Source organism: Helianthus annuus, chromosome 5, assembly GCF_002127325.2.
Source record: "Helianthus annuus cultivar XRQ/B chromosome 5, HanXRQr2.0-SUNRISE, whole genome shotgun sequence".
NCBI classification, from domain to species: Eukaryota; Viridiplantae; Streptophyta; class Magnoliopsida; order Asterales; family Asteraceae; genus Helianthus; species Helianthus annuus.
Window position 1 is genome coordinate 47,450,584 of NC_035437.2, and position 72,089 is coordinate 47,522,672.

Below are 72,089 nucleotides of genomic sequence, written 5' to 3' on the forward strand. Positions count from 1 at the left end.
GTGCTTCTTATCTGATCGTCGTGAGTTGTCATCCTCACGCTTCCTTTTCTCAGTGTCAGTGTTCCTCAGCGATCTCTGTTTGACCGCATCCAGTGTGAGGGACAAGGATATATCAGCTACGGACGTGAAAGTAGCTGGTCTTGAGGCCTTCACGCTTGCCTTTATCTCTGGGGCTAAACCCCCGATGAAACGAGCTATTCTTTTGGGTTCCGAGGTTACCAGGTACGGAACCAATCTTGACATAGAATTAAAGCTCGTAAGGTAAGCTTGACAGTCAAGGTTCTTCATAACCAATGATAAGAAGTCAGACTCGATCTTTTCCACCTCATGCTGTGGGCAGTAGTTTTCCTTGATAAGAGTGACAAATTGATCCCATGTCATATTATACAGTGGAATCTTCCCGGTAGCTTGAATCAACGATCTCCACCAGGCTAGGGCCTCACCCTTGAAAGACTGGGATACAAACTTCACGATATCCCATTCAGCACATCCACTAATATCTACCACAGTGTCCATCTCATCCAACCAAGTCATGCAATCCACTGCCCCTTTCTCCCCAGTGAAATCCTGGGGTTTGCACGAAACAAAGTATTTATATGTGCAACCTTTGGCATGTGGTGCATTATCAAATATTATCTTTTTGGAGGGAATACTGTTTTGGTTTGAGGAATGTCGATCATCATCTTTCTTGGATTCCTCTTTCTTAGGTTTAGGTTGAATAGAGGGTGGCTTGCTGTGAGCTTCAGAATGAGTTTTAAGCTTGGAGTGCGGTGTAGATAGGGTCCTACTTCGAGTCCCACTAGACTCACTATTCTGCCGATCCAAAGCCCTTGTAACAGCATTATCAACTAGTGCTTGCAGCTCTGCACCAGTCAGCTGTATCCTAGCATTCTCGTGGTTTTCAACCGGATGACTGTTTACCTCATCCGACCCAGCCATGTAGCTTCAATTGCTACATATAGAAAATAATGGACAAGGTTTTATTTAGAAGCTTTTACAGTATTTTATGATTTATTAACCATGGTTTTAATCGCCATTTTTGGTTAATTTGTTAATTATTTGTATGTTCAGGACCTTTATTATAATCCTATATTTTAATAGCACAAAAGGGCCTAGTCATAGAGACAAATTTAATATATAAACCAAGACTTTTACGAAGTCAAGGTATTAAGGATTTAATCAAAGTTTATTGCCTTATTCTAGACAGGGAGTTATAAGCTACCACTGTCTTTAGTCCAAAAAGGACATTAGTTTTAGCTCGTAGCCACTTCATCCTTAAGGGATGGTTATATAATTAAGGGAATTTAAAATAACCCAATTAAAAGATGACCTATGTGATTTTATCGTATCACAGTTTGTCAGAAATGTTAACATGCATTCAGATGTTAACAAGAATTGGAATCTTTTGCATAGGTTCTACCATCTTAGCCATGTCTGCAACGACATATAAACTAGGTTTTACCTTTAAGATTCTTTTAATAATTAACACAGAACAGTCCTAAATTGAGATGTTAATATGGATCTGAATCTAATTATGGAACTACCATCTTGGCCCTGTCTTATGATGACACATGGCTAGGTTTTGTCCTTTTTAGATTTTGCCATTTTAATATAATGGTAGATCTATTAATAATAAAAATTATTTTCATTTATTTTATGTTTCATGCACATAATTAATAACAAACAAAATGAAAATTTAAATTAAGCATCTCATTAATAAATTAAACAAGTACAACTTTTGCCCTAAACGGGACTTCTACAAAATAACATGCCCACGCAGGGGCGAAACAAACAACAAACCCACGCAGGGGTTAACAAAAGACATGCCCACGCAGGGGCAGAGTACAAAAAGACAAGCCCACGCAGGGGCTGAGTACAGAAACAAAAGTCCACGCAGGGACTTGATTACAACTAAATAAAATAAATAAACAAAGGTCTTCAATGACCCCTTCTTTTGGACTTCCCCTTAAGTAGGTCTGTCAAACCCTTGAAGAAGCCTCGGTTGCTTTCACGCTCCCTTTGAATGTCCTGCTCACATTTGCCCAATCTTTCAAGGACCTCTTGTTGGCGTTCCGGCGGGATCAGTTGCGGCTGTGGCGGCTGATACAGAGGTTGAGGAGGTGGCAGACGCTGGTACCCATAAGTTGGATAACCAGTGGTCCAAAGACCACCATAGGGTCCTTCTGGGTGACGAGCATTGTAGTCCCACGCCTCCTGGTACGGGTCCACATTGGCATAGTTGTAGCTGTTGTGGCCCGGTAGCTCGAACGGGTTATATGCCGATGAACCGGCATATGCAGGGATTGGGTTATCAAAACCCAATGGTGGCACCGCAGGTGCAGAGTTTGCTTCCGAGATGGGGTTTGATGGACCCCCCATCTGCGGGTCTTCTTCTTCTTGGAGTGGCGGATAGTGGCTGCCACTCGAGGGCTGGGGAGTGCTGATGCGGACTCCTCCTCACACGGACATCCGTGCGTTTGACCTTCTCCACCTCGGTGGTTCCGGAAGTGGCTGCTCCACTGGAGGAGGTGGTAGCGGAGTGACTGCCACAAATCGGGAAACCTCGGAAGGATCCTGCTGCTGCTGCTTGTATGGAGACGAGTGTTCAGAGGGCGTAAAATACCAGTCCCACTGGTTAAACCTCGCCTGGTAGCTATCCGAACCGCGGTAAGGCGATCCATGAAACGAGGACCCATCCGAGATCTCGATGGGATGGTTTGGGGTCCTGATTGCAGTCTCCACGGGATCCGTATCTTTATCCATGTCGTTATCACCCGAAAAATGATCTTCGGGCCTAGTGGGTTGAAACCCACGGGTTCTTGAATGAAATTAGCCGGGTTGAACCGGCTCTGGAAAGCAGGGGTAGGGTCACCAAAAGAATGGTGCGAGTTTGACCGCTGCAAAGGTATGAAGGAAGGCGGAGGGTTGATGGGCTTGTTTTCGGATTGCGGCCCAAAAGAATGTAGGTAAGATGGTGAGGAACTCAGGGAGACTGATCGCCTCCCAGGTTCAACGTAAACCCTCCAAGGCTCTTGAGGGCTAGTGCTCATTGTGATCGAGGGTGTACGCCAGTGAGAAGGCCCGGCTTCATGGTCATGGCTAGTGAATGGAGCCTTACCTCGTCCTCGTCTCATCCTGGGCGGCATTCTTAAACCTGCAAGCATAAATAAAAAAATAACGACAAGAATATATAAAATGAAAAGACAAATAAAATAAAACAAAAACAGAATTTGTCCTATGTTCTTTGTCTAGACTCGGAACTCGAGGAATGTGCAATTTGTGCACTGAGATTAAACACAAAAGGCTAGTGTTTAATTCACTCAGTGTTGGCTCTGCTACCAACCTGTCACACCCCTATTTTCCATGTGTCACCGGTGAGTATCGTGACGTAGTTGATATCATCATAGTCAAACAACACAAATTTAAAATGCACAGCGGAAGTAAAAAGATAGATTTATTTCAACCAAATAATTATTGTAATATTAAGTATCACAACAGTTGAAATAGATCCACGGGCGGATCAAAAGAAAAGGGAACTTGTTCAACAGATTTATTGCATCCAAGCTTGCGAGACTCTAAGAGATGCTAAGGAGAGGCCAGCCTATTACGTGTAGTACCTGCACTTAACCTTTTTGGGAAAATACGTCAGTTTACACTAGTAAATACAATTTAACTGACTCATTTTGAAAATGTTTAAAATTGATTTGAATGCACATGGCACAAAAAGATTTTTAAAACTTGGGATAATTATTTGAATATAATACTTGTAAAGGATTACATGTTTGTTATGCGTTCAGTTTGCCCGATTCGTGCCGGGTTAAAGATTAATAGACACACCACATGATATAGTCCCGTGGCGGGAAACCAGCGGTTATACCTTAATAAATGTAAATACACTGACGGGTGTACGCCTACACCAGTGTCCTAAGGTCGTGGCCATTCTATGAATGATGCCAAGGATATCCGGGACATGGTCATTAAACTCCCAAAGGCATAAAACAAACAAAACAAATTTTTAAACGGGTCATCTTGATAATACTTAACCACCAATCGATTAAGGTCAAATGCCCGACCAAGCGGTATTTTATATACCATACCCCAAGCCCGTATAAGGGAAAATAAGTTAAAAGTATTTACCTGAGCAAGTATTGTCATAATAAGCAAGTGCAAATATCTTTTACTGGATCTCCTATTCTGGAACGAAGGTTTATAATAACCTATTAGAATCCTAACGGGTCTTTAATTTAGCCTAAGCTTAGACCGGTTAGTTTTAAAGAAAGATTACGGTTCAATCGCATGGAAGGCGAAGACCAGTATAGAATGTGGTTTTGACCCGACAAGCTTGCATGCTTGTTTAATCTGGGTAACTTAATCACATTCTGGATTTTGAGAAATAATGATATGGTTTGACCCGTTTCGGCTATTATATGTAAACTAGTTACATATGCCGATCCGAACGCGAAAGTGCGTAACGAGTAACCATATGAATCATATACAAGTTCCATGAGTTAATATGCACTAAATATGTTGTGACATTAGTAAGATATCTTCTATTATGTCCAAAATGATTTTAATTGCAAACTATGCCTCATAAGGGCATTTTGGTCATTTTAAAAAAGGTATAAAAGAGTTTAATTGTAATCTGAGTTACAGGTAAATATTTTAATGGGCTATAATAGTAAGGTATTATATATATGTGAAATTTATTAATTATAACCATACTATGCACCGAGGGGCATTTTGGTAATTTCACATAAGCCTAAAAGGTCAAAACTGGAAATCTGACTTTAAAACTTTTGTTTAATATTATAATATAAAAATTTACTTAATATATCAGTAGGTATCAAACCTTATATATATGAACTAGTTTTGATACATACTATGTCGTTAAAACGCTTAAAAAGGCGATTTAGAGCCATTTCCGGGTTTTGTATAGAAAGCTGATATTTTTAAAATTCCAGAAAGCTCAAAATAAGTTATTTACTATATTATATCAGTAGAAAAAGGTTTGAGGTCAAAAGGATTTACAAAAATCGTTTTATAGCCCAAAAGGGCAAAACCGGTAATAACCGAAATAAGCTTAAAACTCTAAGTTATGCTCAGCCTAAAAATAAATAAAAATCTCCAAAAATCCCAAAATATTATTTTATATTAGTAGGCAAAAAGTTTTGTATAAAAATTTGGGTTTAGTTAGGCTATATGCTAATTATGCCATTTATTGACTAGAAAGGCTTCTAATTACGCTAATGAGCATAACACTAAATCTAGACCTCAAACTGATATCAAATTTTAGGTACAAGTTAATAAATCAGTAGCAAATGTTTCTACTCTTTTACTTTTTCAAAAATCACATTTTAAGGTGACAAGGGCATAATAGTCAACAATTAGGCAATTAGCGGAAACATGCATATGATTCGGATATCTAATGAACCAAGTTGTATAATCACATAGGGTTATACTAACATATAAATAGGTCCAAAAGAAGCTCTAAGGCAATCCTAAACTTGGCTTAAACGGGTCAGGGATGAAAGTCAAAGCATAAGTCAAACTATGCGACTTTCGGTTCCAAACCGAGCCTAAAACTGAAAATTGTCGAGTTGAACATGTTTAGACATGTTCTTATATTATTTACCAAGTTATATTAATGATAAAACAGGTTGCATGAATCCTACATTGCTAATTATGCATTAATTTGAAAATAAGCATTCTGTTGACTTTTTAAAGTAAGCTTTGACCCGACAATTAACATAGTTAGAGTGGGAATCTGAGAATACCCTTTCAAGGGTTTATTATCCACATAATTACCTACTTATAGGTATTTTTAATTTGAGATTTGACTGGATAATTATAGCTTAATCTCGAAGTCAAACCTTAATTACGACGGTTTGACTTTTAGCTAATTAACTAAGCTAAACTGAATTATAAAGGATTAAGGACACTTACAAGAGTCCTAAGTATGATTAGGGACCTAAGAGAAGCTTGTTGAAGTCCAGAGATGCTCCAGAGAAGTCTTGAAATAAGTTGTAAATGAGCAAATGAAAGTTGCAACATGAAGAACCCTTTATATAGTGAACAACATTGCATGATCTTCTTACACATAAGTATAGGACTGAAACCAGATGTTTCCATGTGTCCCTAAAATGCCAAAATACCAGTTACAAGTCCCTGAATTCGAAACCACTTAAGTAAGGCGGTGGAACTGGTTGAACAGGCAGCTGTCCAGTTTCTGCTGCCAGCGACAGGCTTACGGACCGTAAGCAAAAAGCCTTGCGGTCCGTATCCACCTCTTACGGACCGTAAGCCTAGGTGGTTGTTGTCCGTAACCGAACCTGGTCTGATGCGCCCAGACATGATTCTTGTGGACCGTATGCTTAACCGGTTGTGGTCCGTAACCGATCCTTGCGGACCGTAAGCTTTAAGCCATACGGTCCGTAACCGATGACGAGAATCCAAACTTTTGCAAACATTCAAGTTTTGACCATGCAACTTTGTAAACTCCGAATCTCATGCTATCCTTTTCAGTTGAGGGTCCCTTTTGCTCAGCCTTTGCATGCTTTGCATGCACTTACATGTTTTGGATGTTGTGGGAGGTTTTGAAAGTGTCGGAAATAACAAAAATTCACCTTGGATCCTCATGATAACTTGGACATGCATTCTAATTCAAGTTCAACCCTTCTTAATCAAGAATTTAATTCCTGAATGTTGTAGTAACATTTTTAAAACCCAAATTCCTATATAAAAATGGAATTTTATTTATTTAGGAATAACCGGCTAAAGATATATTTGATGTTTATCATAATGATTTAAGGATCTTGGGATTTATGACATTGGCCGCTCAGAGGTATTTTAATAACATGTCGCCCTTTTAAATCCTACCATACATCTTTTATTTTATCCGGGTTCCTGACACGTTTGTCTTACATGACACGTGTCTTTATTTTATTGGGTATGATTTTACGAGGTGTTACACCAAACAAGTCCACTACGACTCGGAACAAATGAAACGCTTATTTGAAACGAAACCACATGCGTAACAAACAATGCATGCGTAACATATGAATTTTCAAGAAATGAAGCAAATGAATATTTGCTACTGAAAGAAATGATCGTGATACAATGACCATTAAGAGGAGTAGAGATACGAGAATCTACTCAGTAAATGTGAAAGTCGAAATTTCAATAAAAGAAATTTGAGGACTTTACCTGGGGTTGCATGTGATAACCGGTTGTTAGGTGACATTACCATGGAATGTCGAACATGGTGTATTCGTCGTTATTCAGATAGGGGGAACACGGAGACATGCATCTTCTTCTTAGCATGAGTCGTGTCGTTTGCAGGACTGCGTGCCAACTGCCGCTTCCTCGAAAGTCGTATGTGACATACTTCAACTTCTGTTAATGTATAGCTTAAGTTTCACGTATACATGTGCACTAGCGTTTCGTTATGCGTAGGCTGCCTGCTCGGGAAGTCAAAATATCATAGACAATATGGATAATGGTGTGTGCCCGAGTTAATATTTGCGGTTCCCACGTGATGACCTTTTATGAACTTCAACATGAGTTTCCGAAGGTCTTAAATGCATGTTTCCTAAACTCTCAGAGTTTTGTGTACTGTATGCGACTGTTTTGTGTACCGTGTGTAAAATACCACTTTAGTTATGTTTGAAAACAAAATTTTGACTGTTTTTTTTTCGGCAACGGTTGGAGACCATACTCGAGTACTAGGCGTTCTGTTTGTATTTAAAGTCTTAATAATCTAAGTCCCCAGAGGAAAGTGAGGTTAGAGCCTAGGTATTTCTACAGAAAAAACCCTATTCGCTGTAACCTATAGCTCAGATACCAATCTGTCACACCCCGAAATAATCAGAGCTGGCGTGACTGGACTAGTATCTTCATTTCACAGTGGAAGCAAATAAGCTAAGACTTCTAGAAAATGAACGCCCACTAAGTACTCGACTCCACATGGTTCTCCTATTCCAACCATGCCTTAACTTTGAAATGCAACCTGAGAAAGAAACATGCGAAAAAGTCAACATAAAGTTGAGCGAGTTCATAGTTTGTTTGTAAAAGATTTGAAATAAATCTTTTTGAATAACCGGTTTTTGAAATATTGTTGAGAAAACGAATTTAAAATCATTTTCTTGTCATGTTATATGGAAACTTTGTATTTGTAACGCTTTATGTTCGTAAAACCATGTATTTGTAAACTCTTGTATTTGTAAAGTTTGTGTAACCGTCAATGCCCACCCTGACTTTGACTTCATGCCTGCATAATTCTATGCTTTGAATTTGTATAAATCATGGTACGTAATTTATAAAGACGTATTGAAACTGAGTTCTGTATATGTAAGGAATACGAGATTGTTAATGGTTCGCGAGGCCACTAACATATGTAATGACATAGGAAGCCACCAAACCTAGGCATTTTTCTAGTTGTCAATTCACGACTGGGACACAAAAGCACTGCTTGGTACTAGTTTTCACCAAGAGTGTGGCTGCCTGAAACCCATTAGATCTAACCTTTTGTCCCGCGGTCTAGGTATATTGTTGATTAATGGTGCTTATGTTACCCTATTCGTGACATGATCTATTGAGTCATTCCTTAGTTTAGTGTACCTCTTGGTACTTGTATTTTCCGTAGTTTAGAAAACTAGAATTCGTGTGTATGCACATTTCGAAAAATACGCTTGTTTGAAAAACCAGTATAAAACATAAGCTCTTCGTAAACCATTTGTGTCAGTTAAAACTTGCTTGTAAAATGGTTTAGAAATATGTAATTCTTGTATGCTTTGTAAAAAGTGCATGTCTTTCCACCCCGAAAACATTTAGAAAAATGTAAAACCGTAAAAGGTGGGGTGATGAACTCACCTGAATATTCCTGTGCAAAGCTAGCTATATACGACTTCGTAATGTCGTTTCCAAGACTTGACTTGCTAGTGTGCATTCTACAATATTCCTAACACGGAATATCTTATAAGCTTCTAAATAAACGCAGTAACTAAACTACGTGTCATCGAGCTCTACCGAATTGTTAACCGAACGATTCGACGGTAAGTTGTTAACTTAAAAGAAGCGAAGAAGTTATACTTGTTAGCTCGATTATTGTCGATAATAATTTAATAAGTCTCGGAAAGACTTAGTTCTCTAGAGATTTAGTATATATAAATATTAAAAAAATATATATATCGATAAGATCGCTTTGTGGTCCCGAGAAGTCGTACATGTGTGTAATGAATGTTTTATGAAAAGAATATATAATAAACTCTCATTATATATCACATGCCGTTTTAGGCGTTTGAAATAAATATAAAAGCTATATTTATTTTATAAAGATTTATCGAGTCGATGCATGTTTCAAATAAATATAAAACTATATTTATTTCTATAAAAGAGTTGGTGTTGTCTGATATTCGAAATAAATATATAAACTATATTTATTTTTATAAAAAGAAGTCATGTTGTTTGTTATTCGAAAATAAATATATAAACTATATTTATTTTTATAAAGAGTTGTCGGAATTTCAAAGTTTAGAATATAATAACTATATTTATTTGTTGTAAATAATTTCGGAAATCGATGCTTTCGAAGGTTGTAAAGTGTCGTCGTAAGAAATTCTGTATTTGTATTTGCTTTTATAAAATATTATTTGAATCCGATAGTTTTATTTTTATGATAAAACGCGTGTATATTACGGATTTTCTCGAAAAACGGGCAGAGTTTCCTCTGTTTTTGGACGGCCCTGACAACACAAGTTGTCATTATTTTATCAAAATTCAATCAATTGCAACAATGTATACGTATGTAATCAATTTATATAAACACGACAATAAGTAATTCCAAGTAAATCTTGAACTAAAAATTTACTAAATTGTTCGGTTCGAGAGCTCGTATTTCACGTAATCCGTAAATAACAAAATTATTAAACGCGTTGATAATTTTACCAAGTCTTCGTGTCGAACCGTCGGAAATGGTTGACTGAGTTGACCGAACCCATTCTACTCGAAGTTTATCCGAGCCGTCTGACAGAACCGGAGCCGAACCGAAGCTATTGACCAAACTTTGACTGTTGACTCAAACCGTACCCGAAGCAATCTAAGTGGAGTAACGTTGAGTCGCGCTAAATCTGACTCGAACCAAACAAAACCCGAAACTGAATTTGTAACGTGACCCAGGCTGACCCAAACACCCGAACCCCAGCCAATTTGCACCACCGTCGCCGCCGTACGCCAGTGTCTCCGGTGCCGGCTATCGTCATCATCATCAACCCATCGTCATCATCATCATCAAGACATCGAATAAAAAGAACACCTCCTGTTAGTTACAACTGAAACTTGAAAAAAAAAGAAACTTCAAAAGAATGAGAGAGGTGGGAAAGGTTACCGGATCTTGTCGGACCGAGACACGAACCGTCGTCGGCGGCTGTGCTCCGCCGTCGCGCCACCACTACCACATCACCGCCATCTTCGACAGCTCGTCGCCGTCATCAGCCGCTCAGATCTGTAATAGAAGGGGGTCGGCATCTCAGCAATCATCATCATCATCATCATCATCATCTCCTTTGATACCAGTACATTATCATCATCATCAAATCACATCCTCAACTGCCGCAGTAGTGGCGGCGGCGCTAAATTGTTGCCGGAACAGAGGGGTGAGTGGTGTGGTCCTTTACCGGCGAGAACAGAGGTACCCGAGTCCGATCGGACCTCCGACTCCGGCTTCCAAATCGAATCAGAGGGAATGTGAGTGTGGATGTGATGTCGGCTGGAGTTGTGAGGGGAATGAGGGAGTGGAGGTGATTGTTTGTAGAAAATGATGTTATGCTGTTTTGTGTGTATTTAATATGCAGGCAAAGAGAGAGAGGTTAGAGAGTTGAGAGAGTTTGTCTGCACATTTTTAAAGAATAGGGGGGGTATGGTTCTTTATAGGGATATTGAGATCTTTAATGATCTTGTGAATCTTGATAAGATTTTGTAGAGATTTAATAAGATTTTGTATAGATTTGTTGAGGTTTTTAGAGATATTTAGAGATCTTATAAGATCTAATATATTAGGTTTAGGCTTGTGGGTTTTGGGCTTGGGCCTAGGGCCTACAAGCCCATCTCATGTGTAAGTGGCCCGTAATTTCTATGAGACCCGATATCGCAACCCAAACTGCATAAAGTTTTTAAAACTAAAAGGCCTATAATAGTGGCATTGTCAGTATTTTGTATGGTATCAGTTTGTTGTCGTTTGATGTTCCGCAGATTCCACGCGAATCTTCATACGCGTATTGTAAAGTCGGATAAACGTTCCTAGGCACTCCAAAGGCCTAATTAAGTTAATTTGTGTTGTATACACTATTTATTATTGCGTTAATCACCTGTTAATCATGAAATTTAGGGCGTAAACTATCGGTTGTCACAAATGGGATCATCTGATTTCCCACTAGCAGTGGTTGTATCAGCAGTTGACTTAGGGAATGTATTCCAAAAGTCATCCACTGATGCCCCTTTTTCTTGGTACTGGAGACTTCTTTCCTCAGTAATTGACATCCTTTTAATAGAACCAGTGGTTGGAACAAACACACCAGCGGATATCAGAGTTGCTGGAGAGGAATTGCCTTCAAGGGAGTCTTATTGATGAAACAACTGGCCAGGTGTAGATTAGTGGATCCAACACCTGTAGTTGCTGCTCCACTTGAACTACTGACATGAAGTACTTGTACTTCCTGCAGTGTAACCTCCTCAGTTGTTGGTTGGTTAGCAATGATTGAGACACCAGACCTAGTCACTTGTTGAGGTATATTCTCATTAACAGGTGTTTAAGAAGAACTGGTTTGTGTCTGGGCTAAATCAAGTGCATCCAACAAAAGTTTTGTTTGTGGGGGAATTTGAGAAGTGAGGATAGGTGTAGAAAGCGAATTTGCCCCAGGCAGTGGGCTGTGGAAGATGGAATCAAGTGATTCCAGAGCATCATAATTTGGTGTCCCTGTTCTTACAACCTGTTCTTTTTTAGAAGAAGCAGGAGGAGTTTGAGGCTCAGGTTGAGATCTTTCTTCCAACTGTTGTGAGGAAGTAGCGGCAGTGGTTATTGGTGACTTTTGTGTTGTCACTGGTAGTTGCTCTGGGATCTCATCTTCCAGAGTTACCTTTGTTTTGGGTTTGGGGGGCTTTTGTGATTTTTTCTGTTATGGTCTTTTGGTGGTTTTAGGTGGGGGTTTCACAGCAGTTGTTTTGCTGTTGTGATCACCTTGAGCACTGGGCTCAACAGCAGGTGCCTAAGGAGCAGTGGTAGCTGCTGAAGTCTGCTCAGGAACCTCTGCTTGTGTTTTGGAAAGTTTTGACAGCCTTGTAAAGGTTTCAGAAGTGAGGCTGCTTATTGAAAAATGATTGCCCTGGATAAGCACATGGGCATTATCTTTTGAAAATTTATTTTTAAAATAGTAACTTAAAAACCTCGGAAAGAGCAAAAATGCCTTTTTATTAACATTTGTAACAAGATAATTGAAGATTTCCTGGGAAGAGTTAAAATTTTCACCATGTAAGATAGCATAACCCAGATATTGAATCTTCAATGGGATTTCATTGAAAGCAGTGGTCTTGTTTGAGACACACATCAATAGGGTATGAAACAAAAACCTTGTGGCAGGAGGAAAACTGCCTTTTTGTAAAGTGTCTTTTTTTCGTTTGCTCTGCATAACCCCTTTCAATGAAATCTGTTTGATACTCTGTTTTAGGGAAAGATGTTTTACCTTGAAGATCATCGAGTTCAAAAACCTCCGAAATGGTTTGAGGTGTGTATTGTGACTGGAACACCCTTTATAGAAGAATTGATGGCTAAGGGCTTTTTATCCTTAGTTTCCAACTTAGCATTTTTCCAGAATTCTCGCTGGGTATCCATGTAGATCGGAGCATCACAAGTCAACAAAGTTTTGTACTTTGAAGACGACAGAGCATCAATGATGGAATTGAAGGTTTCGGTGTGACTGGGTTTCTCAAGTAGACCCAATTAGTTATGTAGGGATTTGAGTGGGAGAGACATGGTGATTTGAGTATGATTGCGAGAGGAAGAAGACGATAAAGAGGATGAGTGATTTTGAGAGAAATGGATGATAACTGCTTTGAGAAAGGAATTTTGAATTCGATTTGACAGTAAAAACCCTGTTTGGGGGTTTTGATCAGGGTTTTATAGGGGGAAAAGTGAATGCTGACGTGGCAGCGGTTACAAAAGATCTGACGGTCAAGGTACTGTCCACGTGCCAACCACTGATGAAAATGGAAGAGAGTTGTTTTTAGGAAACCACTGATGGAACAATGTCAGTGGTTTGCAACGGTTACAAATGAGAACAGCGAGTGACTTTAAGCTATTAGTGGATAACCATCAGTGGGTTAAAACACTGATTTTGAACAACAGTGATTAACAATGAAATGAGAGAACAGAGGTTGACTATCAGCAGTCGACAGCATATAATAGAACATATGTTTGAACGGAAAACAGTGATTATGGCCAGACTTTTAAGGTTTATGAAAAATTTTCATTTTAACTATTTTTAAGGATGGATTTTTGATTTCCTGAAAACATTTTGATGCTTATAATTCATGTTCAAACAAGTTTTGCTTGTTTATCCATGTGAAGCATATCATTCCTAGGGATTAACTTTTCAGGGGTAAATATGTCTAATGTTTAGGTTAGCACATCTACCAGTTGACCCTTAGTTAGAATATGAAACAGGGAAATCAAACCTTTTTCATAGCAAACCTTCACAGAGTGATGTCTAATTGTGAATGATGGTGAAATAATGAGATATTGAATCTTTGATGATATATTTCAGCTATTTTGATGATGTTGAGAGTTTTTATTGACACTTACATTTTAGAATATGTTAAGATGCATGTTGAGATTATTAAAACAAACTATTACATTTGATAATTTCATTCTATAATTAATTAACCACATCAACAATAAAAATGTGAGCAGTGGATGTTTTTTAGGAAAACCAATGATTGTCAATATCAGTGGATGTCAACAATAAAAATGTGAGCAGTGGATGTTTTTTAGGAAAACCAATGATTGTCAATATCAGTGGATGTCAACAATAAAAATGTGAGCAATGGCTATTTTTTAACTATCAGTGGATAGCCAACAGTGATTGAAACACAGATGTTTGGTCAGTCAGTGGTCAACATGAAGAATGAAGAAACAGAGGTTGTCTTTCAGCAGTGGATAACATTTAACAATCAGATGTTTGAACCGAAACAGTGGTTGTAACAGACTTTTAAGGATTAATGAAAACTATCATTTTTAACTATTTTGAGGATGTTTGACCTTAAACAGATATTTGACCGTAAACATCTGTTTGGACATAAACAGATGTTTGCACTTAAACAAATGTTTGACCTTAAAAAGAAGTTGGCCCATAAACATCTGTTTGCAAAAAAGACCAATTTCAAGAATATTATACCCAAACAATCAAAATGAAGAGCTTAATAATCATCCAAGTGTACTTCATTTTTATTTAGTAGTATAAAGATCAAACCACTGTTCAATTTATAGTACAGATCAGTTAGCATGCTAGGGTGATGTGATAAATACTGTTACATATAAACATCTAACAATCTAACAGAGTATAAAACACTGATGTGATGAATACTGTTACATATAAACACTGTTAACATAAACAAAGGTAGAATATCTGCTGTTGATGCTGAACCACTGTTGATGCTAAACCACTGTTGTTGTTGGGCAGTGGTTCGTCTTTCAGTTTGTATAGGGTTTGTCTTGAGAGATAAACTATAGCGAACCACTGCTACACTAAACACTGTTACATAAGAAGCACTGATACATAAATACTAAAGTTGAATCCGCTGTAGATGCTGAACCACTGCTGCTACTGAGCAGTGGTTTTCCTTTCGTTGATCAGGCTTTAGGTACATAAGTGCTTGTCTTTAACAGGGCTTTGTCTTCAACAGTGGATAGGCCTCATCAGTCTTTAAGTCCATCAGTCTTTATAAGGAGCAGTGTTCAATTATAACAGTCCTTAGCATGAACAGCTGTTATAACCACTCCATAACCATTTGAGAGGAAGCAAGTGTCCGTCTATACAATTGAGAGGAGTCATTGCATTACATCCCTGTTGAAAAACAGAATTAATAAATTTAGAGAAAATGAATTTGAAAGATGATAACCCAACAATGGAGGATCTCATTCTACAGCTCCGATAAATTCAGGGGTATTCTCAAATAATGGTTCCTAGATGTTTGAAGAACGACAAAGACAGACAAATGTCCACAGAGCTGCTTCTTTGAACATTTGTCGGTCTTCAAACATCTAGGAAGCATTATTTGAAAATAACCCTGAATTTATCAAAGCTGTAGAATGAGATCCTCAACTATTGTGTTATGATCTTTCAACCCCATTTTCACTAAATTTATCAATTCTGTTTTGCAGACCTCCGAAAGCCACCTATCCAGCTCCAAAGAGATCGAGACAGCTTGAAGCATAACCTGGACTTGCTGTAATTCCACCAGTTCAGTATTTAATCCCAATATACCAACTCAATACAAATAACAAATATTTGGTGTGCTACAACTGTAAATAACTCAGGAAACATATTTGAAACCATAAATATGCATTATAGAGATCCATGAATGAAACATGGGTGAATAAACCAACAAAACATATTGTGAAAAATAAAAACTACAAACATATCAAAATCAATATACTGGTAATCACATGGTACACCAATGCAAGCATCTGAATAAACAATAACAAATCAAAGACAATTTACCGATACTTACCGAAACCATAACTGGTCAGATTATGTGCGGCTCTTAACTACATTCTGTAGAATCTGTACATCTAACAAATAATCAAAGAACAAAGAAACAAATTATCAAAGATGAGATACATAAGTGTTTGTCTTTAACAGGTATTTGTCTTCAACAGTGGATAGGCCTCATCAGTCTTTAAGTCCATCAGTCTTTATAAGGAGGAGTGGTTAGTTATAACAGTCCTTAGCATGATCAGCTGTTATAACCATTCCATAACCCTTTGAGAGGAAGCAAGGGTCGGTCTATTTAATTGAGAGGAATAATTGCATTACATCCCTGTTGAAAAATAGAATTGATAAATTTAGGGAAAGTGAGGTTGAAAGATGATAACCCAACAGTGGAGGATCTCATTTTACAACTTCGATAAATTCAAGGGTATTCTCAAATAATAGTTCCTAGATGCTTCCAAAGAAGCAGCACTTTGGACATCTGTTGTTCTTCAAACATCTATTATCTATTATATATTATCTTTTCTATCTATTATATATAATAAATGAAAGTTATTTGGTCGACATGGCCCAAACAACTTTCATTTATTATATATAATAGATAGAATAGATAATAGATAATAGATGTTTGAAGACAACAGATGTCCAAAGTGCTGCTTCATTGGAAGCATCTAGGAAGAATTACATGAGAACACCACTGAACAGGAAATCTGACCAAAAATTAACCAAACACTTGATGTTGAATCCACTGTAGATGCTGAACCATTGCTGTTACAAACAGATCATACCTCGGGAACTGGAAATTTAAAGGCTTCAAAGGCTTCAACAATCGGAAGATTTAAATCTCAAGCAAATGAAACCCTAATTTCAAAAAGAATAATCGGTGAACATATTCACAGATCAATAATCAACAGATGTTGTACTCATATCATCACCGTTAAGAAAAAACCCTTAGTTTCTGAACATATTCAAACATACCAGTTCATTGCGGAAATCTAGCAGCAGGTAAGCGGATCTGAACTTTGATGACCATCAATGACAACAACCTTGGAACCATATGATGAGATTAGGGTAGAAATTAGGGTTTAATTAGAAACTTTGTATGAAAATAAGAAGAAATCAACACAGATCTATAAACATACAAATCAAACCTCAAATGGAAGAACCTTGTAGACGAAGAAGATGAAAGAATCTTGTAAGAGAAAAACCGCAGAACCCTTAGCCGGCGCCCCATCTCTCGATCTATCTCTCGAATCTTCTCTCCTTGTAAATGAGGCGACAGAATGATTTATGGTTTTTTTTTTTTTTTTTGATAAAAAGGAATCATAGATCTGAAGAAGAGGAATCACAGATCTAAAGAGGAATCGCATCTAGTCTTTTTGAATCGCCAGAGAAGGGAGAAGAGAAGAGTACGGAAGAAGAATTAGAAGATTAGGGTTTTTAGGAGTGAGATAAAGGGACGGAACACTGTTGGGCGGGAAAATGGGATTAAGGATTCCCAAATTAAGTGACACGTGGCCCAAATCACTTTCATTTATTATATATAATGGATAAGCAACATCAACACATATATTTTATAATTTAAATGATCAAAGATAAAACCACAAATATATATTTACTATATACAAATGTTAATATTAATTAAAGAGTAAACTGCCATTTTGGTCCCTATGGTTTCAGCACTTTTGCCATTTTAGTCCAAATCTCAAACTTTTTAAATCTGGGTCCCTGCGGTTTCACTTTTATTGCCATTTTAGTCCAAAATCCAAAAACCCTCTATTTTGACTATTGAAAGCTGATTGTTTTGTCCTTTTCTTCAGGGGCATTTTGGTCATTATACTTTTATTATAACTAATTATAAATTAAAAATAAATATCCCGTCTCTCTCATACACATCCCCTCTCTCTCTCTGCAACTACTATCACGCAACAATAACTTCATCTCTGAATGTTCAATCGCAAAGATCCCAGACCTGCAATCCTTCAATTTTCGATAACAGACAGATCTGCAACTAGGGGTTTTATCAGCAATCAAGGTTTTATCGGCAATGGAGGTTTATTTGGCTGAGAAAACAGGGATTGAAAGGATTTCGATGTGAAAATAAGGGTTCGTTAGATGACGACAACTACCTGCGCGTTTTTAGGTGGATTAATGCGGTTTCTGATACTAGATCTGAGGATATAGGCGGCGTACTAGGGCTTCAATGCCGGTTGAGGGTAGAGGTTGTGGTATTGAGGGTGTACGGTGGTGGTGGGTGTACCGTGGTGGAGGGGAGACGCTGGTGGTGGGTGATTCCGGTACAAGCGAAACCCTTCGTTTCTCTCTCTAACTGTTCACCAGCGAAACGAAACCCTTTGTTTCTCTCTCTAACTGTTCACCGGTGACATCGCCGGAGAAGATGAACCGGTGCTGATCCACTGCCGGGTGTACACCGGACTCTCCGTCCGATTCCGATCCATTTGGGTCTTTTGTTTAGAGGCGTGATTAACGGAGATGATACTGTTTAGATGATGGATGTTAAGGCTGTTGAGTTTAGAGAGAGAGAGAGAGGAGAGAGAGACTGAGTTTCAGATTTGGGGGTTGAAGATGATGAAAATGGGGAAACGAGAATTAATAAGGGTATTTAATTTAGTTTTATAATTAACAAAATGTTAAATGAAAAGCACTTGGACAAAAATACTTCTGCACAAAAAGACAAAATTGGCATGTTGTAACAGTAAAAAATGAGAGTTTTTGAATTTTGGATCAAAATGGCAATAAAAGTGAAACCACAGGGACCCAGATTTAAAAAGTTTGAGATTTGGATTAAAATGACAAAAGTACCCAGACCACAGACATATTACTCTTAATTAAATAATGATATGAAACTGAAAGCCAGCGCAACTGTGTTGTTTTTGAACTTATGTTAATATTAAATCTTTACTTTGCTTTTTGGTTGGACGAAGTAAGAGTGTTTTGTGCGTGTCTGTTGACTTTTGTCACTTGACCGTTAAGACTCAACTTGAGCCCGGGGCCGGCCAATTATTTTCTGGAAAACTCTTTACTATTTGTTATAACGTAATTATAAATTTTTTATCATTATTCTATATCAAAATCGTTGTAATTAAATCATAAATTGCTGATTGGCTTACCTTTATCGAAATTTCTAGATTGAACACAACATAATTTATGTTGATATATTTTCATTCTAAAATTAAAATTTTCATGTTAGTTAACTTTTTTATCAAACTAATTTCATTACCAAGTGGGCCTTCTTAAGCCGGGATATGAATTAACTGTACGCCGTTAAAAAAAGCCGGGATATGAACCGTCCCTTATGTAATTTTTTTTGAACGCAAGGAACGACGTGCCAACCACTCGACAGCCGCCAGCCCCTTGGCTCTCTCTAGATGCGCGGAAACCCGACCTCCACTCGCCCGAAGACACGACAGTGGAATAATCGGTAAAACATCGCCTCCCATCCAAGTCGAACCCACGCCACCCGTATTCGCTCTTCAAATGGATGCCGTAAAAATAATAAGAGAAGTGAAAATCAAACCTGGGTCACTAAAAACATTGATTCTTTTCCCAACGCTACCTCATTGCGGTCCCTTATATGTTTGTTAGCTACCAGAAAAACTTAATTTGAAACATTTATGATAGATGGTTTCTGGAAAACCCTTTCACTTTCTCGAGTATTTCCTTTGACCTTCACACTCATTTCCTCCCAATTTTGACTTTTCTTCATTCTTATCCTTTCCTCTTTCTTTTCTTTTTGGACATTTTTGCCCTCACACGCTCCGAACGTTCACCACACAAAAAAGCCACACGCATTTGCAATCTTGCACAATATATATAAATCACACACACCTTTATCCCTCCCCAATGTTCTCAACTCAATGGCTAAACAACAACAAGCTTTCAATGTGCCAACCATCAATGAGCACGATCACGAAGGCAAAGACCTCTACAATGACAACAACAACGACGTCGTTTCCAGCAGCTGCTTCCGCCTCTTCTGCTGCTTTGACAACTACCAAGACGTCGAAACGACAACGTTCTTGTACCAGCTGCAGCAATCCGGAGATATGATCAACAAGGACACGTGGTTCATGAAACGGGCCAAGAGTTTGAAGGAGTATTCTGAGGTGGTTGCTGGACCCAAGTGGAAAAACTTCATCAGGAGATTTAGTAGGGGGATGAAGACGACGAAATCTAATGCGAATACGCTGTTTCAATATGATCCGCAGAGTTATGCTCTTAACTTCAATGGTGAAGATGATCATGAAGATGATGATTTGTTGCCTCGTAGCTTCTCTACGCGATTCGCTCCGCCTTCGCGGTCGATACAAACGTGATTGTTTTTAGTTTGTTAAGATTTGATTCATTGTTTCTTCTCTGCCATTAATTGGTGGTTTGTATATCTTCAAATGGCGACTATAGTTAAATTTGATACGTTATCCCTATAGCTTTTTCTCAACAAAATGAAAATTAATATTGTGACAGATGAAAAATGGAGTTTGATTCGTCTAAATTGCTTGGATTTCTAGTGAATTGAAATTTTTATTCCATTTCAAACCGGCTTATTTTGTGGAATCAGTTTTTTTTTAACAACGTGCGGAACTAATCCCAAAACTCAAGTGAACCTTCCTGAGACCGGATATCAACCGTCTATCGCTTGAGACCTGACTCACCAAGGAGGAAACCGGTCACTGTGGAAAAACCCCCTTAAGTGAGGTTTTGAACTTGACACTTCTAGAGATCCCAAACCTTAACAATCAATTAGAATATGCAAGTTAAAAATTGGTTATTGAAAGCGGAGTTAAAAAATAAATTCGACGGAATATATATGCGCATCTCAAATACATGACGACGAATACAAGATATTTTTTTTTAAAAAAGTTTTTACGTTCATGTTCACTCAACAATTTTTTAGGTAATTGTATTATAAATGTTAATATTATTTGTCGTTACAAAAAAAAATTATAAAATGATTATTAAAAACAGAGTTGTATTAAAAATATAATAACTTTTTTCTGTGGGCGAAATAGACAACCCTAATGATGAAAACTATATAAATATTTTGTTATGTTAGTAATTCTCCTATATATTAAAAATTGAACGAAATGAATAGTAACCTACGAAATAGATTAACATAGATTAACAGAGAAAAAGTGATAAACTAGAGCAAAAGAGAGGAAGATTTAAAATTTCGCGAGTCAACAAGCCGCAACTGTGTGTCTCTGTGGTTCAACGTTTTTGTCTGCTTTTCCCGTTTTACAAGCCCGTCGCAACACGTCTATTATTCTACGTTTGACAAGTTCGTTCCAATGCGCGGGACCCTAAATCAACTTAGTTTTTTCTTTCTACGTTTTACGTTTCGTTCTAATTTCTTCGCATTAACACACAGCAACGGGTGTGCTTGATTCACCGATTTTACGTATGTTTTCGTTCAGTGTTATTTTTTCTTTTATTTATTTATTTATTTATTTATTTTACCAGCTCTTCTGTTGTTGGTTGTGTGGCATTGGGGATACTTGGCATGATTTTACAAACGTATTTAACCTATTAATTTTTTTACTAAAAATAATTTGTTTTGAGTTCACCCCTATACCTCCTTTACTTAAAAAACTATTTTACGTGCATATTTTTATGTACGTGTCGGTATGAATTCGATTTGCTCTACGTTTTGACATAAACTTTTTTTCTGGAAACGAGTCAGATCAAATATAATACTTTTTGTTTAAAAAACATCTTTTATGTGCACATTTTATGTACGTTTTGGTATAAATTCGAGTTGACGTATGTTTCAACGTAAACTTTTTTGGGAAATGAGTGAGGTCAAATATAATCTGTTTCTGTGCTTATTTTGTGAATGTTTCGTTAATTTTGTTTCGAACCGAGTGGAGTCAAATTGTGGTTTTTTTTTCAAAAGTTCGAATTAATCTCTTTTGATTATACGTGTCAGCTTTTCAGTTATACCCGTTACGTTTTCTATGTATGAGTCAGATCCTATATAATACGTTACGATTGTACGGTATAAATTTGATTTACTTTATGTTTTGATCTAATCGTAATGCTTATAAAGGTTACATTGAGTTCGATCAAATATGTCGAAATGCATGTTTTCATACGGTTAATGCATCACATAGCGTTTACACTAATCCATTCGATGTTTGCAATGTATTCGCGCCGCAACGCGCACGAGTGTTATTTCTAGTTGCTTTAATATTGTTAATCTTCTCTGTATTTAAAAAGATTAAAAAATAATTATTGAAAAGGCAGTTTGATTCAAAATAAAGTATTTTTTTAATTGTAAACTAGGCATAAACCTTTTTTCTGTTACCGAGTCGATACTAATTGAACAACCTTAGGTACCATTCTTGACTTATCAGTATTCATTTTTACGATTTTCAGTTCGATACTAATGTGTCTTCAGGCATTATTGGACCATTAGGCCATCTTTAGTGCAGTAAAGTAATGTATAAATTTCCTGTTCATCACGCAAGGAAAAACGTCCTAGTTTTTATTATTTTTTTAATCTTTATAAAAACAACTAATACTTTGACTAAAACAAACATTTAATTAACCAAATGGGCCACGGCCCATGGGCTACCTAAACGGCTAAATCTAGTTAGGCGAGCATTACATAAAACGATAAAAGCAACAGTGGCCGAGGTGTAGAAGTTCGGTTTTCAAAGAAAACTAGTTTGGGCTATAAATCGAACTGGGTTGGTAAAAAAAAAATAACATCAATTTGTAAAATAACCGGTTAGGGTTATAGACTGGTTTAGGAGATAAAATGTTCGAACCTATAAAATTAATTAAGGTTGGGTTCAAACTGCTTTGAGTCAAAAAACCGTTTTTTTGACATGTGTTTTAAATTGGGTTAGGTCCAAACTAGTACTAGTTTCAGAGAATGAGATTACGAACTGGCAGGTTGAATCGGGTCCAAAACGATTTGGGCACCATGTTTTTTGGCGAAGTGGGTCGGGTCATAAACCGGTTTGGTGAGCCCATACCGGATTTTTTGTACACCTTTTGCCGAGATCTCCTGGCTCCCGGTGAAGTTGGTTTCGAATTTCTTCTAAAGTCTAATCCACACATACTAACTATGTGTTAATCTTAACCATTAAGTTAATTAATTCAATTAACTATGTGTTAATCTTAACCATTAAGTTAATTTATTCAATAACCCATATTGCTTTCTAAAATCTTTATAAGCTTTGGTATTTTTATAAACTTATCGTTTATTTATTAACATGCATTATACTCCTTCATATTCCTTTTTTTTTTTTGAAAGTATCATACTTCCCTTTTTGTTATGTAATATTTAAGATAGTTACTATGTCATAATACCGTCGTAAGTTACTATTATTATTAAACAACCATTTTAAAAATTAACAAGATTACAATGAAACACAAATAAAAAAGTCTTTATTTAATTCGTAGCATACAAGCTTATTAATTTTGCATTACACAAACTGATCAAACCATGATTATTTTTAAGCCTCAAAAGCCACCTTCGGAAAGGTCTTGGAGATTCCAGTTGGCGTTTTCATTGTAACTTTGTCACTTGTGGGATCTTCAACGAAGATCTCGATGAGTGAGATCCATATCATCACCTCTTTAGACTTCACTCCAGATAACTTTTTAATCTTACATTTCTCAAAATAGGAAGTGATCTCTTTGGCATATGACACTTGCTTTCCGACCTTGTCAAACTTGTGTGTGATCTCATTCTTTTGTTTGACCCACACGAATCCAGTTTCTTTTACATAACCAAGTTCCTCAACATCCTCCACGGGCAATAGGCCATCTGGAAGACAATATTCTCTTAAAAGAGACTTGGCTTTTTCCTTGCAAACTTCATTTCCGGTAAAAATTTCTGCCTTTGCTCTAACCTCAGGAGTGATTGGCGACATTTCCGGTGACCCAAGTAGAATGAATTTGGTTGAGCAAGTATTTGTTTGTATGAGATCTTGTGTTGTAGAGGTGATGGAATGCTTTGGCCTCTTCGTCCATATTTATAAGTAGTTGGATAAATTAATGACTTTGATGTTTGTTTTAATTACTTAGATGCCCCTTTCACACATCATTCTCATTAATTGGATTTATTCAACAATAGCTTTTGTTTTCTTTTAACAATCTAGCTTTTGTCGTTACATATATTTCATCCCACCCTAAAATAATAATAAAATGTGTTGTAGAATATGAACATTTTTCAGGCTTATTAACGTTTTACAGGCCGGCTCAACCTTTTCAGAGACATAAATCAAACTAAAAATTTGGGTCCTTTACAAATTTCGTTGTCGTGCAATGACAAAACCTGACAAAACGTACGACAATGCTTCTTTCTTCAAGTTTTTTTACTTTTTTTTTCAAATAAACACCCACAAAAACTCAAATAAAGTAGCACTTTACTCTTAAACCAATGCCATATTGCTTCCATCTCATGAAAAATAATACATTCACTTTCTTGAAAATTTACACAATTGCTACAAAAATTTAGTTGTGTTTATGCATAAAACATATAAAACAACTGAATATAATTGTATATTAAAACCAAATCTCTACATCATTCGTATAAGCAAATTAGTCAACAAATTTATGTTTTAAGCATCCCTACATAACCGAGTAAAAATCAAACAGAATGAATCTTTTTGGACCAGTAAGAAATTAAAAAGCAACAATCAAAAATCAAATAGAAAGAAGTAGGTTACCTGATATCACAATCTAAATTCTTCGGTTACAATAGTCCAACGAATTTTTTTTGGGGTTCCATTAAAAATATTGGAAAACATAAAATTATTGAAAAAATTGGCATAATCATCACTCCAATTGCCATTGTCCGTCCTTTCAGTTCCATGACTTCCATCTAATCTTCTTTACCTTTTTAATATCATTTATTACTACGTTCATGCTTACAGTTATGAGGGCGGCCCGATCAATTCTTAAAGCCAGCACATTTAGTTTTTAGTAGTGTTTTTAGACCCGGACCGGACTTGTAACACCCCGTGTTACCGAATGTCAAAGTCAAAGTCAAGATTGACTTCTTTGACTATAGTTAGTCTATTTTATGTTGCATTTTCATTAGTTGTATTATGTGGAGTAAGTGTTATTAATCAAAGTGATCGAATTAATCGAAGTTTACTTATCGACGCGAAACGCTAAACGACTGTGAATAATAGGAAGTAACAATGCGATAAAGTCAATCAATCAATAATCAAGCTAATCGAATCATCTTCGAACTCGAAACTCGAATTACGCGAACTTTGGTATTGTTGTACGTGTGTGTGTGTGCCTTATGTGTTATTTGTGCGTGTTTACTTTATGTTATGTGTGGTGCTCAATCGAATCGAAACTCAAAACTCAATCGAACTCAATCAAAATCGAATTATGATAATTGGTGGAGAAGAGACAGTGCAAGATATAGATGCTTGTATGTAGATATAGTGGTTGGGATTAAAAGTAATTTGAATAGGAAACTCTATCGTATTCGTATCGTCTTCAATCAAAATCGAAATATCATAAATCGTCGCACCAAACGCTCGAAACAGGCTGTTGATCGATCAGGCTCCTAGCCGACCGAACAGCCCAGCCGATCGGACAACTGTCCGATCGAGCAGGCTGTCCGATCGGGATGCCTGGCCGATCGGCCAGCCCTTTCCTCTTTGGGAAGCCTATAAATAGCCCTGTCATTGTCATTCTTTCCACTTTTGTAAACTCTCTGACCGACCAGCTCGTGCTCTTCACTATTTCTCAGATTTCTCTCAATCCCGGTAAGATTTCATCCTAAATCTTGTACTTTCTTGATCAATGCATGCTCCTACACCTTTCTATCTTTCAAATCTTAACTTTTAACCGTGAAATCACCAAGATTCAAGCATTCTAGGATGATGTCATCATGGTGTTCTTGAAGAACTTCATGTTTTGGCCTCAATCCACCAAGAATAGCTTGGATCTAACCGATTTCCACATATACAAACAAAGATCTATCCTAGATCTAAACATTTACACGATGTAAAGGATTGAAAGACGGATTTTCCAACTTTCTTTCAACTCTTTTACACTCAATGCCTTCAAACCGGTAGAAACGAAGCTTGAGCCAACTCACCTAATCATTCTAATAGTTGTGTGGTTCAAGATTCGGATTCTATTTACGAGGTTCACCGATTTCGGGTTAAACTATAAACTCCGTTCCGAACCGTTCACCGGCCGGACTTGGGTGGTTCCTGTCCGAGCAGGGGAAACAAGTAAGAACGAAGGTTCCATGGTTCAAATCGTTGTCAAAATACTTCGATATAACGTCAAACCATCAGAACAGCCAAGAGTTAGACGAACAGGCCGACCAGGTCAGGAAGCTGACCGATCGGACAGGCTGTTCGAACGAACAGCCCAACTGATCGGACATGTCAGTCGATCAACCAGGCCAACCAATCGGCTAGCACATGGCCCCCACACTTTAACAATTTCATGAAGTCTAGTATTGAACGAAGTGCAGTTCGATCGAACTACGGGTTGGGTTGAATTACTCTTCGGATCATGAGATACTATGCTTCAACACTTAATCGATTTTCAACTCGTTCGACGTATTGGAGTGCCACCCGATCGAACATGCTATCCGATCAGGTGACATCCTGCTGAGGACTTATTACTGAAGCACCTAACCGATCGATTAAGCCGGCCGTTCGATCGATCGATCGACCCGTTCGATCGATCGATCCGAAAGGTAAGGACACTTCAATGTTCTCAAATACTACAACGAAAACTTCAAAAGGTCAAGCCATCATACACAAACACATCCTACTCAGAGGAAGAAACAATCCACTCGAACAGTCCAACCGATCGAGCCTACCAACCGACCGAACAGGCTGTCTGAACGGACTGTCAAACCGAACGAACAACCCGTCCGATCGAACCTACCGTTCGATCGACCAGGCTGTTCGACCCATCAGCACTTGTATTCGTTTTACGCGTTACTCATCGTTATACTATCGAACTATTCAGGCTAACCCTACTCTCAAGCGCTCCCTTCAATCCATCAATCGCTGTGAGTATACTCGAACCCTTTTTGCTTTAGCACTTTTGGGTGTTGTTGATGCATGGAATGTCTGTTGACTACGTCTGCTTTACGTCTTAGGTCAAGATAGGTCAACATAGGAGCTTAAAAGTCAAAATTAGGTTATATGTTGTTAGGTTCGCTTATGTGAACATTGTTTAGAAAGAGGTCCGCTCTTAGGGTTTCAAACAGGTTCGCTTATGTGTCAAATCAGGTGGTCCGCTTTTGTGTCATATAGGTAGGTTCGCTTTTATGTCAGTCCATATATGCGAACCACACCACACTATATATACCTGATGTGTTTATTTGTGCATGTAACGTTGGAGCGGACCTAGACCATTGTTGCTGTAACGAAACTCTGTCGAAACTATATCAGAAAGCAATAAAAGTGAAGGATTTAAACGAGAAAAGCTGTGTAACTTCATTTATGTTGATTCCGCCTTCATACGTGAAGATGAACGTCCTTATACTGACTGTTTAGGGTCGGAACACGGTCCAACAAGTGGTATCAGAGCTCAGGACGAGGAGTTCATACTACTACAGCTTGAATCTTCAGAAATCTCTCATTTCTACTCACTTTCTCTCATACTTTTTCGATTTGAAGTGGTTCCTACGGTTGAAATTGTCTGATTTTTTAGTATTAGGTGCGGAATATACAATTAACAAACCCTAGAAAGTTTTAGGTTAAAACTTGGCTTAAAAATGGTTAAAATTGGGTAAAAAGTGAGATCCGCTTTTACGGACATCGATAGGTTCGCTTGAAATACATTAGTTTTGCTCAAAAATAACCAAGTAGGTTCGCTTTTTCGGCACTTCCGCTCGAATGAACTGAGTAGATCCGCTCGAATGAACTGAGTAGATCCGCTTGAATGAACTAAGTAGATCCGCTTGAACGAACAAACTAGATCCGCTCGAACGAACCTTGTAGATCCGCTCGAACAGACAATTTCACTTCCGCTCATCCGGACATAACTTGGTCCGCTTATTTGTACATCTTCTGGTTCGCTTATTAGAACATCTTCTGTTCCGCTTATTCGGACAACTATAGTTTCGCTCATTCATCACATTGTTTCAAAAACTTTGAAAATTTGTCTAAGTGTTTGCTGATTTTGCAGGTACATTCACGATGGATGATATTTTCTTGAACTCCTTTAGCGACATGTACGCGTTCACGGGAAATTCTGGAAACGATGATACTTCATCAAGCAAAGAAAATGAAAATCCGCCGAAAGAAAAGAAAAAGGAAGCTTGGGAATTGGAAAGTGCCTTCGGAACATTAAATAAACCCCCAAAGCTAATGGCTATCGAGGAATACAGTCGGTGGTCTAGGAAGTTTGAAGATTGGCTGATGGCATTCGCATTTCCCAGCTGGAAAAGTTTGAAGAACGGTTATGTCAATGGAAACAAAAATGGTGAAACATTAAGATCAGCTGAAGAGATTGATGCATTTGTAGCTGAGCAAAAATGTGTGGCTTTGTTATTTCAGTATGTTCGGGAGGACATAATCTCTTTGATCGATTATTCAAATGCAAAAGATCTTTGGCAAAAGCTAGAAAAGAAATGTCTAGGAAGTACTAAAATTGTGAAAAGTAAAAAGAAATTTCTTAGAAAAGAGTTTGATATGTTTGGTTGTCTCAAGAATGAGTCAGTTTGTAAAATGATAGAAAGGTTTGGTCATCTGAAGCTGGAATTAGCAAGACATGATATCAGATATTCTGATGAAGAACTTGTTGACAAACTGTTCGATTCATTACCAGACGAGATGGATTGGAGATATTATGCGCTGATGTTGAAGAACACTATTGCTCCTGAAAAGTTGAATCCAGATTTGGTGATTGAGAGACTTGAAAGTCACGAACTGGAACTGAAGAAGACGTACAAAGTAAATCACTCATCTTATCAACAGAATTTGGATCTATATTATCCGAAAAGCATGATGCCAAAATCAACTTCTCCTAAAACTGCGTTTTCTGCTGAGAATGTGTCGACAGCAAGCAAAGAAAGTCAAAGCAGTCAGATCAGTGGAAGTCACAGTGGTTATCACGGTGGATCTTCATCATCTGCAAGTCATTCTGAGGCAAAGTTTCAGTGCAACATCGCAATAGGTTTGAAGAATGCTCAGAATTTTGACGAGGAGTTAGCCAAACAGCAGATGGTTTTCTTGGCGTCGGTGTTGGAATCATATGAAGGGTTAGTAGCTGGGAAGATCGGTAACACAAACCTGACGAAAGAGGACTATGATCAAATAGATCCTGAAGAAATGGAGTTAATCGATATTCGTTGGGCTATGGCTAGTGCTGTTCGTCGTGCTCAGCGTTTCATGGAAATAACGGGCAGAAAGACAATTGGTGGTCCATCTACTAAGTTGGGGTTCGATAAATCAAAGGTGACTTGCTTCAAGTGTAAGCAGAAGGGTTACTTCAAGCGAGAACGCAGAAACGCGTATGCTGATGAGTCGGAGAATCCTTTCAGAGATGATTACTACAAGAAGGCAATATACCATCAGAATAAATCTGAGCTGCCTAGATTGAAGCAGGGTGAAGACAACAGAGAGAAATCTAGAGCTCTTGCGGTGATTTATAATGATGAGGGGTATGATTGGAGCAAAGAGGTTCTACCAGAGGAAGATGCGGTCGGTTACGCATTCATGGCGAAAAATGAACCTATTCCGTGGAAAGACGATCGTACTAAAGAGCAGAAGTATACTTATAGGAAAATGATTGCTGAAAACAGAATCATTAGAATTTCTCGTATCTATTTGGAAGCGAAGAGAGCGAGAAGATGGGATCCGGACAGGGAGTGTTATCTTGATGAGTATGGAAAAATTGCGATCGATGATAAAACGCTTGATCTGGAAGCCATCATCAAGGAGTTGAAAGAAGAGGATGAGTATTGGCAGAACAAATGGTGGGGAACTCCAACCGAGAAAGAGAAAGAAGAGAAAGAGAAAAAGGAGAAAGAATAGATCGAGAAATCAAAGAAGATTGATACTGGAGTTATTGATACAACGCAGGAGTTGACGGCAGAGAACCTGGGAAAAATGGCTGACAAAGTGCTAGCTGCTAAAGCACTTGAGGTAGACTCTAACTCCGTGTCTGAGTCAAAAAGCCAGGTCAGCTCAAACTTGTCAACGAATGCGTCCGGTAAAAAGATCGAAGGAAATGTTGATTGCAAAAATTGCAACAAAGAATGCAAATTTTGTAACACTGTCACGTATCTCAACGGAAAGAAAGTTGAAGATCTGACCGCGAAGGTCAGAAGCGTTGAGAATCAGATTCTTATTCGTGACAAAATAGTTAAAGCTTCAACTGAACGGATTAAAGAATTAACTGCTCAAATTGAAACTGATAAAATTGAACATGAAAAAGTTAAACAAGAAAATGAAAAGTTAATTCTTGAAAACCGTCAGATTTCTGAAAAATTTGAAAAACTCAAAGGCACAGTGAAAGATAGTGATGATCGAAATGGTAAAACTTTTAAAGAAAACGAGCATTTAAAAGCAGTGCTTAGAGTAAAAGAAGAATCAATCAACAAACAACTGGATGAAATCGCTAATTTGAAACTTAAAGTTCAAGAGGCTGAAATTGAAAACGAGCGAATCCAGTTGAAGCTTAACAGCTATAGCTCCGCAAGCTTTGTTTTGCAATATATTGTTCCAAAACCCATTGGCAAAAACAAAGCTGGCGAAGACGTGTATTCTGATGGAAATGGGGTGGGTTTTCATAAAGTTCCACCACCTATTCTTAATAACTACACGAAAAAACAATCTGGGTTGGTTGAACTTGAGGAAGAAAGTGAAGTTAAACTTCCGGAGAATATTGATGTCACGTTCACATCTTCCAATAACGATAGTGTCCAAAATGATATTGTAAAAGGTGTTGTTGAAAATGTGCTAAAAACAGAGAGTGACACTACTGAGGAAGATGGGTGTTTCTTGGACAAATACATTCCGAAACAAAAGTCCAAGAACAACTTAAATGAAGAATCAAATCTTGTCATGTACAAGATGTTGGGTTCAGATAAGTTGTTTTCGGATTCAGAGTTTCCAATCGAGAATGTAAACATGAACAAATTGACAAATGTTTTCAAATTGGTTGAAGTTGAATTGTTAGAAGTGAACAATCTGAGTCAAAAGAAAAGTAAATTGAGGTTTGAGAAAGAAAAAGTTTACAACAAGAAATCTGTTAATCCACCACGTGTTTATAATAACAACAGAAACAATTGGTCAGGTGGTTATCAGGGGGGTAAATCGTATCAGAAAAGAAATGTTACAAACAAAAGGTTTGTCGAGAAGAAAAAGTTTGTGAATAGTTCGAGTTCACTTGCTGATGAAGAGAAAGAAATTTTTTCAAAATCAAACAAAGATTTCTTTGAGAAAAGAGCTTCTCAGTCTCAGTCTGAAGGCACAAGTCGAGTGGCTGATACTTGAACATGCTTGAGATGTAATCAAGTTGGTCACATTACACGAAAGTGTACCAATGTGAAGCCTAAGATTGAAACTGTGAAGACTCAACAAAAGAAAGTTGATGTAAAGGGTAAAGCACCAATCATTGTTGAGAAAAAGAGTTTGAAAAATGATAACATCAAAGTGAAAAATGAACCCGTAAAAAAGTCGGTAACTAAAAATGACAAATTTTACAAAAGGGTTGCATTATCTCAACAAGTTTGGAAACCGAAAACTGAGAAAAAGGTTTCACCTTCTGAGGAATCAATTCAAGTTGATTATGATGCGAATTTTCCACCTCTGAAGGCTGAAAACTTTAAAATTCAAGTTGCGAGAGTTAAAACAGTCAAGGATACACCTAAGGCTGATGAGGCCTGGGTGGACACCATGTTTGACTAAGCAGTTTGAATTGCCGGAGCTTCCTGGATCGCGAAGCATGAATCGGCATTTTTCTTGAAGTTGTTTAAGTCAAAGTTTGTTATGTGCAGGATCTTCCAAAACTTGTATCCAGATGGATCATGGATAGTGGAGCTTCAAGACATATGACAGGGAAGACTGCGTTACTGTATGATGTGAGAAATATAAATGGTGGTTACGTAGGTTTTGCTGGTAATCAGGGAGGAAAGATTATATGTGAAGGAACATTATCCAATGGGATCATAACGTTTGAGAGAGTTAACTACATTGCTGAGCTGGAGAACAATCTGCTGAGTATCTCGTAGATCTGCGACAGGATGTATACTACTCACTTCACTGACAAAGAATGTTTGATCTTGAAACCGGGATTTGTGATACCTGAGGAATGGATCATCATGAGGGCACCAAGAGTCAATGATCTGTACGTGTTGGACATGAGTGTAGCTACTACAACCACGGGTCAGGCTCATTGTTTTGTATCCAGAGCAACTGAGAAAGAATCAAGATTGTGGCACCGGAAAATGGGGCATATTCACCTAAGGAAGATGAATCATTTGGTGCATAATGATTTGGTTACAGGAGTTCATGTCAAAGGTTTTCATCTAGAAGGGGAGTGCATTAGTTGTGTCAAAGGCAAACAGAAGAAAAAGTCACACCCTACAAAGCAAGTCAATTCAGTTTCAAGACCTCTGGAAAGACTTCATATGGATTTGTTTGGTCCTGTGAATGTCAAGAGTATCACAGGAGATTACTACTGTTTGGTCTTAACTGATGATTATTCCAGATTTTCGTGGATTTCATTTTTGAAATCGAAAGACGAAACGTTTGACAGTTTAATGGCATTGTTTAAAAGGATTGAGAATCTGTACCAAAGGCCTATCAGTAGAATTAGAAGTGATAATGGTACTGAATTCAAAAACAGTAAGATGGAAGAATTTTGTGATGAAAGAGGTATACTGCATGAGTTTAGTGCTCCGTACACTCCGCAACATAATGGAGTCGCATAACGTAAAAACCGGACACTAATCGAGACGGCTAGAACTATGCTTGCAGATTCAAAGTTACCGATAAATTTTTGGGCTGAAGTTGTTTCCGACGCATGCTATACGCTCAACAGGGTTCTCACTGTCAAAAAGTTCAACAAAACATGCTTTGAGCTAATCAATAACCGCAAACCAAATTTGAAGTATCTAGAACCGTTCGGGTCACCCTGTACAGTTATAAAGTCTCATGTAAAGTTTGGTTCGAAGTGCATTGAGGGAATATTTGTTGGTTATGCCAATCCATTGCGACGTGTCTTCGTTCCAAGTGAGAAGCGGATTATTGAAGCAGCGAATGTTGAATGTCAATGTTACACTATGCCGCCACAGAATCCTGGTGATTCATGGCGTTATCATTACGACAAACTTTGGGATTCGTTTGACATGAGAGAAGAATCAGAGGACGATGAAGATTTCTTTGATGAGCTGGATATTTTGCAAGAGTATGAGTCGCAGCTCAGGTTCCCAGCGGAGTATTCTAGAAGACCTCGGGAAACTTCAAATGATGATGAAGCAGGTCCTAGCAATGCTGGTGAACATGATGATGAAGTTGCTCCTGGTAATCAGTCGGATGAGAATGATAATCAAGAAGCTGACAACATGCCAGTATTTGATCATGGTGATTCAGATTCTGAGGGGGAGCAGATCCAGATATCAAGTCAAACAAACCAAGTTGGTTAACAAGATGCAGATCAGAATGTTACTAATCTGGAGGAAAATGTTGATGTTCCAAGCGAAGTGATGCCACGAACTCTTTCTTATCATCCAGAGGAGTTGATCATAGGAGAATTGCATTCAGGCGTTCGCACAAGACGTCAAATAGACCAGGGCTTAACATGTTTTTATTCTACAGTAGCACCTTTACAAACTGAATTTTCATTAAGTTGTTTCATTTCGCAGATCGAACCGAGAACGTATAAAGAGGCGCTTACTGAAGACTCTTGGGTCATTGCAATGCAAGAAGAGTTGAGTCAGTTTGAAAAGTTGGGAGTGTGGAAGCTAGTGGATTTACCGGATGGTCAAAGGAAAATGAATACTAAATGGGTATTCAAGTGTAAGAGAGACGACAGAGGAGTGGTTGTAAGGAACAAAGCTCGACTCGTTGTTCAAGGCTTTAGTCAACAGGAGGGGATTGATTTTACAGAAGTCTATGCTCCTGTGGCACGACTAGAGGCAATCAGAATTTTCCTAGCATTTGCGTCTTGGAAGAACTTCAAAGTATATCAGTTGGATGTAAAATCGGCGTTTCTTTATGGGAAGGTCAAAGAGGAGGTTTATGTCGGTCAGCCGTCGGGCTTTACTAACCCAATCCACAAGAACAAAGTTTATCTGCTGGACAAAGCGTTGTATAGTCTACATCAGGCACCGAGAGCCTGGTACGAGACTTTGTCTCAACACCTACTCGCTAACAGCTTTATCAGAGGGAAAGTGGATGCCACTCTCTTCACTAAAGAGGTCGACGGACATCTTCTGATAGTTCAGATTTATGTAGACGATATAATTTTTGGGTCAACGAATGAGAAATTGTGCAAAGATTTCGAACAGGTGATGAATCAAAAATTCGAAATGTCATCAATGGGGGAGATGAAATTCTTTCTGGGTTTACAAGTTGAACAACTACCTGAGGGAATTTTCATTCACCAGACGAAGTACGTGCATGATATTCTAGAGAAATTTGGAATGTCAAGTTCTACTCCAGCTGCTACCCCACTTGCGACTAATCATGGGATTCACCCAGATCTCACCAGAGACAGGGCTGATGAAACGTTCTACCGTTCCATGATAGGTTCTTTGATGTATTTAACTACTTCACGTCCTGATATCATGTACCCAACGTGCCTCGCAGCAAGATATCAATCTAACCCGAGAGCTTCACACATGATTATTGTGAAGAGGATATTACGCTATTTGAAATGAACACCCACATTGGGGTTGTGGTATCCTAGAAAAGGCGATTTTACGCTCGAAGGGTATTCCGATTTGGATTTCGGATGCTGCAAAGTCAATACTAAATCAACAAATGCAGGATGCCAGTTCTTTGGACCAAGATTGGTTACCTGGCAGTGTAAGAAACAAACGTCTGTGGCGTTATCTACATGTGAAGCGGAGTACGTTTCTGCTAGCAGTTGCTGCTCTCAGATCCTGTGGATACAGCAACAGATGCGCGACTACGGTTTGCAGTTTCTTAACACACCTCTGTTTGTTGATAATGAGGCCGCAATAAATATAACAAAGAATCCAGTACATCACGCTAAAACTAAACATATAGAAATTCGCCATCACTTTATTCGCGATTGCTTCGAGAAAAAGTTGATACGAATTGAGAAAATCCACATTGACGAACAGAAAGCTGATTTACATACCAAAGCTTTTGACAAAAATCGGTTTAAATATTTGTTAAAACTGAACGGTATGAAGCTTCTGTTGGTGTCGGACGGCATAATTGGCGTTGATGAGAGTACTGTTGCGGATGAAGACGAGAAACAATCTGCAATGGTTTGTCGATTTTTTACGTGTTTTGGTATTTAGGGGGAGTAGATAGTTGTAAATAGATATATTTTCAGAAAATACAAAAACAGTAAAAAATGCAAAAATACAAATGATAAAATTGAAAAAGAGCTTGTGTATAAAGGGAAAATGATAGTACATCGGCTAGACAATTACAGTATGCTAAAGAATTGTAAAGTCTAAATGAGTTAAACATTCTCACTGATGATGTGTCGATAGGTTTTCGCACATTTAGTAGATTTATTCAGGATATAAACCTAAAAATTCAAACTTGCGAAATTCGTGGGGAACACTACTTGGATATATAGGTAACCCCTGAAATCTCGTTTGAAAGGTCTCGTATTCTAATATACTAGGTTTTTATACTCAATGATGTCTGGGGTATTATTCCGGGACTTCTGCTGAATGGAAGTTCTGACCTAGTCCTTGGATAATACTTTCACCAAATGCTTGAAACATAGCATAAACACTCAGCATGCTGATGAAACAATATAATTGATAGTCGCTGCTGTTGTAACTAAAAGATCCTCTAAAGGAGACATACTGAAAAGTCGAAGCTGATATCTCTCTGCGCATACGGAAGTATCGACCTGAGATCCCTCGGCCCTCTCATACCTAATTTATGTACAGATATCATTGTAGTATACTCACCTGTAAGACTGAATATTGGGATTCTGGATACGGGAGTATATTCAAGAGGTGGGACACATGAATTGAGCTAAGTTCATAAGTCATCTAAATCGTATCCTGAATAGATTGAAATCTATGTGAGAATTTAAGATGGATCAGTATATCGACAATCGAGGTGAATTGTTTAAGTCTGAGCATGTAATTAAGCTTAACGGTACTAGTAATTTGTCTGAAAAGCTGATATGATTCCCTGACACGCTTGTCAAAAATAAGTTTGTATATAGTTCAATTTCTTTATTTTCTGCAATTTAAGTTTTCTGTATTTCATTTCTTAGTTTAGAACACATTAAAAAATCCAAAAAGATTTTATTTCTGCTTTATTTTTGACAAATCAAAGTGGAGAGTTAATCGTTGGATTCTCGAAGATTGAAGCAGATGCAGGAAAGTTCTGAGCTGAAGAATGAGGAGAGCTTACTTTGTCAGAGATTGAGATGTTTTCAAAGATAAAATAAGTTCATTAAGTTGATGCTTGTTACATTGTTGTTAGAAAGTGTGAAAATGTTTTTTACAAAATCAGTTCGATTCGTCAAATGATCAACCAAGGTCATTAAATTGAACTTGGTAGATTAATTGAGTATCAGGGTCATTAACTTGGATCTGAATACTTGAGTGGATTTCTAAAGCTGATTGAGTTTATGATTTATTATCAAAAGATAGATTGTAATGTTATTGGTTGAGTAACAGGTTTGGACTTCATTATTCCCAACGGAATTTAACTGTCAAAGCTTGAACCAGATACCTCAGCTTCTAGCATATCGAGAGGGGGAGTCTGTGAAAGAGGGAGTCTGGATGAACAGTCAAAGGGAAGATGGAAGTTAGAGTCAGGTAATGATCCTGAAGCCTGTGAAGATAAAGTGATTATGATGAAATGACAGAGAATTGGAGAAAAGACCAAGACTGAAGACTCAGGAGCCGAAGACTACGTCAACATCCAAGGGGGAGTTTGTTGATGCATGGAATGTCTGTTGACTACGTCTGCTTTACGTCTTAGGTCAAGATAGGTCAACATAGGAGCTTAAAAGTCAAAATTAGGTTATATGTTGTTAGGTTCGCTTATGTGAACATTGTTTAGAAAGAGGTCCGCTCTTAGGGTTTCAAACAGGTTCGCTTATGTGTCAAATCAGGTGGTCCGCGTTTTTTGTCATATAGGTAGGTTCGCTTTTATGTCAGTCCATATAAGCGAACCACACCACACTATATATAACTGATATGTTCATTTGTGCATGTAACCTTGGAGCGGACCTAGACTGATGTGCGTGAAGTGTGTTATATTTTAGATGTATATTTTAAGCCCTTTTTACACTTTTAGCCAAGTTTTAAATTTATAAAACACAATATTTACTAACACTAAACACACATATGGGCAAGTGCACCCATCGTGGACGTAGTGTAGTGTTGGTAAGATACCGAGGTCGTCCAAGGACACAAGAGCTTTTAGTACCGGTTTATCCTCAACGTCTAACCAAATCAAAATGTTAGAAAAAGATTTATAAACTAAGAAAATAAAAACTAACTAAATGCTGAAAATAAAATAAAAATAAAAAACAGATAGACAAGATGAATCACTTGGATCCGACTCGTGTATTAGTATAACCTTTAATTATTTTCGCACTTTTGCACTTGTTTAAGAGATTATCTTAGTTATTGTAGTAGGCCCCTCTTTTGAAGGCGACGTTACCCTCAACCCAGTAGTTTGAGTTAGCAAGGATACAATCCTAAAGGGTCGGATTATTGAAAGATAATGAATTAAGTTATTAATGCAAATTATGGTAGGCCCCTCTTTTGGAGGTGACGTTACCCTCGACGAAGTAGTCTGAGTCAGCAGGGATACACTCCTAAATAGCCGGGTTATAGTATTAATAGTAGTTAACTTATGAGGGGGTCAAAGAGTTTGGATCCCCGCCATCCAATACCTATGGGTATTGAAGGAGACCCTACTAAATTTGACCCAGGTCCCTTGCAGGACCTCTAAACGCTGAACAAGGGCAAGACCCTTACCAAACCTTTCCCTTAACCCCCGACCAGGTAGCCAACATACCTCCATATAGACCGTGGAGATATGAATGGTGAAAATCTTTTATTTTATATAGACAGTAAAATAATGCCAAGACACCACGGACAAACGATAAGGAAAGATCACCTTCAACATAAGCAACTAGTTATTAAAGTCATTGATACAAAACCAAATAAAAAGTGCAAAAGATTAAAAATAAAAAGTATTATACTAAACACTTGTCTTCACCAAGTGATGTAAGAGACTTAGGCAAACATGGCCTTGATTGTCAAGAACTCTTACGATCAATCTTGGATCCCGAGACGACTCACACACTCTATGATGGACAATGGATGATGGTGGTGGATGATGGTGTTGTGATGGTGGTGGGTGGTGGATGAAGTGTGAGAGAGGTGGTGTGCCAAGGGATGAGTTGAAATGGCTCCAAGCACTCCTATTTATAGGCTGAACAGAAGCCTGGGAACGGCCCCGTGCCCGCTGGGCACGGCCCCGTGTCCGTCTGACACTCTCTCTCTTCATTAATTGTAATTCGCAATTACAATAAATGCACCTGCAGTACTCTGACCACGCCCCCGTGTCCGCTGGGCACGGCCCCGTGGTGGGCAACAGAAGCTTCTATCACTTTTGTCTTTTCTGCCAGGGCTGACCATCCTGGGCACGGCCCCGTGTTGAGCTGGACACGCCCCGTGTTGAGCTGGGCACAGCCCCCATGCTCAGCTGGGCGCAGCCCCATGCTCAGCTGGGCGCAGCCCCATGCTCAGCTTTCTTCTTGTTTTTGCTTTGGGAGATGCTGTCGAGGAGTCGGGCATGCCACGTTTCTTCCTTTTCTTTGTATTTATGTTGGATTTGGCTGCATTTTTGCTTCTTTTGTTCATTTAAGCTCTTTTAACCCTGAAAATACAAAAGGAAGACAAAAGCACACTTTTTCCAATATTAGTACTTAAAAAGGATTAGTTTTATGCCTCATTTGATGTAATTTATATGTTGCATTTTATACACATCAAATACCCCCACACTTGAATCTTTGCTTGTCCTCAAGCAAAACTCTTTAATATGCGGCTTACACTCCCAAATGGAATGGGTAGAAAAGAAGGTTTTGGGCTTGTCTTGAGTGTCGGGAATCCAAGATCTTTATTGGGTTTTATTTTTATACTATTTACAATCCTATTCGTTATGATTTATTTAGAACGTTTCATAGGATAAATTACTTATTAGGGCATAACATGCCTTTTTAAAATTTCATTTATATACAAGTTCACATACCTCACGGGGGGATCACTCAACACTCGGCCGAAGGTGCATTTTTAGTGAATCACTCGAGAGCAGCCTGGAACTTACTCCTACCATAGGCTTGGCAAGCAATCAATCCTCCTCCTTCTTAACTATATACCTTTGTATATATCAAGAGGACTTTTTGGGTGAAGGGTTAGGCTTGGGCTAAAGGTGGGTGGTTGGGTTAGTAGTTAGTAAAAGGGCGAAAGGCGTAAAAAGCGTCGGTTTTCGTAAGACTTTTTTTTTGACTTTTTATTTTAATGAATCAATTTTTCAAACAAAGTTCTTTTTGATAACCTTGTTTGTTTATTTCTTTTGGCTTCATTATTATTATTATTATTATTATCATTATTATTATTATTTTTCTCTTTTTTTTTAAGGAAAGTCATAAGAAAAACCGCGCTTTGTTACTAAAATAAAGGGTTTAAAATGAAAAAGGGGTTTTGGTGGGAAAAAGGGTGTTTGTTTTGGGTTAAGAAATGAAAAAGGTTTAGGCTCAAAGGGGTTAACTAGGGGGATTTTGGGTAGGTGGTAAAAAAAAGAAAAATAATGGTGTAGAAATAAAAAGGGGTTAGTCCTAATGCCTCCATCATTTACTTACTCGGGTTTAAGTTGGTAAGGACCTGGAATGTATCGTCATAGCAAGTTCTAGAGTCGTAAGAACCAAGCGGCTATTCACACAAGAAACGAAAAATGAGCATTTAGCGTAAAGATGTATATTTGTATGCTCAATAAAGGCTCAAAACTCACTTTTGTGGGAATGGGTTTTTCTATGTGATCAAGTATATATAATCAAATTTTAATTAGACTTGTCATGCCTTTTCATAATCTTCTTATTTGGTTCTTTTTATCACGACGCTATCGGTTGTAAATTTATAAAAATATAACCTTTTTAGAACTTGTTATTCCCAAATTAAACCAAGACAAGTAAAAAAAATGAAAAGTTTTTGAAAAAATTTGGGGTGATTAGCGGTTCCAATAGAGTTTTGTGTAAGGCTTGTTATTAGGACTTGCAAAATTCAAGGTTTTAGCATCCCCCCACACTTAAATTACACATTGTCCTCAATGTGTTCCAAAAATAAGTTTTTTCGGTTGATTAAAATGTGTAAAAGTGGGTTAAAAACAAGATTTTATGTTACTGGGTAGCTGAACACGGGGTGGTGTTGGCTGAGCACGGCCCTGTGTCCAGACTGCCAGTACCAAAAGTAAAAAGAAGGCTGGGCACGGGGGTGTGTTCAATGAGCACGGCCCCGTGTCCAGGTACCTGAACTGGGCATTTCTGCAGATTTTTGGGCACGGGGGCGTGTTGGGCTGAGCACGACCCCGTGCTGAACTTGCTATAATGAAGAAAAATTGTCGAGAGGCTCTGTTTTTGTGCATGGGGTGTTGGTTCAAGCTTCCCTTGGTATCCTTCACCATCCCGAGTGTGTTTTATTCCTACAAATTAAAACTAAACTAGAAAGCATAAAAGTTAAACTAATCTAAAACTAAGGATAGTTCCGCGGAATGCCTCCGTGGTGCGCCACGTTTATAAGGGTCCTTGGCTAGACCCTCCTTATCGGGTGGTTCTGGCTCATCTTCAATTAGGGGGTCATTATTGCCAAAAGGATATTTCATTGAGCGCTCAAGATCTATGCTCCTTTTGAATGCCCCTAATTGAAGAGGTAGATTGTTAAATTTCCGGTTTTTCAAAGCTTCATGAGTTTTCACAAAATGTTTTCCTAAGACTAGAGGAGCGTCATCGAGGATGACAAAGTCGGTTGAAATAACCATTTGATTTGTTTGAACCAAGACGTCCTCAACTACACCGATTGATTTTATTACCTTCCGATCGGATAGAAAAATGGGTATTTGAAGTGGAGAAAAATCACTAATACTTAATTTTTCAAAAATATAGTTAGGCATTATGTTAACACAAAGATCTTTATCAATGGTGATATTACTAATAAAGGAATTTTGAAAGAAACATGGAACCGGTGTGATGTTAATTTCAAAAGGATCTTCTTTTATTAGCGAGGTTTGATCATTAGTTAACTTAACACTTATCATTTCCTCAATCTTAGTATTAGTGTTTAGCTCTTTTAAAAACTTAGCATGAGTGGTTACTAAACAATGGTTTACGAAAGAAGGTGACAAGAGATTAATTTTTTCTAAATTAGACTCTTCTTGTAATTTAACGTTATCGACCTCACCTCTTTCGTTGTTTAACTCATGTGTCGGTTTTTCACTTTTTTGTTCTTCCATTTTTACATTTTCAACTATCTCTACGTTATTATTACAATTTAATTCTTCTCTTGCCCGGGACTCCTCTTCCCTTGCGCGAGATTCTTTTATGCAACGTTCGATAGTTTTAATGTTTTCTAATATCCTATTGGTCACTTCGGTGATAGAAAAAGGATTAGGATCCTCAAAGCTTGAATCCGGTTGTTCGATCCTTGGTTCCTCATAGTACTCATATGAAGTAGATGGTTCACACCATTGTTCTTCATTGTAAGTATATGATAGATAAGGGTCGAAATTTTGTTCTTCATAGTACTCATACGAGGTGGGTTGTTCACGCCATGGTTCCTCATAATAAGTGTATGAAGGTGGTGGCTCATATCTTGAATCTTCAAAGTATGAGTATGAAGGCTCATACCTTGGTTCATCAAAATATGAGTATGAGGGAGGAGGTTCATACCTTTGGTCTTCATAGGATGTGTATGAAGTTGATGGCTCGTACCTGGGCTCCTCATAACAGTTGTATGAAGCGGATGGTTGAAACAAGTTACAATATTGTACCGAGTGCGGGTTTCCACAATTAGTGCAATAGTCTTTCATACAATCATCCTCCTCATAGGTGTAGTTGTAGCCTCCTGAGTATTGATCCATAGGGGTCACTCAACAGACCACAACTGACTCTCGGGACCAGAAAACAAAAATAAAAAATGGAAACAGAAGCTGGACACGGCCCCGTGTTGGGTGAACACGGCCCCGTGTTCAGGGTCTGTATCTGGGCGTTTTTAATTAAAGTTACTGGTCACGTTGGACACGGGGGCGTGTTCAGTGAGCACGGCCCCGTGTTCAGACTCTGCATCTGGGTATCTAACTAAAAAATGTGCAGCACGGGGGCGTGTTCAGTGAGCACGACCCCGTGTTCAGGCTATTGTAAATGCAAACTAAACTAAAATGTAGAAAAATGTGCGCGCGTTTTAAAAAGGTTTTGAAAAATAGATTAGGCCGTCGATTTTAAGCTTTCTTAAAATCCTTGTGTCCCCGGCAACGGCGCCAAAAAATTGATGTGCGTGAAGTGTGTTATATTTTAGATGTATATTTTAAGCCCTTTTTACACTTTTAGCCAAGTTTTAAATTTATAAAACACGATATTTACTAACACTAAACACACATATGGGCAAGTGCACCCATCGTGGACGTAGTATAGTGTTGGTAAGATACTGAGGTCGTCTAAGGACACAAGAGCTTTTAGTACCGGTTTATCCTCAACGTCTAACCAAATCAAAATGTTAGAAAAAGATTTATAAACTAAGAAAATAAAAACTAACTAAATGCTGAAAATAAAATAAAAATAAAAAACAGATAGACAAGATGAATCACTTGGATCCGACTCGTGTATAAGTATAACCTTTGATTATTTTCGCACTTTTGCACTTGTTTAAGAGATTATCTTAGTTATTGTAATAGGCCCCTCTTTTGAAGGCGACGTTACCCTCAACCCAGTAGTTTGAGTCAGCAAGGATACAATCCTAAAGGGTCGGATTATTGAAAGATAATGAATTAAGTTATTAATGCAAATTATGGTAGGCCCCTCTTTTGGAGGTGACGTTACCCTCGACTAAGTAGTCTGAGTCAGCAGGGATACAGTCCTAAATAGCCAGGTTATAGTATTAATAGTAGTTAACTTATGAGGGGGTCAAAGAGTTTGGATCCCCGCCATCCAATACCTATGGGTATTGAAGGAGATCCTACTAAATTTGACCCAGGTCCCTTGCAGGACCTCTAAACGCTGAACAAGGGCAAGACCCTTACCAAACCGTTCCTTTAACCCCCGACCAGGTAGCCAACATACCTCCATATAGACCGTGGAGATAATAATGGTGAAAATCTTTTATTTTATATAGACAGTATAATAATGCCAAGACACCACGGACAAACGATAAGGAAAGATCACCTTCAACATAAGCAACTAGTTATTAAAGTCATTAATACAGAACCAAATAAAAAGTGCAAAAGATTAAAAATAAAAAGTATTATACTAAACACTTGTCTTCACCAAGTGATGTAAGAGACTTAGGCAAACATGGCCTTGATTGTCAAGAACTCTTACGATCAATCTTGGATCCCGAGACGACTCACACACTCTATGATGGACAATGGATGATGGTGGTGGATGATGGTGTTGTGATGGTGATGGGTGGTGGATGAAGTGTGAGAGAGGTGGTGTGCCAAGGGATGAGTTGAAATGGCTCCAAGCACTCCTATTTATAGGCTGAACAGAAGCCTGGGCACGGCCCCATGCCCGCTGGGCACGGCCCCGTGTCCGTCTGACACTCTCTCTCTTCATTAATTGTAATTCGCAATTACAATAAATGCACCTGCAGTACTCTGACCACGCCCCCGTGTCCGCTGGGCACGGCCCCGTGGTGGGCAACAGAAGCTTATATCACTTTTGTCTTTTCTGCCAGGGCTGACCATCCTGGACACGGCCCCGTGCTTGCTGAGCACGGCCACGTGTTGAGCTGGACACGCCCCGTGTTGAGCTGGGCACAGCCCCGTGTTCAGCTGGGCACAACCCCATGCTCAGCTGGGCGCAGCCCCATGCTCAGCTTTCTTCTTGTTTTTGCTTTGGGAGATGCTGTCGAGGAGTCGGGCATGCTACGTTTCTTCCTTTTCTTTGTATTTATGTTGGATTTGGCTGCATTTTTGCTTCTTTTGTTCATTTAAGCTCTTTTAACCCTGAAAATACAAAAGGAAGACAACAGCACACTTTTTCCAACATTAGTACTTAAAAAGGGTTAGTTTTATGCCTCATTTGATGTAATTTATATGTTGCATTTTATACACATCATAGACCATTGTTGCTGTAACGAAACTCTGTCAAAACTATATCAGAAAGCAATAAAAGTGAAGGATTTAAACGAGAAAAGCTGTGTAACTTCATTTATGTTGATTCCGCCTTCATACGTGAAGATGAACGTCCTTATACTGACTGTTTAGGGTCGGAACACGGTCCAACAGGTGTTACATACGTTACTTATCTAAATCACAATCGAACACATTACTCAATTATTTAAACGCTAACCGTTCTGCATGTATTACGTGACTAAATGAATGCTTGTTGTTATGTTTACACGTGGAATGCTGTCTACCTGCCTTAACGACGATAGTACTATAGTTTGGACTCAGCACCCGTTCACACGGGGGTTGTTAAGGACAATTACTTGCATGGATTACGGTGGTAATCATGTATTGCGAACTGCCTCCGGCAGTCAACCCGCAGTCATTGGTATCGATAGTTCCATGTCGATAACTAACATGCTTCGTTTTCCTCTGTGTACGCGCTGGTTATGCGTAAACTATTTCGAATTCTATATGCTATATCAAACTTGTATGCTCACCTTTACATTTTATGTATTGACTTTATTTTAACGTATGTGACAGGCAATTAGGATGCTTATCTGCTAGGAAGGCGAGCTTAAAATAAGCGTCTAGAGCATAGTTGTCTGTAGATCTTGCAGATCGAGTCTCTAGAAGCATTTGATCAATATTTATATTTATATTTGAATCTGAGTTGTCGGAACAGAACATTTGACTAGTTGTTATCTGTAATAATTTGTTTTACTATTTGGGATACAGTATGGGACATGTTATTTAAACTGAATAGTAATGATAGTTGTTGTGGAAACTTCTGGACAATCTGTTTCGCTCAGTGCCATACCCTGATGATTCCGCCATCGGTTGGGGTGTGACAGATTGGTATCAGAGCCATAACTATAGGGAATTAGGCTAGACACGACCTAGTCCAGGTCGCTGTCTTAGAGACCTAGACTATAGTTAGGAACCAACAGGCTAAGCTTATGTGCTATATTCTATTATTCTCCGCTACCACTGCACTCGAAATTTTCAATTAGAGTCAGGCGATTTAGTCGAGATTAGGTGTGAAACCGCAAACTCTCGACTAAATTACTTGGTCAATGCCGATTTTATCAATTTATCAATGATTTCCTCATTATTTTTAATAACGAACGAGGAGCATTATACCAAATCAGGAGTGAAATCCATATTTTGATGAATAATCTCCTCAAATTTTTGCTAAAGCAAGGAAGAAGTTGCTAAGCAAGGGGTGAAACCCTAACCTTGACAACTTGCTCCGAATTTTTGTTTTATCTCACCAAGGCCTCGACGGACTCCAACGACTTGAACTCACGAGTATGACCTAGGGAATGCGTGATGAATGCCCAGGAAACGAGGCAGAGACACGATCCCGAAAGTCGAAATATGACGACAAGTCTATTGTGAATAGTCGAATCGCCTTGGGTAGTCAACGTCTAATAGCCGCAGACAATCTATTTCTTGATTTTATGTGTTTCGATTCTGAGCCCGCAACTGCTTACTCTGATGATTCGTCGATTTTATGTGCTTTATGTGTAATTACCTGTTTATGTATTTGAATTTTTGGAGAATTATTCGATTTTGCTATCACTTCGATCGACACACACGACTCGCATTACTCTTCTATCTCAATACGCTAACAAGTCGCAACAAATCTAAACAACATTATGCTACGATATACACTTATACTATACTCGACATGCTATACGACTATACTATGCCACTCGATATGCTATACGCGATCACTATGCACGAACGACACGCGAACTTTGAATGATAGGATCTTGAGGCAGTCAGAATGCTATATGTGCTTATAGGAGAACCACGTACTTAGTGCCTCTGTGATCAAAAATAGGAATGTGCTTCTATGTTTATGTGTCTCTGTGCTCTACGTGTTTATGTGCTTCTGTGACTACGTGAATCTGTGACTATGTGCATATGTGATACATGTTTTGACATGTTCCTGAGCTTTAGTAAGTAGTAGACGTGTGAGGTGAGATTCGATTTTGATGTGTCTGAGACCTACGACGATGTCTGTTGCAGACCATGTCGTCATCTGGACACCGAACCCTTCTTACCCGCCAAGAAAAGAGAGACCGTCGTCTTGCTGCAATCATCGCCAAGCAGGTGGCAAAGGCTGTGAGCGACGTGTATGAAAACGTCAGCAAATCTTCTGAGGAGTCAAGAACTGAAGCTCCAAAGGATGCTAACAAGGCTGTCTTTAGCTTCAAACAGTTCAAGGCATACGGACCAAAAGAATTCACCGGCGAAGATGGCCCAACGGCTATGTTTCAATGGTTCGATTCTATCAAAGTCACTCTGCGCCAAAGCGGCTGTCCTGAAAATCTCCGTACCCTAAATGCGACTGGCGTCTTCCAGTCTCGAGCTCTAGACTGGTGGACGGCCGAACGAAACAAACGCAGGAATGATGCAGCTTATGAGCTGACTTGGGAAGAGCTGAAAGCCATCATGATGGACGAATTCTGCCCTCCCCATGAACGCCAAAAGCTAGAGGACGAGTTTTGGAACATCAAGCAGAAGGACGGAGACAACGCTGCTTTGACTGCTCGCTTCAAGCAGCTTAGCATTATCTGTCCCGATCAAGTCAAGACGCCAGACATGGCCATCAAGAAGTACATTCGAGCTCTACCCGATTGTGTTGCCGATTTTGTTCACGCCGCGAAAACCTCATCGATCGAGGAAACTTACTTGCTTGCCACCGAGATCAATGACAAGCGAGTAAAAGCTGGTTTCTGGGATAAGCCCTCCAAGTCTCTGCATCAAGCTACTACTGCACCAACCGCCGACACCACCACTGCTCAACCATCTAAGTCATCACGTCGCAAGAAGAAGCACAACAACAACAGCTCCAGCAACAAGAACTGTGCTGTCACGACCACTGCTGCTCCTCTGCAAGCCATACCGGCTCAGCAGCAGTCTCATCATCGACCAGCACCAGTGACCAATGCACCGCCAGCAAAGCGCGCTTACGCAGGTCCCCACCCGCTCTGCCCGACATGGTCATATCATCATCCGGTGGGACTTGCCTGTCGTTTCTGTGCTCATTGCAATCTTTACGGTCATTTCACTGCCAACTGTCGATATGGTCCTCGTCAAGCCCCAGTTCAAGCCACTGCTTATCAAGCTCTACTCCCAGCCCCTCAAGGCCAACACGCAGCTCAAGCACCCGCGGTCAATGCTCGAATCTGCTTTGCATGTGGTGACCCTAACCATTTTGCAAACATGTGCCCAAACAGGGTTGTGAAACAAGAGCCCCAGCAGCAACAGCAGCAACCTCAGTAGCAGCAACAAGCAGCCCGTGCCAGAACCTTCAACATCAATGCTCGTCAAGCCCAGGCTGACAACAACGTGGTTAATGGTACGTTCCTTGTGAATGGTATTTATGCATCGTGTTTGTTTGATACTGGAGCCGATAATAGCTTTGTGTCGTTTGAATTCGAGAAGCTCCTTAGTCGTAAGCGTTCTTATCTCCCCTCGTCATTCGAAGTTGAAGTCGCTACGGGAAGAACTGTCGTCGTTAATTCTGTTCTCCGTGATTGTACTCTCGAGCTCAACAATCACATCTTTCCAATCGACCTTATTCCGATGCAGCTCGGAAGCTTCGACATCATAGTAGGCATGGACTTTCTACGCGAAAACCATGCTAAAGTTGTGTGCTTCGGTTAAATGATTCGATTCTCGCTCGCGAATAGTGATTTATTATGTGTGTACGGTGAAACCGCTTCAAAAGGTCTCAAGCTCATGTCGTGTGTCCAAGCTAGCAAGTATCTCTGCAGGGAATACAGAGCTTTCTTGGCCAACATTGTTGTAGCGGAGAAGGAAAAGAAAAGGAAGGCCGAAGTCAAAGACGTCCCAGTGGTCCGTGAATTTCCTCAGGTGTTCCCTGATGATCTACCTGGACTACCGCCAAGTCGTGATATCGACTTTCGTATCGACCTCATTCTTGGAGCTAACCCCGTTGCCAAAGCTCCTTATCGACTCGCGCCATCCGAAATGAGGGAACTTTCGAACCAACTCCAGGAATTACTTGAAAAAGGCTTTATTCGCCCAAGCACCTCTCCTTGGGGCGCGCCAGTCCTTTTCGTTAAAAAGAAGGATGGGTCGTTCAGGATGTGCATTGACTATCGGGAATTGAATAAGCTAACCAACAAGAACCGTTACCCTCTCCCTCGCATCAACGATTTGTTTGATTAGCTACAAGGTGCTAAGTGTTTCTCGAAGATCGATCTACGTTCAGGCTATCATCAATTGCGCATTCAAGAGGAAGACATCCCCAAAACCGCATTTCGAACTCGTTATGGCCATTATGAATTCGTTGTTATACCTTTTGGTTTAACCAACGCACCCGCGATTTTCATGGATCTGATGAATCGCGTGTGTAAGCCATTTCTAGACCGTTTCGTCATCGTGTTCATCGACGATGTCTTGATTTATTCCAAATCGAAAGTCGAACACACGTAACATCTACATTTGGTTCTCGAGCTACTCCAGGGGAATCAACTCTATGCCAAGTTCTCCAAGTGTGAATTCTGGCTGGAGGAGGTTCAGTTTCTTGGTCACATCGTTAATAGTCAAGGTATTCACGTCGATCCCGCGAAGATTGAAGCAGTTAAGAGTTGGATTACACCCAAGAACCCGTCTGAAGTCCGTTCTTTTCTCGGACTAGCGGGCTATTATCGACGATTTATCGAAGGATTTTCTAAAATCGATGTGCCGCTTACTGCCCTTACTCATAAAGACAAGCCTTTTGTTTGGGGAACTGAACAAGAGTCTGCCTTTCAAACCCTCAAGCATATGCTTTGCAATGCTCCTATTCTTACGTTGCCCGGTGGAAGCAATGATTTCATTGTCTATTGTGATGCTTCCAACCTTGGTCGTGGTTGCGTTCTCATGCAACGGGACAAGGTTATAGCTTACGCATCTCATCAGCTCAAAATCCACGAGAAGAACTATACAACCCATGATCTCGAGCTAGGCGCAGTTGTTTTTGCATTGAAGATTTGGCGACACTACCTGTATGGTACCAAGTGTACGATCTTCACTGATCACAGGAGTTTACAACACATCTTTAATCAGAAAGAACTTAACATGCGTCAACGCCGATGGGTAGAACTTCTTAATGATTACGAGTGTGAGATTCGTTATCACACAGGCAAGGCAAATGTTGTCGCCGACGCGTTCAGCAGACGGAGTTATTTGCTCAGTATTCGCAATACTCAAGCCCAGCATGACCTCGAAACCCTTATCCGCGAAGCCCAACATGCTTGTTTCAATGAACGCACCTTGAAGAAGGAGAGAATCTATCACGATGGAGCTCAGCTTGTGAGCAAATCAGATGGGATCTTCTATTATCTAGACCGAATTTGGATCCCTAAGCGGACCGATTTGCAAAAGATTCTAATGGATGAAGCCCACAAATCCCGATATTCTATTCATCCTGATGCCAATAAAATGTACCAGGACCTTCGCTACAAGTACTGGTGGCAGGGCATGAAACGGGATATCGCTCTCTATGTTGGAAGTTGCCTGACTTGTGCGAGAGTTAAGGCTGAACATCAATGACCTTCTGGCTTACTCGAACAACCACCAATTCCGATATGGAAGTGGGAGAGTATAGCTATGGATTTCATAACCAAACTTCCGCCCACACCATCAGGTCACGACAGCATTTGGGTTATAGTTGATCGTTTGACCAAATCAGCCCACTTTTTTCCAATACGGGAAGACTACAAGGTAGAATGACTAGCCCAAATCTACACCGACGAGATCATTTGTAATCATGGTACGCCTCGTGACATCATCTCTGACCGTGATGCTCGGTTTACCTCGCGATTGTGGGAAACGTTTCAAGCAGCGTTCGGTACATCGCTTAACCTAAGTATCGCATTTCACCCTCAAACCGACGGACATACTGAAAGAACGATCCGTACTCTTGAAGACATGCTCCGTGCGTGTGTCATAGACTTCGGTGGTAGTTGGAACAAATACCTGCCGTTAGTCGAATTCTCGTATAACAACAACTATCATGCCAGCATACAAATGGCACCATTCGAGGCCCTATATGGAAGAAGATGTCGATCGCCTATTGTATGGCACGAGATCGGTCACTCGCAATTAACCAGACCGGAGCTATTACAAGAAACGACTGACAAAATCCTCCAGATTCGAGACAACTTGTTGAAAGCCCGGGATAGACAGAAAAGTTACGCCGATAGAAGACGCAAGCCCCTTGAATTTGACGTTGGTGACTACGTACTACTAAAGGTATCACCTTGGAAGGTTGTGGTCAGATTCGGCAAGAAAGGGAAACTAGCGCCTTGATATGTTAGACCTTTTAGGATTCTGGAAAGGATCGGAAAAGTCGCCTACAGACTCGAACTACCGGAGGAACTTATCAACGTCCAACCAACTTTCCATGTGTCGAACCTCCGAAAGTGTCTAGCTGACCATGATCTGATTGTACCTCTCGATGATCTTCAGGTCAACGAAACGCTACACTTCGTGGAAAAGCCTGTCGAAATCATGGACCGCCAAACCAAGCAACTCAGGCGCTCGCGCATACCTATCGTGAAAGTCCGATGGGAAGGCAAACGAGGCGCAGAGTTCACTTGGGAACTCGAAAGCGACATGAAGGCAAAGTACCCGCATTTGTTCAAATGAGGGTCTAGAGAGAGAAAGTAGCAAAGGGTGATTCGAGGTGCTGTGCAGCTTTCAGCCTAATTTCGGGACGAAATTCCCTAAACAAGGGGAGGCTGTAACACCCCGTGTTACCGAATGTCAAAGTCAAAGTCAAAGTCAAGATTGACTTCTTTGACTATAGTTAGTCTATTTTATGTTGCATTTTCGTTAGTTGTATTATGTGGAGCAATTGTTATTAATCAAAGTGATCGAATTAATCGAAGTTTACTTATCGACGCGAAACGTTAAACGACTGTGAATAATAGGAAGTAACAATGCGATAAAGTCAATCAATCAATAATCAAGCTAATCGAATCATCTTCGAACTCGAAACTCGAGTTACACGAACTTTGGTATTGTTATACGTGTGTGTGTGCCTTATGTGTTACTTGTGCGTGTTTACTTTATGTTATGTGTGGTGCTCAATCGAATCGAAACTCGAAACTCAATCGAACTCAATCAAAATCGAATTATGATAATTGGTGGAGAAGAGACAGTGCAAGATATAGATGCTTGTATGTAGATATAGTGGTTGGGATTAAAAGTAATTTGAATAGGAAACTCTATCATATTCATATCGTCTTCAATCAAAATCGAAATATCAGAAATCGTCGCACCGAACGCTCGAAACAGGCTGTTGATCGATCAGGCTCCTAGCCGATCGAACAACCCAGCCGATCGGACGAACTGTCCGATCGAGCAGACTGTCCGATCGGGATGCCTGGCCGATCGGCCAGCCCTTTCCTCTTTGGGAAGCTTATAAATAGCCCTGTCATTGTCATTCTTTCCACTTTGGAAACTCTCTGACCGACCAGCTCGTGCTCTTCACTATTTCTCAGATTTTTCTCAATCCCGGCAAGATTTCATCCTAAATCTTGTACTTTCTTGATCAATGCACGCTCCTACACCTTTCTATCTTTCAAATCTTAACTTTTAACCGTGAAATCACCAAGATTCAAGCATTCTAGGATGATGTCATCATGGTGTTCTTGAAGAACTTCATGTTTTGGACTCAATCCACCAAGAATAGCTTGGATCTAACTGATTTCCACATAAACAAACAAAGATCTATCCTAGATCTAAACATTTAAACGATGTAAAGGATTGAAAGACGGATTTTCCAACTTTCTTTCAACTCTTTTACACTCAATGCCTTCAAACCGCTAGAAACGGAGCTTGAGCCAAATCACTAATCATTCTAATAGTTGTGTGGTTCAAGATTCGGATTCTATCTACGAGGTTCACCGATTTCGGGTTAAACTATAAACTCCGTTCCGAACCGTTCACCGGCCGGACTTGGGTGGTTCCTGTCCGAGCAGGGGAAACAAGTAAGAACGAAGGTTCCATGGTTCAACTCGTTGTCAAAATACTTCGATATAACGTCAAACCATCAGAACAGCCAAGAGTTAGACGAACAGGCCGACCAGGTCAGGAAGCTGACCGATCGGACAGGCTGTTCGAACGAACAGCCCAACCAATCAGACATGTCAGCCGATCGACCAGGCCAGCCGATCGGCTAGCACATGGCCCCCACAATTTAACAATTTCATGAAGTCTAGTATTGAACGAAGTGCTGTTCGATCGAACTACGGGTTGGGTTGAATTACTCTTCAGATCATGAGATACTATGCTTCAACACTTAATCGATTTTCAACTCGTTCGACGTATTGGAGTGCCACCCGATCGAACATGTTGTCCGATCAGGTGACATCCTACTGAGGACTTATTACTGAAGAACCTAACCAATCGATTAAGCCGGCCGATCGAACGACCCGTTCGATCGATCGATCCGAAAGGTAAGGACACTTCAATGTTATCAAATACTACAACGAAAACTTCAAAAGGTCAAGCCATCATACACAAACACATCCTACTCAGAGGAAGAAACAATCCACTCGAACAGCCCAACCGATCGAGCCTACCGGCCGACCGAACAGGCTGTCCGAACGGACTGTCAAACCGAACTAACAACCCGTCCGATCGAACCTACCGTTCGATCGACCAGGCTGTTCGACCCATCAGCACTTGTATTCGTTTTATGCGTTACTCATCGTTATACTATCGAACTATTCAGGTTAACCCTACTCTCAAGCGCTCCCTTCAATCCATCAATCGCTATGAGTATACTCGAACCCTTTTTGCTTTAGCACTTTTGGGTGTTACATACGTTACTTATCTAAATCACAATCGAACAGACTACTCAATTATTTAAACGCTAACCGTTCTGCATGTACTACATGACTAAATGAATGCTTGTTGTTATGTTTACACGTGGAATGCTGTCTACCTGCCTTAACGACGATAGTACTATAGTTTGGACTCAGCACCCGTTCACACGGGGGTTGTTAAGGACAATTACTTGCATGGATTACGGTGGTAATCATGTATTGCGAACTGCCTCGGGCAGTCAACCCGCAGTCATTGGTATCGATAGTTCCATATCGATAATTAACGTGCTTCGTTTTCCTCTGTGTACGTGCTGGTTATGCGTAAACTATTTCGAACTCTATATGCTATATCAAACTTGTATGCTCACCTTTACATTTTATGTATTGACTTTATTTTAACGTATGTGACAGGCAATTAGGATGCTTATCTACTAGGAAGGCAAGCTTAGAATAAGCGTCTAGAGCATAGTTGTCTGTAGATCTTGCAGATCGAGTCTCTAGAAGCATTTGATCAATATTTATATTTATATTTGAATCTGAGTTGTGTGAACAGAACATTTGACTAGTTGTTATCTGTAATAATTTGTTTTACTATTTGGGATACGGTATGGGACATGTTATTTAAACTGAATAGTAATGATAGTTGTTGTGGAAACTTCTGTACTTGCTGACAACCACGAAAATGTCGAGTGAGGACCAATTCTACCCTCCTTGATAGCCGTGATGTGTCGCAGTGCAACTCGTCACTCAAAACGCACATCGCATCACACACATTAACGTTCACGATGACGTTGAGTAAGGATCTATTCTACCCTCCTCGATGACCGTAAAGCGTCGCGAAGTAACACATATTCGAAACGAAACCCAGTTATTGTATCGCAACTTTGAAATATGGATATGTATATACGACCCAACATGGCTAAGTATAATAAATATATGAAAATGTGGAACCAAACTATCGCAATGCTTAACATTTAAAACGGAACGCCAAAACTCAGCTCGTCGGAGGCGTTTGATCAAACGACACTTCGATCGAATGGCCATCCGATCGGACAGCCATCTGATCCGATGCACGGCACCGCCTTTCTTCTCCTTTTTCCTATAAATACCCCACTTGTCACATCGATGTGACTGCCCTCGCTCGACCAGACGCTTTCTTGCCATTTTCGCCTGATTTCTCGCGATTCTTGTAAGTGTTCACCCTAAATCTTGTACTTCTATGATCAACACGCACTCCTCCATCTTTTTCACCATCAAATCTCACTTTTCCACCGTTAAATCTTCGGATTTGAGCCGTTCTAAGGTGATGTCATCATGGAGTTCTTAGGAACAATGAAGTGTGACCTCATCTCATCAAGAACAGTCCAGATCTGATAGATTTAACAGTGTATGAACACAAATCTCACCTAGATCTAAGCCGAACCTAAGTTTTCTAAGTTTTTCTTCAAACTTTCCTAACTTATCACTCGAAACCGGTAGCAATAGAGCTCGTACAGACCTTCTACTTGTTCTATAGTGAAGTATTGGTTTGAGAACTGGTTCCTATCGACGAGACGATCGGCTTGTCGTGTTAAGCACGAATAACCGTCAAGAACAGTTAACTGATCGGACGGGGTGATTCCCATCTGATCCGGTGACTCGGACCTGGTGGCGTTCCATTGTTTAGCTCGTAGTCGTAACGTCTCGATCAAATCGCAAAACTTAACGAAATAGCTAAGATGTAAAATGATAAGATTGCGGGACGGGTTACTGTCCGATCGGATTGCCGTCCGATCAGACTGCCACCCGATCGACCTGCAATCCGGTCGGGTTGCACTTGGGGTCAAGACTTAAACAAGTTTTCCAAGCAATTCGAAGGACTGAACGACGAACGGATTGCCGTCCGATCGAACGACCATTCGATCGGCCGACTTTTAAGTTCTCGACACTTAAACGTTTTACAAATCCTCATCACACATCAGTTCCAACGGATTTTCACCCGATCGAGCGACCAGTCTGCTGTGAACTTATCAGCAACCAATGTGTCTTGCCAATCGGATCACCGTCTGATCGAACTGCCACACATCGAGCTGCCACCCGATCGACCGGCCGTTCGATCGACCAACCTGAAAGGTAGAGATACTTCTCTGTTTTCAAAATGCTACAATGAAAACTTCAAAAGGCAAACCACCATACACAAACACATCTTTCCCAACGAGGTAGCAATCCAATCGAATGGTCACCCGATCGGATGACCATCCGATCGGATAGTCACCCGATTGACCAACCACCCGATTGTATTGCCATCCGATCGGAGTACTGTCCGATCCATTGACATGCTGCTCCGTTTCACGCACTATCCAACACTTACGCAATCAATCTGTAATCAGGCCATTCTCAGACGCGCTCCTTTCAATCCAACCAAGTTGTTGCTTGCTGAGCACGGACGGTGAGTATACTTGAACCCTTTTTGCTTTTTCCCTTTTGGGTGTGACATACGTTGCTATCAAATCAAATCACATCAAAAGCTTAAACTACTTATCACTTGCGAATGACATACGTTCATAGTTATACGTGATGCTAGTTACATATGTGCTAGGACTTATACTCGCAACGTCCCACCATGACTAGTATAGTACTATTGCGCCCGACGGGGCCTAGTTTAGCAATCGCAATCGCAACTCGAGGACTTAGCTGGTAGTATCAGTTTTGTGAGTATATATGTCGTGTATTGCGTTTATGTATGTGGAAATTCGCAGCTTTTATCTATTACACTATTACATATCAAACCTGTATACTCGCCAATACTTTTGTATTGACATTATTTTAACGTATGTTGCAGGTTTAGTCGCACTCTACATCAAATCAAGCTAGGAAGTCTAGAAACTTACCTAAAATCTATGTTGACGGATTTGTATTGTTCGAGAGGACAAGAAATCTGTGATAACTTATGTGATTGTATTATTTGTTAGTATGGGATAACAAGTGTAATAAATACTGTTGCAATTTAGCTGTTATGGATTCTCTTGAACAATCTGATTTGCCTAGTTCCATATATATAGGGAATTAGGTAAAATTTTGTGACTCGACCTAGTCCGGGTCGACATCTTAGAAATTGACCTAGTCTATAGTCTAAGTACCAACGGGCCGACTCGTACGAACCCAATAGGGTTTGTATGGGCCTACTTGATACTCTCGATCGAAATTGCTAAAGACTACAACTTTGTGTGAACACTGCGTATTACAGCTTCACACGAAAAAGCCTTTCCTAAGGCTGAATTACTACTTAGCCTTTCCTAAGGCTGACGCAATACACATGTTTTCGAAAATACTCGCATATCACAACCGAGTGATCTAGTCGGGACCAGGTGTGAAAACCAAGAACTCTCGATAAGATTTCTCACTCAGCGAATTTTCTAGCACGAGAACCCTTCATTGAGTTAGGAGTGACATCCATATCTCGACAAAGGTCTCCATTTCGAAATCTAGTGGAACTCACGAATTTATTCAAAGAGCATAACCACAATTAGGAACGAAGATGTTAAGTCATGAGTGAAACCCGTATCTTAATAAACCGTTCCACTCTCTATAAAATGGTTTCAAAAAAAGCTCTCACCAAGGACTCGACCATAACGACAACTCGAGCCACGCGATGACTAGGAAGACGAATGCCATGAGCTGCATCCCAGTGGAAGCATGAGCCTTCTAGGTCAACGCGCGTGCACGAACTTGTTGGGCATAGTTGGGTTACCTTGGGTAGTCGACGCCTAAACACCCGAGGCACTCCGATTATTTTAACTAAGCTTACGACTCGCCGATTTTACGCTTAAATGGACTTAATTACGCTTTATGTGTTTATTTTACACCTTATCGATTTCTCGATTTATCAATTTTCACTCCTTGTTTTACAAAATGCACAACTCGCCCAGTGATCGCAATCTAAAACGAAAACCGAATGTTCGCAACAAAACTAATGTCTAATTACTCGCTTACGCTTTCTCTCCCTCCCTCCCATCGCGTCCTCGCATATTCTACACCGATATGTATGTGGGTAAGTATAAGCTACAACTATTTATATGTACAAAACAAATCATTGTGTGGGAATTTAGGAATCTCGTGTCTCCTATGTGGCTCCTATGTGAAATCTATTATATTAATCGCTACAAGTTTGATCGCACTCAATCGCATCGCAAAACTCAAAATCATTATGATCGAATCTCATTCCAAATCTCTCTCTGTCTAGATGCCTTCCAACGACTCTACCTCGAGTCGAACAGCTAGGAGAAGAGCCAAACGAAGCGCCGATAAGAGGATTGCCTCGCTTGTGGCCAAGGAAGTGGCCAAAGTCATTCCTCAAATTGTCGCTCAGGTGCACTCTCTCAGCAACTCTCGAACCTCGGAAGACTTCAAGACAGAAGCGCCGCAATCTGCTTTCCTCTACAAAAACTTCAAAGCCTGTGACCCGATGGAGTTCACGGGTGAAGGAGGTGTGTCCCAGCAACTGATGTGCACAAAATGCAACATATAAATTACATCAATTGTGGCATAAAACTAACCCTTTTTTAGTACTAATGTTGGAAAAAGTGTGTTTTTTTCTTCCTTTTGTATTTTCAGGATTAAATGAGCTCAAATGAACAAAAGAAGCAAAAAGACAGCTAAATCTAACATAAATACAAGAAAAGGAACAAAAGTGGAATGCCCGACCTCCCGACAGCATCTTCCCAAGCAAAACAAAGAAGACAGAAGACTGAACACGCCCCGTGCTCAGTGAGCACGGGGCCGTGCCCAAGTGACAGCAGAAAAGACAAACTCATAGAAGCTTCTGTTGCCCACCACGGAGCCGTGCCCAACGGGCACGGGGGCATGGTCAACTTCCTGCAGGCACATTTATTGAAATTGCGAATTGCAATTAATGAAGAGAGAGAGTTAGATAGACACGGGGCCGTGCCCAACGGACACGGGGCCGTGCCCAGCGGACACGGGGCCGTGCCCGAGCTTCTGTTCAACCTATAAATAGGAGTGTTTGGAGCTCTTGCAACTCATCCCTTGGCACACCACCTCTCTCACACTTCACCCACCACCCACCACCATCACAACACCATCATCCACCACCATCATCCATTGTCCATCATAGAGTGTGTGAGTCATCTCGGGATCCAAGATTGATCATAAGAGTTCTTGACAATCAAAGGCCATGTTTGCCTAAGTCTCTTACATCACTTGGTGAAGACAAGTGTTTAGTGTAATACTTTTTATTTTTAATCTTTTGCACTTTTTAATTGGTTTTGTATTAATGACTTTAATTACTAGTTTCTTATGTTGAAGGTGATTCTTCCTTATCGTTTGTCCATGGTGTCTTGGCATTATTTTACTGTCTATATAAAATAAAAGATTTTCACCATTCATATCTCCACGGTCTATATGGAGGTATGTTGGCTACCTGGTCGGGGGTTAAGGGAACGGTTTGGTAAAAGTCTTGCCATTGTTCAGTGTATAGATCCTACAAAGGACCTGGGTCAAATTTAGTAGGACCTCCTTCAATACCCAAAGGTATTGGATGGCGGGGGTCCAAACTCTTTGATCCCCTCATAAGTTAAGCTACTTTTAAAACTTTAACCCGGCTTCTTAGGACTGTATCCCTGCTGACTCAGAATACTTAGCCGAGGGTAACGTCGCTTTCAAAAGAGGGGCCTACCACATTATGCATTAATAACTTAATTAATTATCTTTCAATAAATCGACCCTTTAGGATTGTATCCTTGCTGACTCAAACTACTGGGTTGAGGGTAACGTCGCCTTCAAAAGAGGGGCCTACTACAATAAATAAGATAATCTCTTAAACAAGTGCAAAAGTGCGAAAATAATCAAAGGTTACACTACACACGAGTCGGATCCAAGTGATTCATCTTGTCTATCTGTTTTATTTTTATTTTATTTTTCAGCATTTTAGTTAGTTTTATTTTCTTAGTTTAAAAACCTCTTTCTAACATTTTGATTGATTAGACGTTGAGGATAAACCGGTACTAAAAGCTCTTGTGTCCTTGGACGACCTCGGTATCTTACCAACACTATACTACGTCCACGATGGGTGCACTTGCCCATATGTGTGTTTAGTGTTAGTAAATATCGTGTTTTATAAATTTAAAACTTGGCTAGAAAGTGTAAAAAGGGCTTAAAATATATACCTAAATTATATTACACCTAACGCACATCAGCAACTCAAGTGGTTCGATTCTATCGACGTCACCCTTCGTCAGAGTGGGTGTCCCGATAATTTCCGTACTACTTGTGCTACCGGAGTATTTCAATCGCAAGCACTCGACTGGTGGACAGCCGAACGTAACAAACGTGGGATCTCCGCAGCTTACGCTCTCTCTTGGGATGAGCTGAAAGAGCTCATGAAGAAAGAGTACTGCCCTCCCCACGAAGTCCAGAAACTAGAAGACGAATTTTGGAAAATCAAGCAAGTCGAAGGTGGCAATACTAGCTACACCGCAAGGTTCAAACAGCTTAGCATAATCTGCCCAAGCCAAGTCAACACTTCAGAAAAAGCCATCACGAAGTATATTCGCGGCTTGCCTGAATGTGTGGGCGATTTTGTCGAAGCTGCAAGACCTGCTACCATCGAAGAAACCTACCGCCTAGCCGCCGAAATCAACAGCAAACGAATCTTGGACGGATTCTTCTCCAAGAATCCTGTCAAGCAGGCTCACAAAGCAATCATCATCGATTCATCCGACGATTCTTCCAACGATTCTACCGATGATTCTTCTGAAGATTCTTCCGATGATATCTCCAGCGCATCATCAGACGAATCCGCCAACAAAACTACATCATCTCAGGATCGCAACGAGCTCAACCATAAGCGAAAGGAACCAAGCGTGGATGAAATTCCAAACCCCACACCGCTACATTTGTTCCCGTTCTTGTGAAGCGCCCCTACACCGGAAGCAATCCTGTTGGTGCATATGTCTGTCGACTTCGTCTTGTATCGAGTCTTGTATTTGTTTAGATGGATCAGGGCACGTTAAACGAGAAAATGAGAAATATGTATTTCAGAAGCATTTCGCACGAAATGAAGAATAGTCATTTCGTACGAAATGAACTGGATATTTCGCACGAAATAGTCATTGCGTGTGAAACTATTTTCGCTTCAACGGTTTCGTGCGAAATAGCTTGACCTATAAATACCTGCCTTGTCATCTCATTTGTAATGATCTAATTCCGGTACCGAAGTGCTGCCGAAGTGTCTCCAGGTTGTAAATCGTTGTGTTTTCAATATAAGAGACAGTTTAAAGTGATTCTTGTGCAAATCAGGTTAAACGACTTCGATACGAATGAATTCCGCCTCTCGTATTGAATAGAACTCTTCTGAACGACTCGTTTAGTCGTGAAAACGATCCTACAAGTGGTATCAGAGCTTAGGAGGAAGAGTTCTTACCTTTTCAGCTGCAAAATCTGATTTCTACAGCTTCTTTTCAAAATTAATCTTGATTTCACGGTCAAAATGACTTAAATTTCTCTCATTATATGCAAAACTGTGGTTTAACAAAGCCTTGAAAGAATTGAATCTAAAATCGGACTAAAACCTGATCAATTTGACAAAAACATGGCCGAGATGATGACATCAGCAGCATTTCGCACGAATTGAGGATTTCATTTCGCACGAAATCACTCAGTTTCATTTATTTCGCACGAAATAACAAGTACATTTGGCATGAAAACGCTATTTCGTTTGAAACTGCATCAAAAGTTCATTTCGTACGAAACAACATTCTCATTTCGCTTGAAAGTTCTGTCATTTCGTACGAAATCAGCTATTTCGTACGAAATCAGTTCATTCGCACCAAGTTGGTATTTCGCTTGAATATTTCGCAAGAAATCAGTCATATCGTGTGTAACTCTTCATTTTGTGTGAACTTATTTCGTTTGAAGTTATCTTGCAGGTCATTTCGTTTGAACAATCTGTTCTTGTGATATTTTGATACCGAATCATGGAAGAAGAGTTTTACAATGCCTTTGCCACTCCGATTACTATTGCACAGAACACAATGTTAGAAAATGAAACGGGTACAATGCAAAAACCGCCAAAGCTCATGAATATCGAGGAGTATAAAGGATGGGAAGAACGATTTGAGAATTGGGTTCAAGCAAATTACTTGGATGCTTGGGAATGTGTTGAAACAAAATATGTTAGACCGGTGAATGATGATGAAGAGGTTATTGCCATTAAAAATCTAAGTGCTGAAGAGAAAAAGAAATACAAAGATGAAAAGATGATGACTAGTTTACTGCATCAAGTTGTTAAAGAAGATATCTACTGCAACACAATGGAAGTGCATACTCAATTTAGAAAGCATTAAAATCAAAGTTTGTTGGAAGTAAAGAAATGATCAAGAACAAAAAATCGCTTTTGAAAAAAGAATTTGATCTATTTCGTGGATTAAGAACTGAAAGCACAAAGCAGATCATAGAAAGATATTGCAATCTGATAGTTAACATGAAGAGGTTGAGCATCACAAAAGATAATGAGGAATTGATTGAAAAGTCGGCTGATGCGTTGCCACATGAAACTTGGGGCACGTATCTTATGATGTTAAGAAATAAAAAAAGATTTTTGACAACTGATGTTGAAGAGCTGATTTTCAAAGTTCCAAATGCTAAACATGATGAACAAGTTTGGGAGAGTTTGTTTTTAGAAAGAAAGAGATGTTATTCTTACAAGTGGTCATCAGAAATTAAATCATTTTTGAACAATACTCGTAATATGATTTCTAAATTTGTAAAATTTTAAATTTGTGAAATTTATTTTGAGGTAGAGGATGTGCAGGAATCAAGCTTTGAAAAAGCTAGGTCCAAATTCTTGAGAATACTGTGGTGACAAAGAGCTAGGTTATGATCTTAGAACCTGTGAGAGTTTGAGCCAGGTGTTCGATTCAAAGCCTGAAGATTGAGAATTCCAGACTGCGATCCCAGCTTATCGATAGGGGGAGTCTGAAGACAATCAAGAGAAAGTGGTTAGAGCAAGTGTCTAATCCTGGAACTGTGTTCATACAAGTTGCTGATACTGAAACAGGATAAGAGCCAGGGTTAAGATCCTAAGAAGAAGAATCAAGAGATCTGATCAAGAGAATTAGAAAGCTTAAGAGCCAGATCAACATCCAAGGGGAGATTAGAAGAAAAGAAGAAAAAGAGACTGATTGAGAATGCTTACAATGGAGAATCTTTGGAGAGAGAAAGAAGACTGATAAAGACTGAAGATTTGACAACCGAAGACTCGACACCGAAGACTTCGTCAACATCCAAGGGGGGAGTCTGTTGGTGCACATGTCTGTCGACTTCATCTTGTATCGAGTCTTGTATTTGTTTAGATAGATCAGGGCACGTTAAACGAGAAAATGAGAAATATGTATTTCAGAGGCATTTCGCACGAAATGAAGAATAGTCATTTCGTACGAAATGAACTGGGTATTTCGCACGAAATAGTCATTTCGTGTGAAACTGTTTTCGCTTGAACGGTTTCGTGCGAAATAGCTTGACCTATAAATACCTGCCTTGTCATCTCATTTGTAACGATCTGATTCCGGTACCGAAGTGCTGCCGAAGTGTCTCCAGGCTAAAAATCGTTGTGTTTTCAATAAAAGAGACAGTTTAAAGTGATTCTTGTGCAAATCAGCTGAAACGACTTCGATACGAATGAATTCCGCCTCTCGTATTTAATAGAACTCTTTTGAATGACTCGTTTGGTCGTGAAAACGATCCTACACATCCCCTGTGTCTCATGTGTACGTATCGTCGCCCACCAGGAACTAACTGTCGTTATTGCGACAATTGCAACTGGTATGGTCATTTTACCCAGAACTGCCACACAAGACCGCAACCTTGAGGATTTTCATCAACAATCGCAGTCTCCGCAGAAGCCCTCCACAACAACATTAATTATGCTTACAATGTTGTTGTAATGAAACTATTTTTCGTCGTTATTTTCCCTTATATGTTGAATTTGTTCTATCTCTCGATGCCTGTGAATTCTATTTCTCTCTTATACTCGCGCACAATCTATATGTTGGCACTATGTACTATATAATGTATTTTACCCCTACTACGCGTACTTGAGATAAGGTACGATAAACGTGCAAGAATCAGATTAATCACGGGTGCACACAGGATTATTTTGGTTAGTGCACGAAGATCGTAGTGAGTTTCAATGATGCCTTAACGTTCAGGGCATGGTTAAACGTGGTGCATACGCCACTGGTACTTCCTATATATAAGCGTCTTGACCATGTCTGACGAAGGGTGACACCTATTCACGGAACAGAGGCGTACGGTTGAAACATGACGGTGTTTCGCTATGCAAACCAAAGTTTTGTGAAGAAAGTGCCATGTGGAGTTGGAACGTAGACCTATCATATTATTGTGGTTATTTTCGACACACTATACTACATCGCGAGGCGTAACAATCTCAATCGCAACTCAAGCGTGTGATCGCAAGACTTTTCGTAAGTCAACACGCTCGGGATCGCATTATCGCTAGAATCTATCTCGCAAATCGTAATCGTTTATTATGTGTCTCGCGCTATCAGTTACTGTGTGTTCGCAATCTCAATCGCTTATTATATGGATCGCTATCGCTTATGGTGTTTTCGCCTAATCGCATAATTTGTGTGCATCACTCTATCGCTTACCGCTTACTGTGTATCGCTTGCTGTGAATCACGTATCATGGAACGCTTGACGAGTACCGCTGATCGCTCATCGCTCTTCACCTTAACGCTTCTCGCACCTATCTAATCGCTTCGATACTCTTATCGCTTATCGCTGTCGCTTACCGTTATCTATGTTATATTAGCACACATGACCTCGCTTCACGGGACGAAACTCATATAGTTAAAGCATGGTGGATACGCCGCTGGTACTTCCTATATATAAGTGCTTTAGCCATATCAGCAGACTTTTGTGGAAAAAGGCCATGTGGGGTCTAATGTTAGTTAAAGTTTGTGGTGTTGTTTAATCAAATCAAATCAAATCGCATGACTTGCAACGCATCGACTGTCACGTATCGCTCGACGGTTGTCGTTGTCGCTCGTCGCTCATCGCTCATCGCTTTTCGCTTGTCGTCGTCATCTTCGCTTATTATGTTGTTTTGTGCTATCAATTATCGCGTTCCGCTTACCGCTTATCGCACTCGCTCATGTCACTAAACTGAGTTCGAAAACGACTTCATCACTCAGTTCACCTTTCAAGACTTGATCCAACCCTTTCTCGTTTGGGCCGAGTCATCGCAAATTTGTTGGTACTTTGTCGACACGTATGACAGTGCCTCACGAGACAGAAGCCATATGGCTAAAGCATGGTGGATACGCCGCTGGTACTTCCTATTTATCGTGGAAAAGTGTCATGCGGGGCCGACCTTAAATTTAAATTTTGGTATTATTAAAAGGCTTTGGTTACCCAAATTTTTAAACTGACCTGTTCTTACAAAACTTTTTCTGAAATTTGATCAAAACCTTTAAACAAAACGAGATCATCTTGTAACAATGGTGTGACAATCGAATCAAGTTACTGCCGCGTGACGAGAAAATTTCGTAAAACCAGTTTTAAACACCCTAAAATCTTTTAGTAACATAATAAAACCCCACTCATAGCGCTGGTGTGAATATCGAAACAGTTTAACGCCGCACTGTAGGAAAACTTTTCATAAACAAGTTTCCTCAAACCTTTTCGAATTAATCAACTTTTCTAGAATTCAAAACACTTTTGGATCGCTTTATGTGTGTTGCCATCTTTTGTATACGAATCGCCTTACTCGCTGCTATCACCGGTCATCACAACACTCTCGCTCGTCGAATTTCAATCAATCGCTTGCATATTTGGACACTCTTAATCGCTACTCCCACTCGCATCGATCCCCGTAACCCTTCTTGTGGATTAATTTCGGGATGAAATTTCCTAAAGCAGGGGAGACTGTAACAACCCGCACATTCGTGCGTTGTTACCACTCGCTATACTCGTTACGCCTAGCACCAGAGATTCGGATCATAATGTAACTATATCGCATACATCGCTATATCGCAATATTTTCGCATATTTTATCACTATCACATCACATTGTACTTGCTGACAACCACGAAGATGTCGAGTGAGGACCAATTCTACCCTCCTTGATAGCCGTGATGTGTCGCAGTGCAACTCATTACTCAAAACGCACATCGCATCACACGTTCACGATGACGTTGAGTGAGGACCTATTCTACCCTCCTCGATGACCGTGAAGCGTCGCAAAGTAACGCATATTCGAAACGAAACCCGGTTATTGTATCGCAACTTTGAAATATGGATATGTATGTACGACCCAACATGGCTAATTATAATAAATATATGAAAATGTGGAACCAAACTATCGCAACGCTTAACAATTGAAATGGAACGCCAAAACTCCCAAATTGAAACGGAACGCCAAAACTCAGCTCGCCGGAGGCGTTTGATCAAACGACACTTCGATCGAATGGCCATCCGATCGGACAGCCATCCGATCGGACAACCAACCGATTGGACAACCATCCGATCCGATGCACTGTACCGCTTTTCTTCTCCTTTTGCCTATAAATACCCCACTTGTCACATCAACAACAGTTGATGTGACTGCTCTCGCTCGACCAGACGCTTTCTCGCCATTTTCGCCCGATTTCTCGCGATTCTTGTAAGTTTTCACCCTAAATCTTGTACTTCTATGATCAACATGCACTCCTCCATCTTTTTCACCATCAAATCTCACTTTTTCACCGTTAAATCTTTGGATTTGAGCCGTTCTAAGGTGATGTCATCATGGAGTTCTTAGGAACAATGAAGTGTGACCTCATCTCATCAAGAACAGTCCAGATCTGATAGATCTAACAGTGTATGAACACAAATCTCACCTAGATCTAAGTCGAACCTAAGTTTTCTATATTTTTCTTCAAACTTTCCTAACTTATCACTCGAAACCGGTAGCAATAGAGCTCGTACAGACCTTCTACTTTTTCTATATTGATGTGTTGGTTTGAGAACTGGTTCCTATCAACGAGATGACCGGCTTGTCATGTTAAATACGAATAACCATCAAGAACAGTTAACTGATCGGACGGGGTGATTCCCATCTGATCTAGTGACTCGGACCTGGTGGAGTTCCATTGTTTAGCTCGTAGTCGTAACGTCTCGATCAAATCGCAAAACTTAACGAAATAGCCAATATGTAAAACGATAAGATTACGGGACGGGTTACCGTCCGATCGGATTGCCGTCCGATCGGACTGCCACCCGATCGACCTGTAATCCGGTCGGGTTGCACTTGGGGTCAAGACTTAAACAAATTTTCTAAGCAATTCGAAGGACTGAACGACGAACGGATTGCCGTCTGATCGAACGACCATTCGATCGGCCGACTTTTAAGTTCTCGACACTTAAACGTTTACAAATCCTCATCACACATCAGTTCTAACGGATTGTTACCCGATCGGATTCCCACCCGATCGGGCGACCAGTCTGTTGTGAACTTATCAGCAACTAAAGTGTCTTGCCAATCGGATCACCGTCCGATCGAACAGCCACCCGATCGAGCTGCCACCCGATCGACCGGCCGTTCGATCGACCGACATGAAAGGTAGAGATACTTCTCTGTTTTCAAAATGCTACAACGAAAACTTCAAAAGGCAAACCACCATACACAAACACATCTTTCCCAACGAGGTAGCAATCCAATCGAATGGTCACCCGATCGGATGACCATCCGATCGGATAGTCACCCGATCGACCAGCCACCCGATCGGATTGCCATCCGATCGGAGTACTGTCCGATCCATTGACACGCTGCTCCGTTTCACGCCCTAAGGACTATTAGATCTTAGGTTTGATTCTCACAAGGGAGTACTCTAGTGTTCCGTCAATGATCCATATTTGCCGTTAAAAAAAGTTTATTGTTTAAGGTGATTTAGAAATAACTGAAGTCTAGCGTAAATCTCACAGATTATACACAAAGGTTGTTTACTAAATTTAATACAAAAAACATAGAGGTTATTTACTAAATTTAATACAAAACTTCGAACATATTTAAAGGTTGTTTACTAAAATTAATACAAAAATTGCTGATATGTTTTTCTTTAACCGAATAACTAATCTTTGAAAAATGTTTGCCACCTTACAATAATGTATATGATTTTTAGGATAGATGTTAAAATAACATACAAACACGTAAAGAGTTTGGGAGAGAATCCTTAGAGATCCGAAATCTTGATATTGCAACTGTCGTTGAAGCATTTAAGATGGGATTGCAAAAGAATTCTCCCTTTTATGATGTGTGAATGCATGTGTCAGCAACCTTCGTCATGTGTCGAGTTTAGTTTTATTATGTATTGTAAAGTATAGTTTAGAATGTATATCGCATCGAAAAGGTAGGAACTTATTGTAAATGACTCTTTCGCACGAAAGAGTCTTTCGTGCGAAAGGGACATAATCCCTTCTTGTGTGAGTCGGCCTACTCGTCCCAAGTGGTTTCGGACGAATGGGTAGGTCTATAAATAGAGACCTTGGGTCTCTCATTTGTAACTTTTGGCAACTTGAAGCGAAGCTCTACCAAACTGAATTCTCGGCTTTGTACGTTCATTATATCAATAGAATCAGTGTTCAAACGGTATTTCTGTGTGTTAGTCATCTTCCTACACGAATTCCGCACGTGATATGAAGACTTTCTGACCGGTCAGAGCATTCGGGAACCTGAAACGGTCCTCTCAAGTGGTATCAGAGCTTGGAGACCAGTTTCAGAGACTGATAGCACAAGATACCAACAGATTTGAGCAGAATTAGATCAGATTTCATCATATTTCTCATCACATCTCTTCTACTCCTATTCTTTCTACTTAAAACTCAAAATTGAAGTTGAATTCATGGACAAACTTTTCTAATGTTTGAACATAATGTGCGAAAACATGAGGTAATCAATCCTTGAAAAGATTAGATCGTAATTCAAACTAAATCGTTAAAAAATCTAGAAAAATGTTGAAAAACACAACTTGAATTTTGAACATGTGACAACCCTCTAAATTCCATGTATTCCGTACAATTTATTATTGATAATTAAAGTGCTTGACGACTGTGTGAAATTACTTAACTGCTTTCTGATATCTGTGTTATGCTTACATGTGCTTGTTAACATACTAGTAGTATGCAGAAAAGTCATTAAATAGTCCGTTATAATTTTCTAAGTGTTAGAAATTAAAAGTGTTACAAAAATATACATAAAAGACACTTTACGGATTAATTAAACACTTTAACGGAACAGTATCAAACCAAAAAACTGGACTTTACCCGGAACATAAAAATATTGACAAACTCATGGTTTATATTTTTCTGAGCTAGTTAGGGTCCCCGAACACCTCAACACATCATACAAAATATCTAGTAACCAATCAACTTAACTATTACTTGATTTCTAACTATTTAAGTAACTAACTAGTTGGAACCTATGCCTAGACCCCCCCCCCCACCTATAATCGGCCAACACCAAGGGCCCACATGGGATTTTATTTGATTAAATATTAGATCTTGTTCCCTAATGATAAGCACATTATACAAGGGTTAAAATGGATGGATGGGTTATAAGAAGACACCTTGGGTTCTAGTCTCATTTCAACACACACTTAAACACACACTACTCTCCTCTCTTCCCCTCTTGATCTCGGCCGACCCCAAGAACACCACCACCACCATCACTTGATCATCTTCAAGCATTCTTAGTGCACACATAGGTGTTAGAAGGCATACAACGAAGCTCGGTGCGTTCGGAAGTGGAAGGACCATCTCTATTCGCTATTAACCATCACTTTTCTACACTCGAACTTCCCTAGCCTTGAGCTAGTGGTAAGAACTTAGATCCTTTCATTCTTTATGTTATTTAAGTGGTTAATAGACGTTAGAATGATAAAAAGTTAAGGAACCTTAAAGCTCATGAACAAGTCTTGAACCTAATATGTTAAAGTATGGATAAAGAGAAATTATGTGTGTAAATCATGTAGATCTTGTGTGTTATGATTCTTGGTTGATTATCTGATGTTTTGCTGGTTAATATTGATGTGTGATGTTGTTATAATCACTAAAACATGCTAACGGAATCAATCGAACACGAACTAGGAAGTTAAAGACTGAAAACATAATCTGTCCAAGCTTTACAGCCAACTTCAGTTGGCTGTAAACAGGTCATAAACTCAACGTAAAAACTGATATTTCGAGTCTAAAATGTGATATTAGGAAATACGGTTCTAATGGCACCGGAATCATAATTTTTGGACTCCGTTTACTATTTTTAAAAGGTCATTTTGTAACAGCAGCTCAACGCATTTTTGCTGCTGAAAATAGGTGTTATGTTTTTGGTCGTAACTGGAAAAATATGATGAATCAGCTCATGGAATTCATACAATAGATGACAACTGATGTATCTGTAATTACCCCACTGGAATTTCGTAAATCGGACACTCGATGAATTTTTAATAAATTGTTCCGTGGACTGTGGTCAGAAATGCATAAATCTGAGTTCAGTCCGGAATATGATTTTTTTATAAAATATTGGTAGTGAACCGGACCCCGATATTTTTACATAATAAAATATGGAACGTTTAAGACATCCTGTAAAAATATGGGAATTTTTGGAATAATTTAACTATTTTATTAAAATGTCCGAAAACAGCCGGTTTTGAATATAAATGCTGAATTGAGATAAGTTATGACTTGCGTGTCTAAATGTCGAGTATGCTATCCGTGAATGATCTAACATGTTATATATGTTATGTGCATTATCATATGTTTGATTCTGAGTGGGGAATGGATGGGAAACTTAGAGGGCATAAACCGTTAAAGTGATGCATGTTATGTGATAGATACGTGTAGGAACTTTGTGTTCTATTTGAAAGCCACTAAATGACTAACTGGTAAATCATACTAGGACGTGGTTGACCGACCTTGACTGTTAATGTAACAACTGCCACTAAAAACAATAATTAGGACGATAATTAGTCAATAAGAAAACCCTAATTGAGACACCCAAGTAATTCTGCACTAACCCTAAAATTTTCAGAACAATCGGAATCAGGATCAGGGCCCCTAAAACTCAAAGGGGACAAACCCTAGTTGATAATTATCTAAATTTAAACGTTGCTATGCTCTGATTGGTTAAATTGTTGAATCACCCAAGCTATACCCAAACCTAGGCAACCTATGAATTAGACTGCTTAGCTTACGGACCGCAAGGGAAAGGGCTTACGGTCCGTAAGCAAGCTTTAAAAATTGCTATAAATAGCCGACCTTGGGACTTGCACAGAGGAGTTGAAACGACGTTTATACCTTCTGTGTACGTCGAATTATCATAGTTACAGTACAATAAACACACACACGATCACGAGGTGCTGCCACAATCAGGGTAATAACTCGATCACTATTACGATTCAACGTCCGATCGATTATAACTATCCAACAATTGTCCGAGTGCTGCTCAAATTGAGCTTATACTTTGTTATTCATTGTGATTTCGACTTGAATGTTTGAGTGCTGTTCGAATTCGGACTATGCTCTGTCATTCGTTGTGAATCCATTGGATTGTTAAGTATCGCACTTGATAATAGTTGTGAGGGTTTAATCTCGTGAATTGACGTAACTGTTGAATTAGTTACTAATCCCGTTTGTGTGTGCATTGTTATTTAAATTAGGTTAGAAGGCTAATCAGTAAAGCTTATACTCTGCTCGTAAATCTGCAAAGTGAGTCATTCTCTTTTTATCAACTGTTTTACAAAACTCCAAAGTTATTTTCGAGGTTATAATTAACAGGGATTAAGTCTATGTAATCACCAAAGTACAGCCGGTATGTGGGGTTTTGTATACATTACTTATTTCCCGTCACACTTGGACAACGAGTTAGCCAAGGGGTGATCTGACCACAGTCACAGACACCATTTGGACAACGAGATAGCCAATGGGTAGTCGAGTGACAAGTACTGTGGGTAGTTGGTTTGATATCAGAAACATTGTAATTCCCCTTAATACTGTAAATTATAACAAACGAGTCGTTTTAGTAAAATGAATGATTCACTCAGTATTTCCCCGCTGACAAAACCTTTTTCCAAACATGTTTCAGGTGATCTGGTGTGAGCGAAGGAAAGTGCCACGGAGCACTCCCAGCTTAGAAAAGTGGCTCAATGTAAATAAATAAAATAAACATGTTTTGAAAATAAAGATTTCCCTGGGAAATCACATTATTGTAAAATACGGGAATTTATCCCTAAATTATGAAACGAGCAGTTTAAATTATTGAAAGATCCTGTTTTAAAAAGACTTCCGCTGTCGCCTAAATTAAATACCACGGGATTCCTGTCCCGCGGCCCCTGTAGCGGGTCAAACCGGGTCGGGGGCCGTGACAGTTAGCTATATTGAGAATCTAACCGAGCAAACCGAGGTGAGTTCACACACTTTCTAAGGCATGGGATTCCCGGTGGTTTGGGAATGGGTTAAAGAATTAAAACGGAATCTACATATCTTACTTAGGTAGGATATGTACGGCCATCCTCCTCGGGTAGGATGCCAGTATTAATCCTGCGTATTCTCTTTGGGAGAACTACGTATGTTCGTCCTCCTTGTGTAGGACAACAACCTTTAACTTACTAGACAAAACTCTATCATAAGTCCCTCATTTTATATCGACTTAATCGCCGAGGCCAATGGCGAGCGGGTCATTAGTTAATAGCGCTATTAGGTTTAACAAACCTCACACCGTGCCAGTCGGACGGGCGTGTACTAATGGACTATGGAAAACCATCAGTGATGATAGACACTGATGTAGGGCACAACTTACTTGCGTAGTAGTCGATATCATACGGTCTAGTAGTTCACATGGGGAAGCCCCCACTAATCATGAACAGGGTATGGGTAATA

At 39.6% G+C, this 72,089-nt stretch overlaps 2 protein-coding genes across 2 annotated transcripts; one reads left to right on the forward strand and one right to left on the reverse strand.

Moving 5' to 3' along the window:
• Positions 1–19,636: 19,636 nt before the first annotated feature.
• On the forward strand, positions 19,637–20,095 carry LOC110942895. Its single transcript, XM_022184657.1, has one exon. It carries the CDS (start codon positions 19,637–19,639, stop codon positions 20,093–20,095), a length of 459 nt encoding a protein of 152 aa, XP_022040349.1.
• Positions 20,096–23,242: 3,147 nt separating this feature from the next.
• Positions 23,243–23,662, reverse strand: LOC110942894. The gene has a single exon (XM_022184656.1). It carries the CDS (start codon positions 23,660–23,662, stop codon positions 23,243–23,245), a length of 420 nt encoding a protein of 139 aa, XP_022040348.1.
• Positions 23,663–72,089: the final 48,427 nt, after the last annotated feature.

Coding starts and splice junctions, on each gene's coding strand:
- LOC110942895 (XM_022184657.1), top strand. CDS start 19,637: ATGGCTAAACAACAACAAGCTTTCAATGTGCCAACCATCAATGAGCAC.
- LOC110942894 (XM_022184656.1), bottom strand. CDS start 23,662: ATGTCGCCAATCACTCCTGAGGTTAGAGCAAAGGCAGAAATTTTTACC.